This window comes from Ranitomeya imitator, chromosome 2, assembly GCF_032444005.1.
Source record: "Ranitomeya imitator isolate aRanImi1 chromosome 2, aRanImi1.pri, whole genome shotgun sequence".
Taxonomy (NCBI): Eukaryota; Metazoa; Chordata; class Amphibia; order Anura; family Dendrobatidae; genus Ranitomeya; species Ranitomeya imitator.
The window spans coordinates 256998236-257070324 of record NC_091283.1 but is presented as its reverse complement, the minus strand read 5'-3'; the positions used below and the strand labels follow the sequence as shown (position 1 = coordinate 257070324).

General features: G+C 42.7%; 1 protein-coding gene across 2 annotated transcripts; it reads right to left on the bottom strand.

Annotated features, from left to right (window-relative positions):
• Nucleotides 1-36593: 36593 nt before the first annotated feature.
• LOC138667367 (zinc finger protein 84-like) lies at nucleotides 36594-62906 on the bottom strand. 2 transcript variants are annotated; one of them, XM_069755591.1, is made up of 2 exons: nucleotides 62847-62906; nucleotides 36594-38317 (listed from the first exon to the last, which is right to left on the bottom strand). In XM_069755591.1, exon 2 carries the CDS (start codon nucleotides 37930-37932, stop codon nucleotides 36625-36627), a length of 1308 nt encoding a protein of 435 aa, XP_069611692.1. In that variant the 5' UTR covers nucleotides 37933-38317; nucleotides 62847-62906; the 3' UTR covers nucleotides 36594-36624. The 2 variants fall into 2 exon arrangements, with proteins under 2 accessions (XP_069611692.1, XP_069611693.1); XM_069755592.1 differs by having other exon boundaries at nucleotides 36594-38320; nucleotides 62847-62904.
• Nucleotides 62907-72089: the final 9183 nt, after the last annotated feature.

Sequence of the window (72089 nt, the reverse complement as noted above, 5' to 3'; positions counted from 1 at the left end):
TCACAAAAACACTGAACTTTAGGAAGGCAAAGTTTGACCAGCTTAGAGATGCCCTTAATCTGGTAGACTGGGACAATATCCTCAGAAATAAGAATACAGATAATAAGTGGAAAATGTTTAAGAACATCCTAAATAGGCACTGTAAGCGGTTTATACCTTGTGGGAATAAAAGGACTAGAAATAGGAAAAACCCAATGTGGCTAAACAAAGAAGTAAGACAGGCAATTAACAGTAAAAAGAAAGCATTTGCACTACTAAAGCAGGATGGCACCATTGAAGCTCTAAAAAACTATAGGGAGAAAAATACTTTATCTAAAAAACTAATTAAAGCTGCCAAAAAGGAAACAGAGAAGCACATTGCTAAGGAGAGTAAAACTAATCCCAAACTGTTCTTCAACTATATCAATAGTAAAAGAATAAAAACTGAAAATGTAGGCGCCTTAAAAAATAGTGAGGAAAGAATGGTTGTAGATGACGAGGAAAAAGCTAACATATTAAACACCTTCTTCTCCACGGTATTCACGGTGGAAAATGAAATGCTAGGTGAAATCCCAAGAAACAATGAAAACCCTATATTAAGGGTCACCAATCTAACCCAAGAAGAGGTGCGAAACCGGCTAAATAAGATTAAAATAGATAAATCTCCGGGTCCGGATGGCATACACCCACGAGTACTAAGAGAACTAAGTAATGTAATAGATAAACCATTATTTCTTATTTTTAGGGACTCTATAGCGACGGGGTCTGTTCCGCAAGACTGGCGCATAGCAAATGTGGTGCCAATATTCAAAAAGGGCTCTAAAAGTGAACCTGGAAATTATAGGCCAGTAAGTCTAACCTCTATTGTTGATAAAATGTTTGAAGGGTTTCTGAGGGGTGTTATTCTGGATTATCTCAATGAGAATAACTGTTTAACTCCATATCAGCATGGGTTTATGAGAAATCGCTCCTGTCAAACCAATCTAATCAGTTTTTATGAAGAGGTAAGCTATAGACTGGACCACAGTGAGTCATTGGACGTGGTATATCTCGCTTTTCCAAAGCGTTTGATACCGTGCCGCACAAGAGGTTGGTACACAAAATGAGAATGCTTGGTCTGGGGGAAAATGTGTGTAAATGGGTTAGTAACTGGCTTAGTGATAGAAAGCAGAGGGTGGTTATAAATGGTATAGTCTCTAACTGGGTCACTGTGACCAGTGGGGTACCGCAGGGGTCGGTATTGGGACCTGTTCTCTTCAACATATTCATTAATGATCTGGTAGAAGGTTTACACAGTAAAATATCGATATTTGCAGATGATACAAAACTATGTAAAGCAGTTCATACAAGAGAAGATAGTATTCTGCTACAGATGGATCTGGATAAGTTGGAAACTTGGGCTGAAAGGTGGCAGATGAGGTTTAACAATGATAAATGTAAGGTTATACACATGGGAAGAAGGATTCAAAATCACCATTACACACTGAACGGGAAACCACTGGGTAAATCTGACAGGGAGAAGGACTTGGGAATCCTAGTTAATGGTAAACTTACCTGGAGCAGCCAGTGCCAGGCAGCAGCTGCCAAGGCAAACAGGATCATGGGGTGCATTAAAAGAGGTCTGGATACACATGATGAGAGCATTATACTGCCTCTGTACAAATCCCTAGTTAGACCGCACATGGAGTACTGTGTCCAGTTTTGGGCACCGGTGCTCAGGAAGGATATAATGGAACTAGAGAGAGTACAAAGGAGGGCAACAAAATTAATAAAGGGGATGGGAGATCTACAATACCCAGATAGATTAGCGAAATTAGGATTATTTAGTCTAGAAAAAAGACGACTGAGGGGCGATCTAATAACCATGTATAAGTATATAAGGGGACAATACAAATATCTCGCTGAGGATCTGTTTATGCCAAGGAAGGTGACGGGCACAAGGGGGCATTCTTTGCGTCTGGAGGAGAGAAGGTTTTTCCACCAACATAGAAGAGGATTCTTTACTGTTAGGGCAGTGAGAATCTGGAATTGCTTGCCTGAGGAGTTGGTGATGGCGATCTCAGTCGAGGGGTTCAAGAGAGGCCTGGATGTCTTCCTGGAGCAGAACAATATTGTATCATACAATTATTAGGTTCTGTAGAAGGACGTAGATCTGGGGATTTATTATGATGGAATATAGGTTGAACTGGATGGACAAATGTCTTTTTTCAGCCTTACTAACTATGTTACTATGTTACTATGTTACGCACCTCAGTAAGATGTTGCCTCTCTCTCTCTCTCGGCACGACTCTAATTGGCTCTCCTTTGTGCTTGATCTCGTTTACACGGTTCCACAATATCCTTCCCTTCGTGTCTCTTTCTTAGGATACCGCCGCAGGGTGTGCAGGCGCGGTTCCGTTACATTCTGTTCTGTTCGCTAGGCACCTGCCAGGTACCCACGACCGACAGGGCCCCCCCCCCCCGTGCCTTCTCCCTGCAACACCCCCTGCCACGGGATGTTGCTTGGTTCCAACCCAGTCAGCTTCTGACTAACTTCCTCCCCAGCCCCTAGTTTTACCAATGTGAGGAGTGGCCCAATAAATAAAGCCTTTTTCTCCCCCTAGTGGCCGGAGTGGGAAGTGTAATGTGTTCTGGTGATACCTGGTCAGGACAACTCCTTAGTGCCATCAGACGTACCGCTACTCTCCTTAGTGGCAGAGTGCCATACTGCAACGACCAGGTCTCTGGGGCGCTGCAATTAACTAAATCGTTATGTGTGACAGCGACCAACGATCAGGCCCCTGCTGGGAGATCGTTGGTCACTGGGGAAAGTCCAGCACTTTATTTTGTCGCTGGATCTCCCGCTGACATCGCTGAATCGGCGTGTGTGACGCCGATTCAGCGATGTCGTCACTGGTAACCAGGGTAAACATCGGGTTACTAAGCGCAGGGCCACGCTTAGTAACTCGATGTTTACCCTGGTTACTGTTGTAAATGTAAAAAAACAAACACTACATACTTACATTCCCGGTGTCTGGTCAGGTCCCTCGCCTTCAGCTTCCCGCACTGACTGGTGAACGCCGGCCAGCCGTAAAGCACAGCACAGCGGTGACGTCACTGCTGTACTTTACGGCTGGCGCTCAGTCAGTGCGGGAAGCTGAAGGCTAGAGAACTAGAGAGAGTACAAAGGAGGGCAACAAAATTAATAAAGGGGATGGGAGAACAACAATACCCAGATAGATTAGCGAAATTAGGATTATTTAGTCTAGAACAAAGACGACTGAGGGGCGATCTAATAACCATGTATAAGTATATAAGGGGACAATACAAATATCTCGCTGAGGATCTGTTTATAACAAGGAAGGTGACGGGCACAAGGGGGCATTCTTTGCGTCTGGAGGAGAGAAGGTTTTTCCACCAACATAGAAGAGGATTCTTTACTGTTAAGGCGGTGAGAATCTGGAATTGCTTGCCTGAGGAGGTGGTGATGGCGAACTCAGTCGAGGGGTTCAAGAGAGGCCTGGATGTCTTCCTGGAGCAGAACAATATTGTATCATACAATTATTAGGTTCTGTAGAAGGACGTAGATCTGGGGATTTATTATGATGGAATATAGGCTGAACTGGATGGACAAATGTCTTTTTTCGGCCTTACTAACTATGTTACTATGTTACTATGTTACCAGACACCAGGAATGTAAGTATGTAGTGTTTGTTTTTTTACATTTACAACGGTAACCAGGGTAAACATCGGGTTACTAAGCGCGGCCCTGCGCTTAGTAACCCGATGTTTACCCTGGTTACCCGGGGACTTCAGGATCGTTGGCCGCTGGAGAGCTGTCTGTGTGACAGCTCTCCAGCGACCAAACAGCGACGCTGCAGCAATCGACATCGTTGTCTTCCTGGAGCGTAACAATATTGTATCATACAATTATTAGGTTCTGTAGAAGGACGTAGATCTGGGGATTTATTATGATGGAATATAGGCTAAACTGGATGGACAAATGTCTTTTTTCGGCCTTACTAACTATGTTACTATGTTACTATGTTGTCGGTATCGCTGTAGCGTCGCTTAGTGTGACGGAACCTTAATATAGTCCTTCTTGGGTTTATTGCTCCACTGCCCTGTGTTATCTCCTGATCTGGCCCCCAGCATTCCTGTGTCTCTGGCTCTGGGCTTTGTTCATTTACTTGTTCTAAATTTGTTTTCCATTTTGTAGTTATATGTTAATTATAATCCTTATTTCTAAGAAGATTAATTTGTAGCAAGTATATAGGTTGTGTTGTAGTTAAAGTATTCTCCTACCTTTTATAGGTCCAGGTATCAGGATGTCAGATGTATGGTGCCGGCTGTTTCCAGTCTGTATCCTCCAGGAGATTCTTGTTTGGTCCTTTAAATCCTCCAATTCTTCCTTTTTTCATAAAATGTAAAGTCCAGTTCAGTCCAGATCACTTTTATGTTACACGGAGTTGAGTTTTTCCAGGTTTTGTCTTACAGTTGCCTCATTACAAGGTATAAAGTGATGGAAATTCAGGAGCTCATGTTCAGTACTTCTTACTCCTAGGAATGGTGGGCGGGTATATATCTATATATATAATTGTCTAAGGGTTTTTCCGTCTGTCTGTCTGTCTGTCCTGGAAATCCCGCGCCTCTGATTGGTCGAGGCCGCCAGCGACGGGCACAGCGACGATGATGTCATAAAGGACGTAGACATCCCGCGTCTCTGATTCAATCAGCAACGGGCACAGCGACGATGATATCATAAAGGACGTAGAAATCCCACGTTTCTTATTCAGCGACGGGCACAGTATCGATATAGATGTCATAATGGTTGCCATGGCGAAGATGATGTCATAAAGGTTGCCTCGACCAATCAGCGACGGGCACAGTCTGCCGCGAATTCTGGAATCATCATTGTCCATATACTACGGGGACATGCATATTCTAGAATACCCGATGCGCTAGAATATATATATATATATATATACATATATATATATATATATATATATATATATATATATATATATATATATATAGTACATATGTTTTTATGATTTTTTAACACATGGATCCATTGTATGTCCGTATGTCGGTTTTGCAAGCCTGCGAGAAAATATCGCAGTACGGATGCCATACGGATTACATACGGAGGATGACATGCGCAAAATACGCTGACACACCCTGCCTACGGAGTTCTTACGGAGCACCATTTTTTGACTTTTGTGGCGTATTACGGCCGTAAAATACGGACCGTATTTTTATACGCCGAGTGTTACGCCGGCCTAATTCTTGTGTTTTTCTCCTATAGGGACTGCCCCAGTTTGGTATTGTACCAGCTGTTATTTAGTAGTGCAGACAAATTTTCCTAGACTAATCTCCGTTCCATTCAGACGGCCCAATATGCACCACTCAGGGAAAACTTACATGCTCCAAAGATCAATAGCAGCTTCTAACTAATGGCCATGCTGCGGTCTGTCAAGGAATGAGTGCAATATCATTCTAAAGACTAGGGATGTGTGCAATCATAATGTCTGGAAGATCTGTGCCATTATTTAGTATGAGTATGGAAATTATCTCTGGAAGTTACCGTATATACTCGAGTATAAGCCGACCCGAGTATAAGCCGACCCGAGTATAAGCCGACCCCCCTAATTTTGCCACAAAAAACTGGGAAAACTTAATTACTCGAGTATAAGCCTAGGGTGGGAAATGCAGCAGCTACTGGTAAATTTAAAAAAAAAAAAATAGATACCAATAAAAGTAAAATTAATTGAGACATCAGTAGGTTAAGTGTTTTTGAATATCCATATTGAACCAGGAGCCCCATATAATGCTCCATACAGTTTATGATGGCCCCATAAGATGTTCCATATTAAAATATGCCCCATATAATTCTGCACAAATGTGGATTATGGCCCCATAAGATGCTCCATACAGATAACTGCCCCATATAATGCTGCACATGGCCACATAAGATGCTCCATACAGATAACTGCCCCATATAATGCTGCACATGGCCACATAAGATGCTCCATACAGATAACTGCCCCATATAATGCTGCACATAGCCACATAAGATGCCCCATACAGATATTTGGCCCCATATCATGCTGCACATGGCCACATAAGATGCCCCATGCATATATTTGCCCCCATATCATGCTGCACATGGCCACATAAGATGCCCCATACAGATATTTGCCCCCATATAATGCTGTGGCTGCGATTAAAAAAATAAAAAAAATTACATACCTCTCTAGCCCCCAGCGCTTGCTATGCTCACCTTTCCCGTTCCACCACTGACCGCCGCTGTGTCTTCCCCATCCTCTGCGCCAACGTTCAGGAAGAGGGCGGCGCGCACTAATCGCGTCACTGCGCCCTCTGACCTGAGCGTCACTGCAGAGGGGACGCAGAAGACAAAGCGGTGCCGACGGTGGCACAAGGAGCAGGTGAGTATCGCTCACTGCCCCGTCATACTTACCTGCTCCTGGCGCCGTCGCTGCACGTCTGTTCCCCGGCGCTGCATATTCTTCCTGTATTGAGCGGTCAGTTACCGCTCATTACAGTAATGAATATGCGGCTCCACCTCTATAGGAGGTGGAGCCGCATATTCATTACTGTAATGAGTGGTACCATGTGACCGCTCACTACAGGAAGAAGCTGCAACGCTGGAAGAAGCAGGGACGCACATGGACCGCACCAGGAGTAGGTAAGTATAATTAGACAGCCCCCGCTCCCCCTCCCCTGCTGACCCCTGCGTATGACTCAAGTATAAGCCGAGACGGGGACTTTCAGCCCAAAAAAGTGGGCTAAAAATCTCGGCTTATACTCGAGTATATATGGTAAGTGTTCCCTGAGCGGTATATACTGTATTTTCACATACTATCTATTCCTGACACTGGAGTGGCGTATAAACATATGAAGTATATAGTTTGAGGTCTGGGATCTGCCAATATGTGGCTGGTTTTCTGACTGTTTCGGGTAATATGATACATGATTTTAGTTTTTTTATCTAGTCTCGCTTGAATATAGTTCAATATTAAATAGTCTCCTGATGAGTCGCCTTTGGTGAGGATGATGAAACCCGTAGAAATGAGAGGCTTGGAGAGTGAGTGTGTATACGTCACCTCACCCTATATACTGAACTGTGGGGTACATGTTTTTTCTATTAGTCACCTACTGACTAACCTTCAGGGGGTGAATTATGGGTATAGTTTTACATATGGATTTAATAAAGTTTAGTTTTATCTTTTTGTCAGTGAATCTTTTTCTAATCAAGGGATCATTTTATATATAATTATATCTTACTAGATGGCAGCCCGATTCTAAAGAATCGGGAGTCTAGAATCCATATATACTTTATTTATTCAAATGTAAGAATAATACAATTAATAAATAATAGTAAGAAAGAACAAAAATAATAGGCAGTATATGGAGAAAACACCAAACAAAAGTTCAAAATTGGTGTGAAAATGTCACTGAACCACTTCACAACTAAATATATATAGTTTTGGTAAATGGTATTATCATTTTTTTGACGAAATTCGGCAGGAGCTTGAAGAGCAACGTCACTGGGCCCGCCTCCACGCAGTAGAAACTTGCTGTGAGGTAAAAATTCAAAAATCACACCAAAATGGCGGGCGGAGTGTGTCACAGTACGGCACGTTTCTGATTGGTCGATCGCAGCAGGCGGCAACCAATCAGACACTGGACACTGTTGACGTCACTTATCTCCGGACATTAGCTCCGGACATTAGCTCCGGACATTAGCTGTCATGATCCCAATGGCAGGGGATCACTAAAGGACAAGCACAGATACAAACAAGCTCTAGGGCGATGGAACCTGAGCTGACCGCGACCCTGAACCTAACACACAAATAAAAGTAGCCGGGGAACGTGCCTACGATGATCCTAGACGTCTCGCTCCAGCCGAAGATCTAACTTCCCCTATTAGAAGAAACACAGACCTCTCTTGCCTCCAGAGAAATACCCCACAGAAATAGCAGCCCCCCACATATAATGATGGTGAAATGAGAGGAAAGCACATACGCAGTATGAAAACAGTTTCAGCAAAATGAGGCCCGCTAAAGCTAGATAGCAGAGGATACAAAAGTGATCTGCGCGGTCAGCGAAAAACCCTTCAAAAAACCATCCTGAAATTACTTGAACTCATGTGCCAACTCATGGTACATGAGGAGCAATTTCAGCCCACTAGAGCAACCAGCAGCAAAGAATCACATATCTGCAGGCTGGACTAAAAAACAAATAAAGCAAAACACCAAAACAGGAAAATCCAAACTTAGCTTGACCAGAAGGTTCTAGGAGCAGGGAGCAGAGGTAACAAGACACACTGGATACATTGATAACCGGCGAGGAAATGCCAGCAAAGCCAGGTTAAATAGGAAACTCCCATATCCTGATGGAACAGGTGGAACCCAGAGACCCAGGAAAGACAAGTCACCCAGTACCATCAGTAACCACCAGAGGGAGCCCAAAAACAGAACTCACAACAGTACCCCCCCCTTGAGGAGGGGTCACCGAACCCTCACGAGAACCACCAGGGCGACCAGGATGAGCCCTATGAAAAGCGCGAACCAAATCATCAGCATGAACATCCGAGGCAACCACCCAAGAATTATCCTCCTGACCATAACCCTTCCACTTGACCAAATACTGGAGTTTCCGTCTGGAAACATGAGAATCCAAGATCTTCTCCACAACATACTCCAATTCTCCCTCCACCAGCACTGGAGCAGGAGGCTCAAGCGAAGGAACAACAGGTACCTCATACTTCCGCAACAACGACCGATGGAACACATTATGAATAGCAAACGATGCCGGGAGATCCAAACGAAACGACACAGGGTTAAGAATTTCCAAGATCCTATAGGGATCGATGAACTGAGGCTTGAACTTAGGAGAAGAGACCTTCATAGGAACAAAACGAGAAGACAACCACACCAAGTCCCCAACAAGAAGTCGAGGACCCACGCGGCGACGGCGATTAGCAAACTGCTGAGCCTTCTCCTGGGACAACTTCAAATTGTCCACCACATGACTCCAAATCCGATGCAACCTATCCACCACCATGTCCACTCCAGGACAATCAGAAGGTTCCACCTGACCAGAGGAAAAACGAGGATGAAACCCCGAATTACAAAAGAAAGGAGAAACCAAGGTAGCAGAACTAGCCCGATTATTAAGGGCAAACTCGGCCAGCGGCAAAAAGGTAACCCAGTCATCCTGATCAGCAGAAACAAAACACCTTAAATAAGTTTCCAAGGTCTGATTAGTTCGTTCAGTCTGGCCATTCGTCTGAGGATGGAATGCAGACGAAAAGGACAAATCAATGCCCATCTTAGCACAGAACGTCCGCCAAAATCTAGACACAAACTGGGATCCCCTGTCAGAAACGATGTTCTCAGGAATCCCATGCAAACGAACCACATTCTGAAAAAACAGAGGGACCAACTCAGAGGAGGAAGGCAACTTAGGCAAGGGTACCAGATGAACCATTTTAGAAAAGCGATCACACACAACCCAGATGACGGACATTTTTTGAGAGACAGGGAGATCCGAAATAAAGTCCATGGAAATATGCGTCCAAGGCCTCTTCGGGATAGGCAAAGGTGACAACAATCCACTGGCCCGAGAACAGCAAGGCTTAGCCCGAGCACAAACCTCACAAGACTGCACAAAAGAACGCACATCCCTCGACAAGGAAGGCCACCAAAAAGACCTGGCCACCAAGTCTCTAGTACCAAATATTCCAGGATGACCTGCCAACGCAGAAGAATGGACCTCGGAGATGACTCTACTGGTCCAATTATCCGGAACAAACAGTCTCTCAGGCGGACAACGATCAGGTTTACCCGCCTGAAACTCCTGCAAAGCACGTCGCAAGTCTGGGGAGACAGCAGACAAAATCACCCCATCCCTAAGGATACCAGAGGGCTCAGAATTTCCAAGGGAGTCAGGCACAAAACTCCTAGAAAGAGCATCCGCCTTCACATTCTTTGAACCTGGCAGGTATGAAACGACAAAATTGAAACGAGAGAAAAACAGTGACCAACGAGCCTGTCTAGGATTCAAACGCCTGGCAGACTCAAGGTAAATCAAATTTTTGTGATCAGTCAAGACCACCACACGATGTCTAGCACCCTCTAGCCAATGACGCCACTCCTCAAATGCCCACTTCATGGCCAAAAGTTCCCGATTACCAACATCATAATTCCGCTCAGCCGGCGAAAACTTTCTAGAAAAAAACGCGCATGGCTTCATCACTGAGCCATCGGAGCTTCTCTGTGACAAAACCGCCCCCGCTCCAATCTCGGAAGCTTCAACCTCAACCTGAAAAGGGAGCGAAACATCTGGCTGACGCAACACAGGAGCAGAAGAAAACCGGCGCTTAAGTTCCTGAAAGGCCTCCACAGCCGCAGGAGACCAATTAGCAACATCAGCACCCTTCTTAGTCAAATCCGTCAAAGGCTTAACAACACTAGAAAAATTAGTTATAAAACGACGATAGAAATTAGCAAAGCCCAAGAACTTCTGTAGACTCTTAAGAGATGTAGGCTGCGTCCAGTCACAAATAGCCTGAACCTTGACGGGATCCATCTCAATAGTAGAAGGGGAAAAAATATACTCCAAGAAAGAAATCTTCTGGACTCCAAAGAGACACTTTGAGCCTTTTACAAACAAGGAATTGGCCCGCAGGACCTGAAACACCTTCCTGACCTGCTGAACATGAGACTCCCAGTCATCAGAAAAAAACAAAATATCATCCAAATACACAATCATAAATTTATCCAGATATTCACGGAAAATATCGTGCATAAAGGACTGGAAGACTGAAGGAGCATTAGAAAGTCCAAAAGGCATTACCAAATACTCAAAATGGCCCTCAGGCGTATTAAATGCGGTTTTCCACTCATCACCTTGCTTTATTCGTATAAGATTATACGCACCCCGAAGATCAATCTTAGTGAACCATTTAGCCCCCTTAATGCGAGCAAACAAATCAGTCAACAATGGCAAAGGATACTGATATTTTACGGTAATCTTATTCAAAAGACGATAATCTATACAAGGCCTCAAGGAACCATCTTTTTTGGCCACGAAAAAAAAACCTGCTCCCAAAGGGGACAAAGATGGACGGATATGTCCCTTTTCCAAGGACTCCTTAACATAATCCCGCATAGCAGTATGCTCTGGCACTGACAGATTGAACAAACGGCCTTTAGGAAATTTACTGCCTGGAATCAAATTTATAGCACAATCGCAATCCCTGTGAGGAGGAAGCGAACTGAGCTTAGGCTCCTCAAAAACATCCCGATAGTCAGACAAAAACACAGGAATCTCAGAAGAAGTAGATGAAGCGATAGAAATCGGAGGTGCATCATCATGAACCCCCTGACAACCCCAGCTTAACACAGACATCGATTTCCAGTCAAGGACTGGATTATGAGTTTGTAACCATGGCAGACCAAGCACTAGGACATCATGCAAATTATACAGTACCAGGAAGCGAATCACCTCCTGATGAACAGGAGTCATACGCATGGTCACCTGTGTCCAGTACTGAGGTTTACTCATAGCCAAAGGTGTAGAGTCAATTCCCTTCAAAGGAATAGGGACTTCCAGAGGCTCCAGACTAAACCCACAGTGATTGGCAAATGACCAATCCATAAGACTCAGGGCAGCGCCTGAATCCACATAGGCATCGACGGAAATGGATGATAATGAACAAATCAGAGTCACAGACAGAATGAACTTAGACTGTAAAGTACTAATGGCAACAGACTTATCAACCTTTTTTGTGCGTTTAGAGCATGCTGATATAACATGAGCTGAATCACCACAATAAAAGCACAACCTTTTTTTCCGCCTATAATTTTGCCGTTCACTTCTGGACTGAATTCTATCACATTGCATTATCTCAGGTGACGGTTCAGACGACACCACCAAATGATGCACAGGTTTGCGCTCCCGTAAACGCCGATCAATCTGAATAGCCATAGTCATAGACTCATTCAGACCAGTAGGCGCAGGGAACCCCACCATAACATCTTTAATGGCCTCAGAAAGGCCATCTCTGAACTTTGCAGCCAGGGCGCACTCATTCCACTGAGTAAGCACCGACCACTTCCGAAATTTTTGACAATAAATTTCTGCTTCATCTTGCCCCTGAGAGAGGGCCAACAAAGCTTTTTCAGCCTGAATCTCTTGGTTAGGTTCCTCATAGAGCAAACCCAATGCCAGAAAAAACGCATCCGCATTAAGCAACGCAGGGTCCCCTGGTGCCAATGCAAATGCCCAATCCTGAGGGTCACCCCGCAGGAAAGATATAATAATCTTGACTTGCTGAGCAGGGTCTCCAGAGGAGCGAGATTTCAAAGAAAGAAACAACTTGCAATTGTTCCTAAAATTCAGAAAACGAGATCTATCTCCAGAAAAAAACTCTGGGACAGGAATTCTAGGTTCAGACATAGGAGCATGTACAACAAAATCCTGTATATTTTGAACCTTAGCGGCAAGATTATTCAGGCTGGAAGCCAAACTCTGGACGTCCATGATAAACAGCTGGGATCAGAGCCATTCAAAGATTAAGAGGAGGAGGAAGTAGCCACGCTGCAATAAGGCTAGGCAGCAAACTCTGAGGGAAAGAAAAAAAAAAAAAAAAAAAAAAAAAAAAACTTCCTCAGACTACTTATCCTCCTACTTCAGCCAATACAATTAACACTTTGTGGGCCGGTTATACTGTCATGATCCCAATGGCAGGGGATCACTAAAGGACAAGCACAGATACAAACAAGCTCTAGGGCGATGGAACCTGAGCTGACCGCGACCCTGAACCTAACACACAAATAAAAGTAGCCGGGGAACGTGCCTACGATGATCCTAGACGTCTCGCTCCAGCCGAAGATCTAACTTCCCCTATTAGAAGAAACACAGACCTCTCTTGCCTCCAGAGAAATACCCCACAGAAATAGCAGCCCCCCACATATAATGATGGTGAAATGAGAGGAAAGCACATAGGCAGTATGAAAACAGTTTCAGCAAAATGAGGCCCGCTAAAGCTAGATAGCAGAGGATACAAAAGTGATCTGCGCGGTCAGCGAAAAACCCTTCAAAAAACCATCCTGAAATTACTTGAACTCATGTGCCAACTCATGGTACATGAGGAGCAATTTCAGCCCACTAGAGCAACCAGCAGCAAAGAATCACATATCTGCAGGCTGGACTAAAAAACAAATAAAGCAAAACACCAAAACAGGAAAATCCAAACTTAGCTTGACCAGAAGGTTCTAGGAGCAGGGAGCAGAGGTAACAAGACACACTGGATTCATTGATAACCAGCGAGGAAATGCCAGCAAAGACAGGTTAAATAGGAAACTCCCATATCCTGATGGAACAGGTGGAACCCAGAGACCCAGGAAAGACAAGTCACACAGTACCATCAGTAACCACCAGAGAACTCAGAACAGAACTCACAACAATTAGCTCCGGACAAAGCCACGGACAAAGCCACGGAAGTTGGCACAAATTGCAGGAAGTAGTATTCTAGGCAATTAATCTCCGGATATTAGCTCCGGACATTAGCTCCGGACATTAGCTCCGGACAAAGCCACGGAAGTTGGCACAAATTGCAGGAAGTAGTATTCTAGGCAATTATATATTAGATTAGAATGGTTTTTCTCAGTGAACTCAATCCTCATGTTTGGCCTCATTAAAATATAAACACTCATACTCCTCTGGCGGCCGGCTCCACTTCAGCGGTGTCCAGACTCACTGTCCCGGGGCTTATGTGAGGTTGTTACATCACACGAGCCCTGCACCCGATCAGCGGCAGCTTCACTGCTCCTTCCTTTGGACGCAGTGAACATGAACAGGAAGCCAGGGCCGCAGCTGCTCTCTGCCTCATGATACTTGATTTGTCCAAAGCGCTGATTGGGCACAGGGCTCACATGACGTAAAGACCTCAGAAGAGCCCCAAGAACACAAGCACCAACATCAGTGAAACGGCGCCAGCAAACATGAGAACCAAACATGAGGAATGAGAAGGACTTGTCCAACTAGTTGTCAACCTTTTTAAACAGCAAAAATCCCACACCAGAAAAATCCATTATTATACCTAGAGGGTGAGAAATGAATTACAGGAAAATCGTATTTTGTTGACCTTCAAAAATAACTCAGACGGGGAGAACCTATATATATATTATTGACAAATTGTACATGATGGAAGAAAAAACATGATGGAAAATTATATGGGAGTTTTATAGGATAAACCAAATGCCAACAGAAAATAAACGACCCAAAACAAACATTTATCAGTAAAAATAACTCCTTATTAGATAAAGTATAATAGAACATGCAATTAAAAACCGAGTTTAACCCGTTAACCACCACAGATATTTTTGGTTTTGCATTTTCATTTTTTGCTACCCTTCTACCCAGAGCCAAGTCATCATATCTAGTCATAGTGCAAATAAGTGCACCCCATATGTAGAATACATAATGGAAATAGCGACTCAACGATACATAATATAAGAGGAGAACCTGAGTCAAAGCTATACTTTAAAATGATATGTAATTATTTGAAAATATTGAACACACATTATACAAAAGTAATAAAGAGGGGAAGGGGTAGACAAGGTATTTGGGCAAAAAAACCTATGAGAGTAAATACAAAAATGAGTTAATAAGATGTAAACCCAAAGCTATATGTGGCGCCCCTAAGGTCCGGTCGCCACAGAAGTACTGCACGTCAGCCAGAGGTGTGGTATTCCACTCTGAGGTAAGACGGGGGGCACTTCCCGGGACCCACATACTTGTATTCAACACACATTACTTTAGCCTGACAAATTGGCACACCCTAGAATTAGGAACAGGATCTCACTCAGGCAGAAAGGGTAGTGACAATGGGAGGGAAGTAAGTAGCCAGTCTGAGGGGAAGAGGAAAGCAGAGCAGACGTGTGGAATGGTGAGAGGAAGTAGATGAAGTGAAACGTGCCGAAAGAAGCTCCCAGAGAGAGGGAGCTAGAGAAAGGTGAAGCTACAGAAAGAAGGGGTCCTAAGGGCACGGGTAGTGAGGAATTCACCAGTGGGGCCCGTGTCCAAGCTGACTATCCTTTGGTGGAGGGACCAGGTCGCAGTGGGGGAACCGGCCCCCCGAGACTAGTGGAGAACTACAAGGCTCAGCTAGCAAGCCGGAGGCTGTGGTATCGGTATGTGCCACATCCACATACATTCGCTGAAAAGGCAGCCACATAGGACCAAGGGGACCAGAAAGACGTTGCCTTACAAGATTCAAGGCTGCGGGCTTGGGACACTGTGTGTGAAGGTGCAGGGCAGAAGATGTGGGAGGCAGCGCAGCAAGACGGCCAGGAAAGGAACATAAAGGGGGATCCTGGAAAAGTGCACCCAAATAGCCTGAGAGCTGGCCGAACCACAGACTCGGAAGACACAGGACCCCAGCTGGGACTGCATTAAGAACTGTGAGTAAAGCTGTGCAAACTGCACCCTGCTGTGTCCTCAGAGTTATTTACTGCACCATCCACTCTGCACTACAATCATCAATCACCTGTGGAGAGCTGTACCAACTCTGCTGCATCACTATCAGCCCCAGCGGTCTCTTTAGGCAGCATCGGCTGTTTCTTGCCGAAAACCACAGCTGGTGTCACAATATATCCCCCATAAACATTATTTCCCCTTCATGTCACTTTTATTGGACGCCCAGGGCCACGGACCAGGTCACTGCTGCCGTGACAACCCCCTTAAAGGGAACCTGTCACCTGAATTTGGTGGGATCAGTTTTTGGTCATATGGGCGGAGTTTTCAGGTGTTTGATTCACCCTTTCCTTACCCGCTGGCTGCATGCTGGCCGCAATATTGGATTGAAGTTTATTCTATGTCCTCCATAGTACACGACGATTGCCTTGCGCAGGCATGTACTACGGAGGACATAGAATGAACTTCAATCCAATTTTGCGGCCAGCATGCAGCCAGCAGGTAAGGAAAGGGTGAATCAAACACCCGAAAACTCCGCCCATATGACCAAAAACTGTTCCCGCCAAATTCAGGTGACAGGAGTAGTGTAGCAGAGAGTGGTTTTGTCAAACTCAATCTGACAGGTGCCCCGCCCCCTATCAAAGTGTATCAAAGTGTGTAACCCCGCCCCTCCCCTCTCTGACAGCTGGTAGCCAGCTGTCCCTGAGTCTGGCTGACTTCCCCTTTTGATATAGTTTGATACAGTTTGATATTATCCTCACGTATTTGTTTTTATATTAGATTTTGATAATCCCCTATTAGATGGACCAGTTATATAATTATATCCTAGTTGTTTGTGAGCTCTGTAATATGTATTTTTAGAAGCATTGTTCTCTGCTGCACGATTAACAAAAACAACTCTGTAATATGTATTTTAAAAGCTGTGTTCTCGGTGTAGTTGAGATTAGTTGTCAATTCCGCTGACTGCTACATATTTAGAAATTAAAGCAGCCGTAGCAAAATTATTCAGATAAAATAGCCACAAGTGCCAGTGTTCTCTGTGTAGTTGAGATTCGCTGTCAAATCCGCTGACCCATACACATTTAGAACCAGCGTGTCCAGGGTTGTGTTATGTGTGATAACGCCCCACCCTGTACAGATAATGTCAATGGTATAATTCTCAGTATTATGAAAAAATGACAGTCATTGTATGAGTTTTAAAAGATTCTATTAAAGTATGTATCAGACACAATACACTATATGTGGATTACAGACCGATATACAGCAACATTCAGCATGGCTGAGTGTAATAAAAACGATCCTTAATAATTAAAATGCTATCCCACTGCCTGTTACAAGGGGCTGCGCAGAGCGCTGACATTGCACATTTAGATTTTAGCACTGTCAGCATAACTTACAGTATTTCTTTTTTATATTAGATTTTCATATGTAGTTGTTGGGCGATTACATAGGCTCTGTACAGACTATTGTAATGTCTGCAGCTTAAAATAGAGCCAAATAGCTACTTTCAAATCCGAAAATACACCACTAATGTGATTTAATATAGCACGCCAAACAAATGTATAACTTTTAGCTCTGCCACAACCACATATATTATTACAGCTTTCTTTAATTCTACATTATTTTATCACATATTAATTTCCCAGCTGGCTGTGCTATCTATAATTCTGCTTATACCTTAGTCGTGTATTTATTTGGCACTGTAATTCTCACTTTTACACACTATATGTGGTTTACACACTATATGTGGTTTACACAAATGTACAACTTTTAGCTCTGCCACAACCACATATATTATTCCAGCTTTCTTTAATTCTACATTATTTTATCACATATTAATTTCACAGCTGTCTATGCTATCTATAATTCTGCGTATACCTTAGTCGTGTATTTATTTGGCAGTGTAATTCTCACTTTTACACGCTATATGCTGAACATTTAGATTTTAGCACTGTCAGCGTAACTGACAGTATTTCTTTTTTATATTAGATTTTTATATGTCGCTGTTGGGGCGATTACATACTGCATTCTGTAGTCAGGGCAATGTGTTTTATTCATGTTTTATTGACAGTGTCAAATTCTGAAAATAGCCATTTTATATTGAACTACTAACGTTTTTCTATAGGAATACTTTGCCCCACCCTGTACAGATAATGTCCACGGTACAATTCTCAATATTATGAAAAATGACAGTCATTGTATGGGTTTAAAAGGCTGAATTTTTGCATATAAATCTTTAGATTTTCATCTGTAGCTGTTTGTGTGACTGTTTCTCTAGGCTGCATTTTCCTGCTGACAGTCCATAATGCCCCGCTTGTGGTTATGTTATCTCATCTAAACAGAGTGCAGTGCTTAATAGTGTAGCATAGTATAATTCCCAATATTATGAAAAATGACAGTCATTGTATGAGTTTTAAAAGATTCTAGTATGTATCAGACACAATACACTATATGTGGATTACAGCCTGATATACAGTAACATGCAGCATGACTGAGTGTAATAAAAACAATCCTTAATAATTAAAATGTTATCCCATTGCCTGTTACAAGGGGCTGTGCAGAGCACCGACATTGCACATTTAGATTTTAGCACTGTCAGCATAACTTACAGTATTTCTTTTTTATATTAGATTTTCATATGTAGTTGTTCCTTTTTATTCAAAGTCAGTTAACTTATGTATACTTTTAAAGTTTTGTTACATTTCCATCCAGTCTACACCTATACACCTCCCTTTTAGGGGACTCTGGGTTTATTTAATGGCACACAGCAAGCACAATGGTGCAAAGTACGCCATATAACTAATATCTGTTCACCTGTATACTTAATCGGGCACTTGGCACCTTAATCCTGGACCTTTGTGTATATACTTTTATTCTATTTAATAGACCTTTTTGCATGAGATTCTACGTTGATTCAATGGTACATAGTAAGCATATTGCTGCACAAATATTAATTTATTTTCATATATAGCTTTTATGGCTGGCACATTGTGTAAATATTTTTTACATGTATTCTGTTGAAATGTATTTTAATGGGCTATATATTATACTACATATTGAGTGGGGAATTTATACAGGAGGCATATTAATTATACATTGGGATTTACTTTTGGAAACTTACAAATTCATTGGGAATTTTTAACCCATTAATGCTTATGCAAATTCACTGGAAATTATAAATTTATTATACTAACAATAGGCACTCATATTGATAAAACTTTATCTCAGCCTCATTGACCCATGTAATTTTTGCTGAATTAAAAATTATACAGTTATTTCATATTTTTGGTGTTTACTTTCATGAGAAATTATTGGTTGTATTGATATTGGAATCGCCAGCTATCTAGGCCCAGTATTTTTGATAGCTCAAAAGGGCGCTTGTGCTCAATACTGAGCAAAGGGTCTGAATACTTATGTCCATGTGATATTTCAGTTTTTTTTTTTTTAATAAATTTGTAAAAAAATTCTACATTTCTGTTTTGTTCAATCATGATGGAGTGCAGAGTGTACATTAATATATATCTCAGAATGCATCTGAATAGTATTGCAAATTATTCCATATAAATAGAAAATTATGTAGAAACCCAGAGTTTTGATAAGTGTATGAAAATGCACCGATATTAACTATTTGGGCTATTTTTGGCTCAAATTTGGTCTATATGTATACCAGTCAGGAGTGGGGAGAAGAAATATGTGGTACATGCGTAGTGAATTGCAAATATATTCTGCAGTGTATGTCATTTTGAGAAATGTGTAGCATAACCAATTACCTATCACGACCACTAGATGGCAGAATATCATATCAAATGACAATGCCAAATTCTGAAAATAGCCATTTTATATTGAATTACTGCAGCTCGCTGAGCGTTACCACTGGACTCGTTTCTCACTGCTGCTTCTGAATGTATACTATTCTCACCCATGGACAGTTTTCCTTTAAAAATATGAATATTATTGAATATAATATTTACTTACGTTACAGTATTTTATTTTCCTGGTGTTACTTTTGTTCATGTATTACAGGCGTCTTCTTCAGTTGTGATTCTTACCTTTTCTATATAAATATGGGTAAATGAATTCTCCATTATAGAACCATTTTGAATTCATGTTTTGTGGGCCTTAAACATTTTGTATAACAGATGTGTTTCTCCTGATTTTTTCGTGGGTAAGGGATCACTGATGTTTTAATAAACTTTGAATAAATAACTGGTCATACATAAGAAGCCGTGCAATATATCTTTATAGAAATAATACTTCTGCACTCACAGCCACTCCGCATCCACCTTTTGCCTCATGAACTCATCATTCATTGTGAAATAATGCAAAAATCCATCGATTGTATTCGGCAGACTCTCCACAAATCTGGCGTGGGGAAAAGAGAGATTTCATCATATAGTTTTTGCCAACATGAATAAAACCAAACAATATTATCAGGTTTCTGAGAAAAATTAGCTTCAATATTATATAGCAGCTGTTTTACAAAATAGCTCTTTCCAGAATTAGACGGGCCTGCTAGAATGCATGAGAATGGGTGTTGCAGACATGTATCCAATTTATTATTATGTTTTGCTCATATTGCACCATCATATTTCACAGACATTGTCATTGCTGCCCCCATTGGGGCTCACAATCTAAATTCCCTATCAGTATTTCCTTGGAGTGTGGGATAAAACTGGAGAACCCGGTGGAAACTCACACAACACGGGAAGAACATACAAACTTCTTGCAGATGTTGTCCTTGGCTGGATTTGAACCCTGGACTCAAGGACAAAGCAACAATGCTAATCACTCAGCAACAGTTGTTTAACAGACACACCTTCTTTACAAATCGGCCCAAAACCGCTAATATTGCTAAAATTACGAAATGCTGAACACTTAACTATTTCATCCATGCCATTACTGCACTTTGTCTCCAGTTCTCCTATCCTGCCATCTCTTTGGCTGACTGCAGCAGTGACCTTCTGTAAACCCACATGATTGCTGCAGCCACTTGCTGGCCTCATTGGTCTCATGCCATATATTGCTGAGACCAGTGATTGGGTGTAGTTGAGGTATATAAGGCATTATTAAGTACACAAACTAATATGCTAATTGGAATGTGGCTTTGGAACAGCAAAGATTACAAACACTTTGCAAAATCAAGAGTCAAATGAGAAGTTTACTTTCTATCTATATATCAGTCTATCATCTATCTGTCTAATAAGAATTTTACAAAACGTGTATTAATGAAAATATTTGATTGACAAGTGAAGATCACTGCTGCAGTCAGCCAAAGAGATGGCAGGATAGGAGAACTGGAGACAAAGTGCAGTAATGGCATGGATGAAATAGTTAAGTGTTCAGCATTTCGTAATTTTAGCAGTATTAGCGGTTTTGGGCCGATTTGTAAATAAGGTGTGTCTGTTAAACAACTGTTGCTGAGTGATTAGCATTGTTGCTTTGTCCTTGAGTCCAGGGTTCAAATCCAGCCAAGGACAACATCTGCAAGAAGTTTGTATGTTCTTCCCGTGTTGTGTGAGTTTCCACCGGGTTCTCCAGTTTTATCCCACACTCCAAGGAAATACTGATAGAGAATTTAGATTGTGAGCCCCAATGGGGGCAGCAATGACAATGTCTGTGAAATATGATGGTGCAATATGAGCAAAACATAATAATAAATTGGATACACGTCTGCAACACCCATTCTCAGGCATTCTAGCAGGCCCGTCTAATTCTGGAAAGAGCTATTTTGTAAAACAGCTGCTATATAATATTGAAGCTAATTTTTCTCAGAAGCCTGATAATATTGTTTGGTTTTATTCGTGTTGGCAAAAACTATATGATGAAATCTCTCTCTTTTCCCCACGCCAGATTTGTGGAGCGTCTGCTGAATACATTTGTAGATGACGAATTATTCCCACCGGAGAAGGTGAATTTGGCTATTGTTGATGATCTCATGGAGAGTGCTAGTGAAAATTGTGAGATAGAAAAAGCCTTTACCAAGTATGTGCACCACAGAAATCTCAGCATTTTCTACCTGGTACAAAACATATTTTGTCAGGGTAAGAAAAGCCGTACGATAAATTTAAACACAAAGTACATGGTGCTTTTTAATAACCCCCGAGATAAATTACAAATTTTAACTCTAGCGCGTCAGATGTATCCCAGAAAAACACGTTTTTTCCTAGAAGCTTTTGAGGATGCCAATGGCAAAATGTTGATGCCGCCATCCGCACAAAGATGGATTTTTGCATTATTTCACAATGAATGATGAGTTCATGAGGCAAAAGGTGGATGCGGAGTGGCTGTGAGTGCAGAAGTATTATTTCTATAAAGATATATTGCACGGCTTCTTATGTATGACCAGTTATTTATTCAAAGTTTATTAAAACATCAGTGATCCCTTACCCACGAAAAAATCAGGAAAAACACATCTGTTATACAAAATGTTTAAGGCCCACAAAACATGAATTCAAAATGGTTCTATAATGGAGAATTCATTTACCCATATTTATATAGAAAAGGTAAGAATCACAACTGAAGAAGACGCCTGTAATACATGAACAAAAGTAACACCAGGAAAATAAAATACTGTAACATACAGTGGGGCAAAAAAGTATTTAGTCAGTCAGCAATAGTGCAAGTTCCACCACTTAAAAAGATGAGAGGCGTCTGTAATTTACATCATAGGTAGACCTCAACTATGGGAGACAAACTGAGAAAAAAAAATCCAGAAAATCACATTGTCTGTTTTTTTATCATTTTATTTGCATATTATGGTGGAAAATAAGTATTTGGTCAGAAACAAACAATCAAGATTTCTGGCTCTCACAGACCTGTAACTTCTTCTTTAAGAGTCTCCTCTTTCCTCCACTCATTACCTGTAGTAATGGCACCTGTTTAAACTTGTTATCAGTATAAAAAGACACCTGTGCACACCCTCAAACAGTCTGACTCCAAACTCCACTATGGTGAAGACCAAAGAGCTGTCAAAGGACACCAGAAACAAAATTGTAGCCCTGCACCAGGCTGGGAAGACTGAATCTGCAATAGCCAACCAGCTTGGAGTGAAGAAATCAACAGTGGGAGCAATAATTAGAAAATGGAAGACATACAAGACCACTGATAATCTCCCTCGATCTGGGGCTCCACGCAAAATCCCACCCCGTGGGGTCAGAATGATCACAAGAACGGTGAGCAAAAATCCCAGAACCATGCGGGGGGACCTAGTGAATGAACTGCAGAGAGCTGGGACCAATGTAACAAGGCCTACCATAAGTAACACACTACGCCACCATGGACTCAGATCCTGCAGTGCCAGACGTGTCCCACTGCTTAAGCCAGTACATGTCCGGGCCCGTCTGAAGTTTGCTAGAGAGCATTTGGATGATCCAGAGGAGTTTTGGGAGAATGTCCTATAGTCTGATGAAACCAAACTGGAACTGTTTGGTAGAAACACAACTTGTCGTGTTTGGAGGAAAAAGAATACTGAGTTGCATCCATCAAACACCATACCTACTGTAAAGCATGGTGGTGGATACATCATGCTTTGGGGCTGTTTCTCTGCAAAGGGGCCAGGACGACTGATCCGGGTACATGAACGAATGAATGGGGCCATGTATCGTGAGATTTTGAGTGCAAACCTCCTTCCATCAGCAAGGGCATTGAAGATGAAACGTGGCTGGGTCTTTCAACATTACAATGATCCAAAGCACAGCGCCAGGGCAACGCAGGAGTGGCTTCGTAAGAAGCATTTCAAGGTCCTGGAGTGGCCTAGCCAGTCTCCAGATCTCAACCCTATAGAAAACCTTTGGAGGGAGTTGAAAGTCCATGTTGCCAAGCGAAAAGCCAAAAACATCACTGCTCTAGAGGAGATCTGCATGGAGGAATGGGCCAACATACCAACAACAGTGTGTGGCAACCTTGTGAAGACTTACAGAAAACGTTTGACCTCTGTCATTGCCAACAAAGGATATATTACAAAGTATTGAGATGAAATTTTGTTTCTGACCAAATACTTATTTTCCACCATAATATGCAAATAAAATGATTAAAAAAAAACAGACAATGTGATTTTCTGGATTTTTTTTCTCAGTTTGTCTCCCATAGTTGAGGTCTACCTATGATGTAAATTACAGACGCCTCTCATCTTTTTAAGTGGTGGAACTTGCACTATTGCTGACTGACTAAATACTTTTTTGCCCCACTGTAAGTAAAACATTATATTCAATAATATTCATATTTTTAAAGGAAAACTGTCCATGGGTGAGAATAGTATACATTCAGAAGCAGCAGTGAGAAACGAGTCCAGTGGTAACACTCAGCGAGCTGCAGTAATTCAATATGAAATGGCTATTTTCAGAATTTGGCATTGTCATTTGATAGAGTCCAAAACAATATTATTGTGTGTGATTTTAAAATTAACCAGTTACATACAAGTTAAAAGCAAGAATCATTAGCTGTATGTTATAAAATATGACAAACGTTATTATATTCACTAATCCAACAAGTTCTAGAACCAAATTTCTACATATGGTGTTTATTGTAGAGATCCATAAATTCCATAACTATTATGTGGTCCGCCTTGATAGAACCCCTTAGCCCCCATTAAAATCAATGGTGTATGTCCGGATTTGAAAGTAGCTATTTGCCTCTATTTTAAGCTCCAGATATTACAATAGTCTGAACAGTATCTAAGATGTAACTACATATGAAACTACTGTGATACATTAACTATTAATATGAATACTAGTGATTATAAAAAAATACTCGATTTTTTTAGATTTCTGTACAATATTGAGGTTTAGCGAGCATTGCTGCATAACTAACACTGGTCATTATCTGTACAGGCCGATGCGTCTATGTAGTTGTGGCTAGTTTTATCTGATAGCAACACCGGACAAGTAGCATGGTATCTCAACTAACACAGCCCCTGGACACACTGGGAAATTATGCTGCCAGTGCTAGATTCTAAATGTGCAGTGTCAGCGCAGCCGCGCAGCCCCTGTAACAGGCATTGTGGTAGCATTTTTAATTATTAAGGATCTTATTTTTATTACACACAGCCCTGCTGAATGTTATTGTATATCGTGCTGTAATTCACATATAGTGTATTGTGTCTGATACATGCTTTAATAAAATCTTTAAAAACTCATACAATGACTGTCATTTTTCATAATATTGAGTGCACTCTCATAACCGTCTCTGCGTAAATGAGATGACCATCATTTAGTTAATGGTTAGTAGTGACATTTTTCACATAACAGTCTGCAGAGAAACACAGGCTCATAGCAGCTCCAGCAACTTACATATAATATGAAAATCTAATAGGATATAAAATATACAGCTTGGTGTGTTATAAAACACAGTTCTGCACTATATGTGTACACTGTGAATAAAATACAGCTTACAGAAGCATGCTTGCAGCTACGTATAAAATCTAATATAAAAAGAAATACTGGGATAATAATAATTTGGATCAAATTAACAATATCAAACTATATCAAAAGGGGAAGTCAGCCAGACACAGGCGACAGCTGGCTGACAGGAGGAGGGGAGGGGTTACACACTTTGATACACTTTGATAGGGGGCGGGGCACCTGTCAGATTGAGTTTGACGAATGGACCCGATGCTACACTAACTCAAATACCGGGCACACAGGGATTTTTGGTACAAAGATCAAAATGTAATACATACAGTAGCCACTAATTACAAATGTTTCGGTCATGATAGACCTTCATCAGTATACTAGGGTTAATTATTAGATGCTAGTGTGAGTAGAACACAAACAGTAGCCAAAGATCAGCTAAAGGGTGTAGCCCAGAGCGTAGGTGGTCAGTGACCTGCAATCAGGTATATGGTTACCCAAACTAAATATATACCGAGTATCATATGTCGCGGTGTCCACCGCAGGACAAGGAGGTGTCCTGGAGTGTGCCCGGTATTTGATACAAAGGAGAGGGTATTGTCATTCAGGACCGAGAGGACTATTTAGAGGAAGCATATAATATATTATTGGATGTAAAATACTATAAAAAATTAGATGTTGACCCTTCCAAAAAACATATTGAAGAATACAAAACGTTGATAGACACTGTCTTTAATCAAAACATCCTAAATAAAAGGGAAAAACAGTTCCTGACCAACAAAAATCACAAATACAGCCCTATTTTATCATCTCCAAAGGTGCATAAAAATCCTGTGAAACCACCCGGACGACCGATCATTTCGGGTATAGAGTCACTAACTAGTCAGCTGCCTCATTACATTGATCTGTACCTGCAGGATCTAGTTAGAATATTACCTTTTTTTCTCCTAGACTCCAGTCAATTAAAAGAAAGAATGTGAACATTTTGCTTGGGAAGAAGATTACATGTTCATAACGTTAGACGTACATGCTCTTCACTCCAATATTGATCATAGATTGGGAATAAATTCAGTTTCACATTATTTGAATGAGGTATGCCAGAACATCAGAGAGAATTTTTAATAATGGGTCTAAAATTCATATTGGAACACAACCTTTTTTACTTTCCAGGGGCAATTGTATATTCAGTGGCTTGGCACTGCGATGGGGACTCGGGTAGCCCCAAGTTTCGCAAATCTTTTCATGGGGTGCTTTGAGTCCTCATCCCCCTTATGCCAGCTACCTTACTGTAACAATATATTATATATAGATACGCATGTGGGGGTGCACACAAGCATCCCAGAAGCAAAGTGTCACGGAGCTAAGTGTCGTGATACCGCAGTTATTCCATGGCAGTTAGTCAGGGCAGGAGTCAGGTAACCCACACTCTGCACTCCCCTCTATCTATGTGCCTCATTCCTACCCTCCTATGTTCCCTTGCAATCCACTTTCACCTACCAATACCCCCTCCGTCATGACTCATATACATCAGCTCCTCACTCCTTCCCTCTCCCATGTACAGCTCCCATGAACTTCTCACCTTTCTGAAAAACCTCAGCCCATCTTGCCCAAACTCTCTGCACAAAAAACTTCATACAATTCCAAAAGCTACTTGCTTATTATCTTCCTACTCCTACTGATTTCAGGGGACATCTCCCCCAACCCTGGTCCACTATCCACCAACCTCAACCCATACCCTACCTCACATAGAAACCTTAATAATCTTACTAATATTACTTGCACTCCTTCATCTCCTTCTTTTAATTGTGCCCTTTGGAATCCACGGTCTGTATGCAACAAGCTTCCTTTCCTACACAATTACTTTCTGAAAAACTCTCTGAATCTGCTGGCCCTCATGGAAACCTGGATTCAGGATTCTGACACGGTCTCTCCTGCTGCCATTTCCCATGGTGGCTTACAATTCTCACATTCCCCGAGACCCACAAACAGACATGGTGGAGTCGGCATACTTCTCTCCCCACAATGCACCTTCCAGGTCATCCAACCAACTCCATCACTCTCATTCCCTTCTTTTGAGGTCCACACCATCAGGCTCTTTCGTCCCCTCTCCCTCAGAGTAGCGGTCATATACCGGCCCCCAGGCTCACCCACCCACTTCCTGGACCATTTCTCTGCCTTGCTGCCGCACTTCGTGTCCTCAGAACTACCAACCCTTATCCTGGGAGACTTCAACATCCGCATAAACAGCTCCACTTCCACATCTGCATCCCAGCTTCTATCACTAACCACTTCTCTAGGCCTCTCACAGCTTTCAACCTCTGAGACACACAAGGACGGTAACACCCTGGACCTGGTCTTCGCCTGACTCTGCTCAATCTCCTACCTAGATAACTCACCGCTTCCCCTCTCTGACCACAACATTCCTTCACAATCACAAATCCTCACCCACCCCAGCACCCTCCTACCTACCATTCAGTCAGAAATCTACACGCCATTAACCCTCATACACTTTCAGACTCCCTACACTCATCATTGTCCCCAATCTCTTCTTTTTCCTGTCCTGATCTGGCTGTACATCACTTCAATGACACTCTTAGAAGCACCAAGTAGCACCCCTCACCCTCAGAACCTCCAAACACAGAGTGAAACAGCCCTGGCTCACATCGCAAACCCAATTTCTCCAGCGATACTCTAGGTGTGCTGAACGCTTATGGAGGAAAACACGCACACCAGAAGACTTCATACACTTCAAATTTATGTTAAGGACCTATAACTCTGCCCTTCACCTCGCCAAACAGACCTACTTTACCACCCTGATCTCCTCACTAGCCAGCAACCCCAAGAAACTTTTTGACACCTTTCACTCCCTCCTCAGGCCAAAAGCACAAGCCCCTATCACAGACAACTGTGCTGATGACGTGGCCTCCCACTTTATAGAGAAAATAGACAATATCTATCAGGAAATCCGCTCCCAGTCACCAAGTTCAGTGACTCCCATCCCTCCCTGCATTTCCGCTGGCTCACTGTCCACATTCGATCCCATCACAGAAGAAGAAGTCTCCAGGCTCCTCTCTTCTTCTCGTCCAACTACATGCACCACCGACCCCATTCCCTCATCTCCTCCAGTCTCTCTCTCCAGCCGTCACAACTCGCCTAACTACAATCTTTAATCTCTCGCTCTCCTCTGGCATTTTCCCCTCCTCCTTCAAACACTCTATCATTACTCCATTACTAAAGAAACCAGCTCTCAACCCATCCTGCCCAAATAACTGCAGACCAGTCTCCAATCTCCCCTTCATCTCTAAACTCTTGGAGCGCCTGATATACTCCCGCTTTACCCGTTACCTCTCCACTCACTCCCTCCTAGACCCTTCACAGTCCAGTTTCCAACCCCTACATTCGACAGAAACTGCACTCAAAGTGACCAATGACCTTTTGACAGCAAAACGTAATGGTGACTACTCTCTGCTCATTCTTCTCGACCTTTCTGCAGCTTTCGACACTGTTGACCACCCTCTCCTTCTCTCTAGGCTCCAGTCACTAGGCATTAAGGACACTGCTCTCTCCTGGTTCTCTTCCTACCTTTCTGACTGCTCCTTCAGTGTTCTGTTTTCTGGCTCCACTTACTCTCCTCTTTCTCTCACTGTCGGGGTAACTCAGGGCTCAGTCCTTGGCCCCCTTCTCTTTTCCCTCTACACGGCCCCAATTGGACAGACCATCAGCAGATTTGGCTTTGAGTATCATCTTTATGCTGATGACACACAACTATAAACGTCATACCCTGACCTTACCCCCGCTGTACTACAGAACGCCACTGACTGTCTGTCTGCAGTCTCCAACATCATATCTGCTCTCTATCTGAAACTCAACCTCTCCAAAACTGAACTTCTTCTGCTCCCGCCATCTACTAACCTCCCTAAATCTGACATTTCCCTCTCCGTGGGTGGCACCATAAGACCCCGGCAGCAGGCGCGCTGTCTGGGTGTTATGTTTGACTCTGGTCTCTCCTTCACATCTCATATACAATCTCTTGCCCGCTCGTGCCGCTTACACCTAAAGAACATCTCTAGAATCCGCCCTTTTCTCACCATGGAAACAACAAAAACCCTCACTGTCGCCCTGATCCACTCCCGTCTAAACTACTGTAATGCTCTATTAATTGGCCTCCCCTTACTCGACTTTCCCCTCTCCAGTCCATCCTTAATGCAGCAGCCAGGGTCGTCCATCTAGCTAATCGTTACTCGGACGCGTCCACTCTTCGCCAGTCATTACACTGGCTGCCCATTCATTACAGGATACAATTCAAAGTACTTGTTCTCACCCACAAAGCTCTCCACAGTGCAGCACCCCCTTACATCTCCTCCCTCATTTCTGTCTATCGGCCTAACCGACCGCTGCGCTCTGACTTTCGACTAACCTCTGCACTAATCCGTACCTCCCACTCCCGACTCCAAGACTTCTCCCATGCTGCACCAATCCTCTGGAATGCTCTACCCCAAGATATTAGGCCCATCCTCAATTTCCATAGTTTTAGGCGCTCGCTCAAAACACATTTGTTCAGAGCGACCTACCACGTTCACTAATCAAACTCATTTTATGTTTGTGTGTAGCCCATTCACTATCTCCATCTACTCCCCACCCCCTGAAGATGGCTGGACCATCATTGTAAATACATCATTGTAAATACACACCTGTACTTTGTATCTCCCCCACCTCATTGTAGATTGTAAGCTCTCACGAGCAGGATCGTTTTATTTTGCTTTAATTATTGTATTGTTAACATTGTTACTTATGTCTGTTGTGTTTGATACTGTTAAACTGTAAAGCGTTGCGGAATATGTTGGCGCTATATAAATAAAGATTATTATTATGAAAATTATTATTATATTACCGACGCTTCACTGACGATTTATTTATATTCTGGAAAGGCACTGAAGGTGAAGCTCAAGAACTTATTGTGACATTAAACAGGAATCACTGGGGTATCACTTTTTCCGCAGAGGTTAATAAAGAAAAAATACATTTTCTTGATCTATAAATAGCTCATAAAAAATAAAAAAAATTAGCACTAAAACCTACTTCAAGAAAACTGACACCAATGGTTTCCTTGATTGTCGGAGCGCACACCATCAAAAATGGAAGCAAAACATTCCTTATCGCCAGTCCTGTCGAATCAGGAGAAAAAAATACAAATAAGAAAGATTATGTGGAATAATTGAAAATTTTGATCGATAGGTTTACAGATAAGAAATATCCAAAGCGATTAATTATGGCAGCAAATAGAACCAATCTAGAGAGAACTCAGGAGGAGGGCTTATCCAGAAAGAATAATAAAAATAAGGAAGTTGAAGAGGGGATAACTAAGGAAGGAGGAGAAAAACCGGAGCAGATAACTAATAAGAACAAAAATAAGGATAGAAAAAATAGATGGGTGACAGTATAATTTTATCACCGCTTTTAATCGCAGTAATACAGATATTAGAAACATTTTAAATAAATATTGGCACTTATTGAAAAAAAGAGACATTTTTGAAAAAACTTACCAGATAAACCCAATATCACTTTTCGTAGGGGCCAAACAGTGAAGGGTATAATTGGCCCTAGAAATCTCAGAATGACCAAAGATGGGGAACGGGAATGTATAAAGGGAAAAGAAAAAAATGTGGATAAAAAAACGGAGGCTTCCAAACCGGCTATTTATCGATGTGGTTCCTGAAAATGCTGTACCTGCAAAATTATCACCCATATGACTCATTACATCACGTCGTATAGTACGGGTGAAACCACAGCGATCACACAAAAACTACCGTGTGATATATGTCATTACCTGTGGCCTGCAATACGTGGGTCGCACTATTCAGTCCTCACGATCCCGTATGAACGGCCACAGACACAATATTAAAAATGGCTTTTTATACAGAGCTTATCCCGGCATTTATGCTTGAAGCATAAGACAACATTCAATATTTCCGTCACCCCGGTGGAGCAAATACCTGAGAATTGTACTAATAGGGGACAAAAGTTACACCGAAAGAATAATATTGGATCTTCCGTCTGGGAACATTACACCCAGATGGATTAAATGATGTTATAGAAGGTATATGATGCACAAAACAAATAAACTGACAGGTGCGAAATTGCATATTAGTTTTTTTTTTTTTAGTTTTTACATGAATGAAATATCTGAAAATTCTCTTTGGCACAAAAAAGGAACTGTTTTTTTTTTTTTTTGTTATAATGTATATATTTGTAGGATTTTACATTTTAGTATGAAATCACACTTTAGTATGTTTAATAACATTTTAAAATAAATTTTATATATAGTATAATGATATTTATAGTGTTTTTAGAAAATAAAAAATCCTGTTAGTGAAAAATTTGTGTCTAAAAAAATTTTTGGGTGTGAAATTTTTTACCTTGTGTGAAAAAACTTGTGTATAAAATTTATTTGTTATATGAATTTTGTTAGATTCCACAGAGTGCAACATCCTGCATATCTGAGTACCTGGGTGTGTCTGACAAACAGATCTTTCAGCCCCCACCCAAATTGACATGCAGGGATATCTGCTATAAAATGTGTTCAGATCGATCTGTTTATATGCATGACAATATACCAGAGGAAGACTCCAAGAAGTCCAAACCGGTTGTATTTTAATTTGAACTAAAAATCATCCTTGAGTCAGATTATCGAGTTCCATCATCCTCCTTCGCGAGCGCATATTGATGGGAAAAACATTCACAAAGTATTTTCAAGGAATGTTTGCACAGTTTTTGCTCTATGGCAGGATGCATTATCATCTTGAAAAATGATTTCATCATCCCCAAACATCCTTCAAATTGATGAGATAAGAAAAGTGTCTAAAATATCCACATAATCTTGTGCATTTACTGAAGATGTAATGACAGCCACCTCCCCAGCGCCCTTACCTGACATGCAGCCCCATATCATCAATGACTGTGGAAATCTGCATGTTCTCTTCAGACAGTCATCTTTATAAATCTCATTAGAACAGAACCAAATAAAAGTTGCAGCATCATCACCTTCCCAATGCAGATTTGCGATTCATCACTGAATATGACTTTTATCCAGTCATCCACGATTGGTTTTCCTTAGCCCAGTGTAACCTTGTTTTTTTCTGTTTAGGTGTTAATGATGGCTTTAGTTTAGCTTTTCTGTATGTAAATCCGATTTCCTTTAGGCGGTTTCTTACAGTTCGGTCACAGACGTTGACTCCAGTTTCCACCCTTTCGTTCCTCTTATGTTTTGTTTTGCATTTCCTGTTTTGGAGACATATTGCTTTAAGTTTCCGGTCTTGATGCTTTGATGTCTTCATTGGTCTACCAGTATGTTTGCCTTTAACAACCTTCCTATGCTGTTTGTATTTGGTGCAGATTTTAGACACAGCTGACTGTGAACAACCAATAAGGATTGAACTAGATGGACTTAAAGTCTTCCTTCAATAATAACTATGTTACTATGTATGTAACATCTTTTCCAACATTGCATGATAATTTACCCTCTTTTAAGAGATTGATAATCCTTTCCTTTGTTTCAATCAACATCTCTCGTGTTGGAGCCATGATTCATGTCAGTCCACTTGGTGTAACAGATCTCCAAGGTGTGATCTCTCCTTTTTAGATGCAGACTAACGAGTAGATCTAATTTGATGCAGGTGTTAGTTTTGGGAATGAAAATTTAGAGAGTGATTCCATATTTTTTTCCCACATAATTGAGCGATTCTATAATTTTTTCCCTCTGCTTGTTCTAAAAAAAGTAACAATTACTGACTACAACATTTTTTGTTCTTGATTTCTTTTAGTGTCTATTAAAGCTAGAACGTTGTCATCTGAAATGACTTTAGTTTTGTGCCATGTCTTTGATCTGCTTTTTTTCGACATAATTAACCCCTTTCTGACCGTGGACGGGATAGTACGTCCGAGGTCAGATCCCCTGCTTTGATGCAGGGCTCCGCGGTGAGCCCACATCAAAGCCGGGACATGTCAGCTGTTTTGAACAGCTGACATGTGCCCGTAATAGGCCCGGGCAGAATCGCGATCTGCCCACACCTATTAACTAGTTAAATGCCGCTGTCAAACGCAGACAGCGGCATTTAACTACCGCTTCCGGCCGGGCGGGCGGAAATGAAGTCATCGCCGACCCCCGTCACATGATCGGGGGTCGGCGATGCGTCTCCATTGTAACCATAGAGGTCCTAGAGACCTCTATGTTACAGATCACCGGTAGCGGTGAGCGCCACCCTGTGGACGGCGCTCACAGCACACCTCCATTTCTGCTACATAGCAGCGATCAGCAGATCGCTGCTATGTTGCAGAGGCGATCGAGTTGTGCCAGCTTCTAGCCTCCCATGGAGGCTATTGAAGCATGGCAAAAGTAAAAAAAAAAAGTTGAAAAAAAATGTTAAAAAAATAAAAAAAATATAAAAGTTTAAATCACCCCCCTTTCGCCCCAATCAAAATAAATCAATAAAAAAATATAAAAAATACACATATTTGGTATCGCCGTGCTCAGAATCGCCCGATCTATCAACTAAAAAAAAGCATTAACCTGATCGCTAAACAGCGTAGCGGGAAAAAAATTCGAAACGCCAGAATTACATTTTTATGGTCGCCGCGACATTGCATTAAAATGCAATAACGGGCGATCAAAAGAATGTATCTGCACCGAAATGCTATCATTAAAAACGTCATCTCGGCACGCAAAAAATAAGCCCTCAACCGACCCCAGATCACGAAAAATGGAGACGCTACGAGTATCGGAAAATGGCGCAATTTTTTTTTTTTTTTTTAGCGAAGTTTGGAATTTTTTTTCACCACTTAGGTAAAAAATAACCTAGTCATGTTTGGTGTCTATGAACTCGTACTGACCTGGAGAATCATAATGTCAGGTCATTTTTAGCATTTAGTGAACCTAGCTAAAAAGCCAAACAAAAAACAAGTGTGTGATTGCACTTTTTTTGCAATTTCACCGCACTTGGAATTTTTTTCCCGTTTTCTAGTACACGACATGCTAAAACTAATGATGTCGTTCAAAAGTACAACTCGTCCCGCAAAAAATAAGCCCTCACGTGGCCAAATTGACGGAAAAATAAAAAAGTTATGGCTCTGGGAAGGAGGGGAGTGAAAAACGAACACGGAAAAACGAAAAATCCCAAGGTCATGAAGGGGTTAAACAACTGAATGAACATCCAAGGCCGGTGATTCCATAATTTTTGCCAGGGGTTGTATAACCCTCATATCCTATGTTTGACAAGTTCTGCGGAAGCCAATCCGGGAATGTCCAACCAGCCCCCCCAAGATATTCTCATAGTAGTTCATCTTGGCACTTTTCATGTATACGCTTCGCTCCATAAGGATTAAAAAATTAACTCTATTTACAAATTCTTTCCTAGTAGGAGGATTTTCATCTAACCAGTGCAATGTGATAGTCTTCCTTGCAACATAAAGCAGTCTGGTTATTGCTAGCCTACCCCATTCATCCGACGCCACCTCCTCTACATATCCTAAAATAAATGTCAATGGGTCTCACTCGAGTAATAGTCGTTTCCGTCACTCTTTCCACTAAGTTTAGGACCACTATCCAAAATGCCTGTAATCTTGGACAAGACCATAGCATATGAAGAATGTCAGCTTCATCCACAGTACACCGTGGGCATCCAGAGTCTGCCCTTAGTCCAGCCGTTTATCCACACAGGTGTCCTGTATACCCTATGTATAGTGAATAACTGCGACACCCTCCCAGATTCACTTATAGATATTCTACGGACATATAGTAAAATCGACTCCCAAATCCCTTGTCCATTTAGATCTAGCCATCAATGGGTGTCTGTCCAAAAAAGTATCCAGCAGTCCCCTGTAAATTAGCAATATAAAACCCTAATACCCATCTGTGAACCAAGTATATTCAATATACTGTCACTCTGTACCACTATCGGTGACCTTCTCCACTGTCTAGAGAATGCGTGTCACAGCTGCAGATCATGAGACTATTTAATATTGAACTATATTCAAGCGGGACTAGATGCAGAAAACCCTAAAATCATGTATCATGTTATCCTAAACAGTCAGAAAACAAGCCACATACTGGCAGACCCCAGACCTCAAACTATATACTTCATAAGTTTATAAGCCACTCCAGTGTCAGGAATAGATAGTATGTGACAATACAGTATATACCACTCAGGGAACACTTAACTTCCAGAGATAATCTCCATATTCATACTAAATAATGGCACAGATCTTCCAGACATTATGATTGCACACATCCCTAGTCTTTATAACGATATTGCACTCATTCCTTGACAGACCGCAGCATGGCCATTAGTTAGAAGCTGCTATTGATCTTTGGAGCAGGTAAGTTTTCCCTGAGTGGTACATATTGGGGGTCTGAAAACGGAGTTTAGTCCAGGACAATTTGTCTGCACTACTAATTAACAGCTGTTACAATACCAAACTAGGGCAGTCCCTATAGGAAGAAAAACACAAGATTTAAGGTACCTTCACACATAACGATATCGTTAAAGATATAGTTGCAACGTCACGCTTTTTGTGACATAACAACGATCCCGCTAACAATCTCGTTAGGTGTGAAAGCGACCAACGATCAGGCCCCTGCTGGGAGATCGTTGGTCGTGGGGAATGATCAGGACCTTTTTTTTTGTCGCTGATCACCTGCTGTCATCGCTGGATCGGCGTGTGTGACGCCGATCCAGCGATGTGTTCACTTGTAACCAGGGTAAATATCGGGTTACTAAGCGCAGGGCCGCGTTTAGTAACCCGATATTTACCCTGGTTACCATTGTAAAAAAAAAAAAACAGTACATACTTACATTCTGATGTCTGTCACGTCCCCCGCCGTCAGCTTCCTTGCACTGACTGTCACGCCGGCCATAAAGCAGAGCACAGTGCGGGAAGCTGACGGCGGGGGACGTGACAGACATCAGAATGTAAGTATGTACTGTTTTTCTTTTTACTATTACAATGGTAATCAGGGTAAATATCGGGTTACTAAGCGCGGCCCTGCACTTAGTAACCTGATGTTTACCCTGGTTACCCGGGTGCTGCAGGGGGACTTCGGCATCGTTGAAGACAGTTTCAACAATGCCGAAGTCGTTCCCCTGATCGTTGGTCGCTGGAGAGAGCTGTCTGTGTGACAGCTCCCCAGCGACCACACAACGACTTACCAACGATCACGGCCAGGTCGTATGGCTGGTCGTGATCGTTGGTAAATCGTTTAGTGTAACGGTACCTTTATACTGTATTTCCACATACTATCTATTCTTGACACTGGAGTGGCTTAAAAACTTACAAAGTATATGGTTTGAGGTCTGGGATCTGCCAATATGTGGCTAGCTTTCTGACTGTTTTGGATAACATGATACATGACTTTAGGTTTTTTTTGTCTAGTCTCACTTGACTATAGGTCTCCTGATGAGTCACCTTTGGTGAGGATGATGAAACCCGTAGAAATGAGAGGCTTGGAGACTGAGTGTGTATATGTCACCTCACCCTATATACTGAACTGTGGGGTACATGTTTTTTCTATTAGTCACCTACTGACTAGCCTTCAGGGGAGTAAATTATGGGTATAGTTTTACATTTGGAATTAATAAAGTTTAGTTTTATCCTTTTGTCAGCAAACATTAGGAATGACAAGAGACAACCCATTTAAGAAGATTCAATTTTGGTTAAAACTATTCCAACATTATGAACATAAAAAAGGATTCTCCTCTATGTGACATCTCTGACGGTTATTAACAGTTGATTTCCAAGTAAAATATTTCCCACATTAAGAAAATGAAAACGGCATCTCCCCTGTGTGACTGCTCTGATGTCTAACAAGAAGTGCTTTCCATTTAAAATATTTCCCACATTCTGAACATGAAAAAGGTTTCTCTCCTGTGTGGGTTCTTTGGTGTGTAACAAGACTCCCTTTCCGGTTAAAACATTTCCCACATTCTGAACATAAAAAAGTCTTCTCCCCTGTGTGAGTTCTATGGTGACTAACAAGATGCCCTTTCTGGTTAAAACATTTCCCACATTCTGAACATGAAAAAGGCTTCTCCCCTGTGTGGGTTCTTTGGTGTCTAACAAGATTCTCTTTGTGGGTAAAATGTTTTCCACATTCTGAACATGAAAAAGGGTTCTCCCCTGTGTGAGTTCTTTGGTGTCTAACAAGATTCTCTTTGTGGGTAAAATATTTCCCACATTCTGGACATAAAAAAGGCTTCTCCCCCGTGTGAGTTCTCTGGTGACTAACAAAAGTCCCTTTCGGGTTAAAACATTTCCCACATTCTGAACAGAATAAAGGCTTCTCCCCTGTGTGGATTTTTTGATGGATATTAAGATCTATTTTCCGTTTAAAACATTTCTTACATTCTGAACATGAAAAGGGCTTTTCCCCTGTGTGAGTTCTATGGTGACTAACAAGATGCTCTTTCTGGTTAAAACATTTCCCACATTCTGAACATGAGAAAGGCTTCTCCCCTGTGTGGGTTCTTTGGTGTGTAACAAGACTCCCTTTGTGGGTAAAACATTTCCCACATTCTGGACATGAAAAAGGCTTCTCCCCTGTGTGAGTTATTTGGTGTCTAACAAGATTCTCTTTAAGGGTAAAACATTTCCCACATTCTGGACATAAAAAAGGCTTCTCCCCTGTGTGAGTTCTCTGGTGACTAACAAGATGCCCTTTCTGGTTAAAACATTTCCCACATTCTAAACAGGAAAAAGGCTTCGCCCCTGTGTGGATTCTTTGATGTATATCAAGATCTATTTTCCATTTAAAACATATCTTACATTCTGAACATGAAAAAGGCTTTTCCCCTGTGTGAGTTTTACGGTGGTTAACCAAATCTGATTTCTGGATATAACATTTCCCACATTCTGAACAGGAAAAAGGCTTCTCCCCTGTGTGGGTTCTTTGAAGTTTATCAAGATTCCATTTGTAGGTAAAACATTTCCCACATTCTGAACATGAAAAAGGCTTCTCCCCCGTGTGAGTTTCTTGGTGTCTAACAAGAGCCTTTTTGATGGTAAAACATTTCCCACATTCTGAACAAGAAAAAGGCTTCTCACCTGTGTGAGTTCTCTGGTGCATAAAACAATTTGATTTATGGCTAAAATATTTTCCACATTCTGAACATGAAAAAGGCTTCTCCCCTGTGTGAATTCTCTGGTGGCTATCAAAATGTGATTTCTGTTTAAAACATTTCCCACATTCTGAACATGAAAATGACTTCTTTGCTTTAGGAGAAGTTTGTTTTTAATGCCTCTTTTGTGACTTTGATTTTCCTTAGTCGTCAGTAATGAGTCAGAAGATGAGACCTGTTTCATAGGATCAGATGACAGGTCTTTGCTGTGAATGGATGATGATATATCTGGAGTAACAGCAGTCACTTCAGTTGTATCTTGTAGGATCTCAAAATCATCAGATTTAAAAATTGAAGGTGTCAGCTGTCCCTCTGATCTCCTGGTACAGTCATCTGCTAAGATAAAAATATTTTTTAATAAAATATCCTTGAGTTTTATATTATTAAACATTTCTACTTAAACTGTCCATAAAAATGGCAAGCTATGTAAAAAAATATATTTATCAAGATAATGACAGTTCAGACTAATAGAAAACTTTGTTGGATGAACAAGTAGTGCATGGTGTTCAACTGTTCATTCTGCCTCCCAAATATCGAATAAAAAGAAACCAATCAATATTATGTAGGTGAAAATAATACCAATTCTCATCTCACAAAAAACAAGCCCCACTCAGGTCCATCATCTGTCAATGGAAAAACAGAGGTTCCCACACTATTATTGGCTCAAAGGCTGTTGAAAAGCAAGAGTTTCCATAAACCAATCCAGCAAAATCTGCTCTCACTTGAGTCTTGCAGTGTGCTCAAACAACATTAAGGATCCTTGTATTTAGCAATATTATAGTGAGAAGAATCCACTTAATTTGCGGTGTCTCCTGGAGCACAATCTGGGCACTATGTGCTGGGTAATAAAATGGCAAATTATAATTTTCACTCTCCAACATCCACTGCTCATCGGAACCCGACGTACCGTGTAACGAGGGGATTCCGGAGCACAACGCTTCCTGTGACCCCCGACCTCATTGAGCCCTGATTGGTTAAGGTGCTGATGACGTCAGCATCACACTAGCCAATCAGACAAATCACTAGGAAAGTTTGTTATAGCAATGAATTTTCCCGGGTAATCTGCCTCATAAAAACGTTGTTTCTCCTCAGATCTCCTGTCAGTGAGAGATTAGAGGACAAACAGTGTTAGAAGAGCTGCTGGCAACAGCTGTGAGTCAGCGATCTTGTTATAAAGTAAAAAAAAAACAGACAAGGCAGGTTAGGGTTAGTGTTGGGGCTAAAGTTAGGGTTAATGTTAGGCTAAAGTTAGGGTTACTGTTAGGTTTACTGTTAGGCTAAATGTAGGGTTGCTGTTAGACTAAAGTTAGGTTTGCTGTTAGGTTTACTGTTAGGCTAAATTTAGGGTAGCTGTTAGGCTAAAGTTAGGATTACTCTTAGGCTAAAGTTAGGGTTACTGTTAGGCTAAAGTTAGGGTTTATTCTAAAGTTAGGGTTAGGCTAAAGAATTAGGCTTTTCTCATTTTTCCTCACCTACTGTATTCTCACCCATCCCTTGTACATTGTGAGCTTTCGCGGGCAGGGTCCTCTCTCCTCCTGTACCAGTTATGACTTTTCTTGTATTGTTTAAAATTATTGTACTTGTTTTTATTATGTATACCCCTCCATACATGTAAAAAGCCATGGAATAAATGGCGCTATAACAATAAATAATAATAATTATAATAATAATTATCTTCCAATAATTTGGTCACGTCACATCAGAGTTTTCTATTCCCGGCAAAAGAAAAACGAATAAAATGGCCCATCAGTATTATAGTGCAGAGGAGGTATATGCACTTTTATGTTCTGACAGCGAACAAAGTGCAGTGCCAGATGGAGATGTGGATTTTGAGGGCTTTAGTAGCAACGACAGTGATAGCTCAGAAATGAGCAGTGATTCTAGTCCATCCTCACACACAAGGACCAGTACAACAAGAAGGGCAAATGTGAAATGTCCCCAACTCAGGGAACAATGCCCAGTACTAGCGTTGTCCCTAGTGCTCGTGAATTGGCGCACACCAATATCCTAGGGGCTTTGCCTCTGCATTTCCCAGATGGGAGGCTTCGGATTCGGCTACTCCATTCATCTCTAATTTTAATGCCATTCCTGGTATAAATGTGGAGGTGGAAAATTTTGGACCAGCTTATTTTTTTAATTTGTTTCTGACAGATAGCTTGCTAGAGCATACTGTCCTACAAACAAAATTATATGTGTCCCAATTAATCAGGCAGAATCCATTATCCTATTATGCTAGGTCAAATTTATGGACACCAACTAATGTCCTAGAAATTAAAAAAAAATTAGGACTTACATTCGCTATAGGGCTTGTTAAAAAAACGGGCATTCGGTCCTATTGGTCCAACTGCCCTGTTCAAGCCAATGTTTTCTGCTGTTCTTCCTAGGACCAGTTATGAAATGCTCATGAGATTTCGGCATTTTATTGACAATAGTCAATGCCTGCCATATGGGGGGTGTGGATCTTGTAGACCAGGTTCTACAGCCATACCAGGTATCAAGAAAATCATACAACCTGGTATAGAAAGTTAGTCATTTATTTGTTTCAGGTGGCCACATGTAATTCTTTTGTGTCATGCAAAAAAGCCGGAAATGCAGATACCGTATTTTCCGGCGTATAAGATGACTTTTTAACCCCTGAAAATCTTCTTAAAAGTCGGGGGTCGTCTTATACACCGGGAATCGTCTTGTAAGCCGGGTGTATATGGTGGGTGGGTGGGGGGTAGGGGCACCCGATGACAGAGGGGGTGTCTCACAGGAAAGTGTGAGTGGAGTATGCCCCATTACCTCACATTGTAGCTGCAGCCAGCGTCAGCGTGGGGTGCTGGGGAGCGGCGGCGGCTGCTCCTCTTTGTGCCGAGATCTTGGGACGAGATCTGAATCTGAGCATGCGCCGCCCCCAGCGGCCATTTTCCCGGAGGCCACCGCATCGCAGCAATGGAGCTGCCGGCGCCTCCGGACTTTCAGGAGATGCGGGAGGAGCCCCAACTGACTCTGTGGGAAGATACGCCGCCGCTGCCGCCCCACAGCACAGAGCCCCGATGCTGTACGAAGAGGAGCCGCCGCCCCACAGCACAGAGCCCCGATGCTTTACGAAGAGGAACTGCCGCCCCACAGCACCCACGCGGCACAAAGAGGAGCAGCCGCCGCCGCTCCCCAGCACCCCACGCTGACGCTGGCTGCAGCTACAATGTGAGGTAATGGGGCATACTCCACTCACACTTTCCTGTGAGACGCCCCCTCCGTCATCGGGACCACTCCCCCCCCAAAAAGGCACATTAGTCACCGGCCCTATAAGACGACATACAGCGTATAAGACCACCCCCGACTTTTAAGAAGATTTTATATTTTAACTGGAAAAGTTGGGGGGTCGTCTTATACGCCGGAAAATACGGTACTTTCTTTAATTATCAGGAAAAGGTTATTGAAATTCTTGTTTTTGAAAATGTCCCCGCCAATCCTTTAGAATCTGAAGATGTCAGAAGACTCGCTGAGTGACATTTTATTGCCCTCATTCCAGCAACTGAAACAGGAAATAACCCCCAGAGAAGATGTTGTGTATGTTCCAAGAGAGGAATGAGGCATGATACCCGCTATTATTGCCCACAGTGCCCATCATTGCCGGCCTTATGCCTCCATGACCGATTTAAAATCTTCCACACAGAACCACGTTTTTAAACTGTTTTGACATTCAAGCATTTAGTTTATTTAGTGACAGACACATGTGAGTAGAGCTGACTTAACAATTTCCGGGAGTAGCTGGGGGGGGGATGTCTCCAGAGACACAAGCTGGGCACAATATATTGGGCACTACAATGAAATTTTTGCAATTTTTGCTCTAAAACTTCCACTACATGTTTCTGGAAATCATCTATGTAGTAAACATGGTCACTATATCCAAAGATGAATTCCCAGAGGGGTGTCATTTCCAAAACGGGGTCACTTCAGGAGGGATTCGGTTGTTCTGGCACTTTGCGGCTCTCCAAAGTGCCATAACAGCAGAATCTCCCGTGAAGTGACCCCATTTTGGAAATGACACCCCTCTGCGAATTCATCTATGGGTGTAGTGACCATTTACCTATCTACCTATTTTCCAATGTAAGATCTGGGGTTAAAACAACATTTTAGTGGTTAAAATGTAATTATTTTTTATTCACTGCCCAATGGTATAATTTTCTATGGAACAGCTGTGGTGTCAGTTTGCTCACTGTACCACTAGAAAAATTCATTCAGGGAAGTATTTTGTGAAATGCAGTTACTTTTGGGGGCTTATGCTGTTCTGGCACCTCAGGGGATCTGACAATGTGACATGTCATTGACAAACAATTCCAGCAAAATCTGCTGTCCAATATGGCGCTCCTTCCCTTCCAAGATCTGCCACGCGGGGTATAGGTGTGCTCAGGAGAAATTGCACAACAAATTGCATGGAGCAATTTCTCCTGTTACCCTTACAAAAATGCAAAATATGGAGCTAAAAAGATTGATTTGTGAAAAATTTAATTTTTTTTATTTCCACGGCTCTACATTATAAACTTCTGTGAAACACCTCTGGGTTCATGGTGCTCAATACACATCCAGATAAGTTCCCTAAGAGGTCAAGTTTCCAAAATGGTGTCACTTGTGGGGTGTTTCCACTGTTTAGGCACATCAGGGGCTCTCCAAAAGCAACATGGCAAACGCAAATTATTCCAACATATTTTACATTAAAAAAGTCAAATGGCATGTCTTCCCTTCCGAGCTCTGCCGTGCACCCAAACAGTAGATTTCCCCCACATATGCGGTATCGGGTGCTCAGGAAAAATTGCAAAACAAAAGGTATAGTCCATTTTATCCTGTTACCCTTATGAAAGTAAAAAAATTAGGTCTAAAGGAACATTTTTGTGAAAGAAAACTAAATGTTTATTTTTTACTTCCACTTTGTATTCATTCCTGTGAAGCACCTGAAGGGTTAATAAACTTCTTGAATGTGGTTTTGAGCACCTTGAGGGGTGTAGTTTTTAGAATGGTGTTACTTTTGAGTATTTTCTGTCATATTGACCCCCCAAACTCACCTCAAACGTGATGTGGTCCCTAAAAAAATGGTTTAGTAAATTTTTTTGTAAAATTGGAAATTGCTAGTCACCTTTTAACCCCTTCATGACCCAGCCTATTTTGACCTTAAAGACCTTGCCGTTTTTTGCAATTCTGACCAGTGTCCCTTTATGAGGTAATAACTCAGGAACGCTTCAACGGATCCTAGCGGTTCTGAGATTGTTTTTTCGTGACATATTGGGCTTCATGTTAGTGGTAAATTTAGGTCAATAAATTCTGCATTTATTTGTGATAAACACGGAAATTTGGCGAAAATTTTGAAAATTTCGCAATTTTCACATTTTGAATTTTTATTCTGTTAAACCAGAGAGATATGTGACACAAAATAGTTAATAAATAACATTTCCCACATGTTTACTTTACATCAGCACAATTTTGGAAACAAAATTTTTTTTTGTTAGGAAGTTATAAGGGTTAAAATTTGACCAGCGATTTGTCATTTTTACAACGAAATTTACAAAACCATTTTTTTTAGGGACCACCTCACATTTGAAGTCAGTTTGAGGGGTCTATATGGCTGAAAATACCCAAAAGTGACACCATTCTAAAAACTGCACCCCTCAAGGTACTCAAAACCACATTCAAGAAGTTTATTAACCCTTCAGGTGCTTCACAGCAGCAGAAGCAACATGGAAGGAAAAAATGAACATTTAACTTTTTAGTCACAAAAATTATCTTTTAGCAACAATTTTTTTATTTTCCCAATGGTAAAAGGAGAAACTGAACCACGAAAGTTGTTGTCCAATTTGTCCTGAGTACGCTGATACCTCATATGTGGGGGTAAACCACTGTTTGGGCGCACGGCAGGGCTTGGAAGGGAAGGAGCGCCATTTAACTTTTTGAATCAAAAATTGGCTCCACTCTTTAGCGGACACCATGTCACGTTTGGAGAGCCCCCGTGTGCCTAAAAATTGGAGCTCCCCCACAAATGACCCCATTTTGGAAACTAGACGCCCCAAGGAACTTATCTAGATGCATAGTGAGCACTTTGAACCCCCAGGTGCTTCACAAATTGATCCGTAAAAATGAAAAAGTACTTTTTTTTCACAAAAAAATTCTTTTAGCCTCAATTTTTTCATTTTCACATGGGCAACAGGATAAAATGGATCCTAAAATGTGTTGGGCAATTTCTCCTGAGTACACCAATACCTCACATGTGGGGGTAAACCACTGTTTGGGCACATGGTAAGGCTCGGAAGGGAAGGAGCGCCATTTGACTTTTTGAATGAAAAATTATTTCCATCGTTAGCGGACACCATGTCGCGTTTGGATAGCTCCTGTGTGCCTAAACATTGGCGCTCCCCCACAAGTGACCCCATTTTGGAAACTAGACCCCCCAAGGAACTTATTTAGATGCCTAGTGAGCACTTTAAACCCTCAGGTGCTTCACAAATTGATCTGTAAAAATGAAAAAGTACTTTTTTTTCACAAAAAAATTATTTTCGCCTCAATTTTTTCATTTTCACATGGGCAGTAGGATAAAATGGATCATAAAATTTGTTGGGCAATTTCTCCCGAGTACGCCGATACCTCATATGTGGGGGTAAACCACTGTTTGGGCACACGGCAGGGCTCGGAAGGGAAGGCGCGCCATTTGACTTTTTGAATGGAAAATTAGCTCCAATTGTTAGCGGACACCATGTCGCGTTTGGAGAGCCCCCTGTGTGCCTAAACATTGGAGCTCCCCCACAAGTGACCCCATTTTGGAAACTAGACCCCCCAAGGAACTTATCTAGATGCATATTGAGCACTTTAAACCCCCAGGTGCTTCACAGAAGTTTATAACGCAGAGCCATGAAAATAAAAAATAATTTTTCTTTCCTCAAAAATGATTTTTTAGCCTGGAATTTCCTATTTTGCCAAGGATAATGGGAGAAATTGGACCCCAAATATTGTTGTCCAGTTTGTCCTGAGTACGCTGATACCCCATATGTGGGGGTAAACCACTGTTTGGGCGCACGGCAGGGCTCGGAAGGGATGGCACGCCATTTGGCTTTTTAAATGGAAAATTAGCTCCAATCATTAGCGGACACCATGTCACGTTTGGAGAGCCCCTGTGTGCTTAAACATTGGAGATCCCCCAGAAATGACACCATTTTGGAAACTAGACCCCCAAAGGAACTAATCTAGATGTGTGGTGAGGACTTTGAACCCCCAAGTGCTTCACAGAAGTTTATAACGCAGAGCCATGAAAATAAAAAAAAAAATTATTTTCTCAAAAATGATCTTTTAGCCTGCAATTTTTTATTTTCCCAAGGGTAACAGGAGAAATTTGACCCCAAAAGTTGTTGTCCAGTTTCTCCTGAGTACGCTGATACCCCATATGTGGGGGTAAATCACTGTTTGGGCACATGCCGGGGCTCGGAAGTGAAGTAGTGACGTTTTGAAATGCAGACTTTGATGGAATGCTCTGTGGGCGTCACGTTGCGTTTGCAGAGCCCCTGATGTGGCTTAACAGTAGAAACCCCCCACAAGTGACCCCATTTTGGAAACTAGACCCCCAAAGGAACTTATCTAGATGTGTGGTGAGCACTTTGAACCCCCAAGTGCTTCATAGAAGTTTATAATGCAGAGCCGTGAAAATAATAAATACGTTTTCTTTCCTCAAAAATAATTATTTAGCCCAGAATTTTTTAATTTTCCCAAGGGTAACAGGAGAAATTTGACCCCAAAAGTTGTTGTCCAGTTTCTCCTGAGTACGGTGATACCCCATATGTGGGGGTAAACTACTGTTTGGGCACATGCCGGGGCTTGGAATTGAAGTAGTGACGTTTTGAAATGCAGACTTTGATGGAATGCTCTGCGGGCGTCACGTTGCGTTTGCAGAGCCCCTGATGTGCCTAAACAGTAGAAACCCCCCACAAGTGACCCCATTTTGGAAACTAGACCCTGAAAGGAACTTATCTAGATGTGTGGTGAGCACTTTGAACCCCCAAGTGCTTCATAGAAGTTTATAATGCAGAGCCGTGAAAATAATAAATACGTTTTCTTTCCTCAAAAATAATTATTTAGCCCAGAATTTTTTATTTTCCCAAGGGTTACAGGAGAAATTGGACCCCAAAAGTTGTTGTCCAGTTTCTCCTGAGTACGCTGATACCCCATATGTGGGGGTAAACCACTGTTTGGGCACACGTCGGGGCTCAGAAGGGAAGTAGTGACTTTTGAAATGCAGACTTTGATGGAATGGTCTGCGGGTGTCACGTTGCGTTTGCAGAGCCCCTGGTGTGCCTAAACAGTAGAGACCCCCCACAAGTGACCCCATTTTAGAAACTAGACCCCCCAAGGAACTTATCTAGATATGTGGTGAGCACTTTGAACCCCCAAGTGCTTCACAGACGTTTACAACGCAGAGCCGTGAAAATAAAAAATCATTTTTCTTTCCTCAAAAATTATGTTTTAGCAAGCATTTTTTTAGATTCACAAGGGTAACAGGAGAAATTGGACCCCAGTAATTGTTGCGCAGTTTGTCCTGAGTATGCTGGTACCCCATATGTGGGGGTAAACCACTGTTTGGGCACACGTCAGGGCTCGGAAGTGAGGGAGCACCATTTGACTTTTTGAATACGAGATTGGCTGGAATCAATGGTGGCGCCATGTTGCGTTTGCAGACCCCTGATGTGCCTAAACAGTGGTAACCCCTCAATTCTAACTCCAACACTAACCCCAACACACCCCTAACCCTAATCCCAACTGTAGCCATAATCCTAATCACAACCCTAACCCCAACACACCCCTAACCACAACCCTAACCCCAACACACCCCTAACCCTAACCACAACCCTAATTCCAACCCTAACCCTAAGGCCATGTGCCCACGTTGCGGATTCGTGTGAGATATTTCCGCACCATTTTTGAAAAATCTGCGGGTAAAAGGCACTGTGTTTTACCTGCGGATTTTCCGCGGATTTCCAGTGTTTTTTGTGCGGATTTCACCTGCGGATTCCTATTGAGGAACAGGTGTAAAACGCTGCGGAATCCGCACAAAGAATTGACATGCTGCGGAAAATACAACGCAGCGTTCCCGCGCGGTATTTTCCGCACCATGGGCACAGCGGATTTGGTTTTTCATATGTTTACATGGTACTGTAAACCTGATGGAACACTGCTGCGGATCCGCAGCCAAATCCGCACCGTGTGCACATGGCCTAATTCTAAAGGTATGTGCACACGCTGCGGATCCGCAGCAGTTTCCCATGAGTGTACAGTTCAATGTAAACCTATGGGAAACAAAAATCGCTGTGCACATGCTGCGGAAAAACTGCACGGAAACGCAGCGGTTTACATTCCGCAGCATGTCACTTCTTTGTGCGGATTCCGCAGCGGTTTTACAACTGCTCCAATAGAAAATCGCAATTGTAAAACCGCAGTGAAATGCGCAGAAAAAAACGCGGTAAATCCGCCATAAATCCGCAGCGGTTTAGCACTGCGGATTTATCAAATCCGCAGCGGAAAAATCCGCAGAGGACCAGAATACGTGTGCACATTCCTAACCCTAACCCTAACCCTAGCCCTAACCCTACCCCTAACCCTACCCCTAACCCTAACCCTACCCCTAACCCTACCCCTAACCCTAACCCTAACCCTAGCCCTAACCCTAACCCTAACCCTACCCCTAACCCTAACCCTACCCCTAACCCTAACCCTATTCTAACATTAGTGGAAAAAAAAAATTTCTTTATTTTTTTATTGTCCCTACCTATGGGGGTGACAAAGGGGGGGGGTCATTTATTATTTTTTTTATTTTGATCACTGAGATAGATTATATCTCAGTGATCAAAATGCACTTTGGAACGAATCTGCCGGCCGGCAGATTCGGCGGGCGCACTGCGCATGCGCCCGCCATTTTGGAAGATGGCGGCGCCCGGGAGAAGATGGACGGGACCACGGCTGGATCGGTAAGTATGATAGGGTGGGGGGGGACCACGGGGGGGGGGATCGGAGCACGGGGGGGGGAATCGGAGCGCGGGAGGGGTGGAACAGAGCGCGGGGGGCGTGGAACGGAGCACGGGGGGGCTGGAATGGAGCACGGGGGGGTGGAACGGAGCACGGGGGGGGTGGATCGGAGTGCAGGGGGGGTGATTGGAGCACGGGGGGGTGATTGGAGCACGGGGGGAGCGGACACGAGCACGGGGGGGAGCGGAGCACTGGACGGAGGGGAGCCGGAGCAGTGTACCGGCCAGATCGGGGGGGTGGGGGGGCGATCGGAGGGGTGGGGTGGGGGCACACTAGTATTTCCAGCCATGGCCGATGATATTTCAGCATCGGCCATGGCTGGATTGTAATATTTCACCCGTTATAATGGGTGAAATATTACAAATCGCTCTGATTGGCAGTTTCACTTTCAACAGCCAATCAGAGCGATCGTAGCCACGAGGGGGTGAAGCCACCCCCCCTGGGCTAAACTACCACTCCCCCTGTCCCTGCAGATCGGGTGAAATGGGAGTTAACCCTTTCACCCGATCTGCAGGGACGCGATCTTTCCATGACGCCGCATAGGCGTCATGGGTCGGAATGGCACCGACTTTCATGACGCCTACGTGGCGTCAAAGGTCGGGAAGGGGTTAACCCTTATAACTTCCTAACAAAAAAAATTGTTTCCAAAATTGTGCTGATGTAAAGTAGACATTTTGGAAATGTTATTTATTAGCTATTTTGTGTGATATAACTCTCTGATTTAAGAACATGAAATATTTAAATTTTGAAAATTGATAAATTTTCGCCAAATTTCCTTTTTTTAACAAATAAATGGAAGTTCTATCAGAGAAATTTTACCACTATCATAAAGTACAATATGTCACAAGAAAACAATCTCAGAATCACCAGGATTCATTGAAGTGTTAGAGTTATGACCTCATAAATAAATACTGGTCAGAATTGAAAAAATTGGCCCGGTCACGAAGGCAAAAACAGGTGTGAAAGGGTTAATATTTTGTTGCACAACCTTTTGAGGCAATCACTGCAATCAAACGATTCCTGTAACTGTCAATGGGACTTCTGCACCTCTCGACAGGTATTTTGGCCACTCCTCAAGAGCAAACTGCTCCCGTTGTCTCGTGTCTGAAGGTTGCCTTTTCCAGATGTTTCAGCTCCTTCCAAAGATGCTCAATAGGATTTAGGTCAGGGCTCATAGAAGGCCACTTCAGAATAGTCCAATGTTTTCCTCTTCCATCATGGATGATTTTAGCTGTGTGTTTTGGGTCATTATCCTTTTGCAAGACCAATGACCTGCGACTGAGACCAAGCTTTCTGACACTAGGCAGCACATTTCTCTCTAAAACTCATTGATAGTCTTGAGATTTCATTGTACCCTGCAGATTCTAGACACCCTGTGCCAGATGCAGCAAAGCAGCCCCAGAACATAACAGAGCCTCCTCCATGTTTCACAGTAGGGACAGTGTTCTTTTCTTGATATGCTTCATTTTTCCGCCTGTGAACATAGAGCTGATGTGCCTTGCCAAAAAGTTCCATTTTTGTCTCATCTGTCCATAGGACATTCTCTCAGAAGCTTTGTGGCTTGTCAACATGTAGTATGGCAAATTTCAGTCTGGCTTTTTTATGATTTTTTTTTCAACAATGGTGTCCTCCTTGGTCGTCTCCCATGAAGTCCACTTTGGCTCATACAACGACAGATGGTGCGATCTGACACTGATGTTCCTTGAGCTTGAAGTTCACCTTTAATCTGTTTAGAAGCTTTTCTGGCTCTTTTGTTACTATTCTTATTATCCATCTCTTTGATTTGTCATCAATTTTCCTCCTGCGGCCACATCCAGGGAGGTTGGCTACAGTCCCATGGATATTACATTTCTGAATAATATGTGCAACTGTAGTCACAGGAACATCAAGCTGCTTGGAGATGTCTTATAACTTTTACCTTTAACATGTTTGTCTATCATTTTTTTTAATCTCCTGAGACAACTCTTTCCTTCGCTTCCTCTGGTCCATGTTGAGAGTGATACCATGTCACCACTCAGCACAGTGAGTATATGTAGCCCTACATACTGGCCGCTCACTGATTCCAAGATTGTAGACATCTGTGATGCTAGTTAGTGGTCACACCGGGACTTAACATGTCCCTTTTGTCACATTATTTTCAGGGGTACCATCATTTCTGTCCAGGTCTATTTCATGAGTTTTAATTTTTTTTAATTCTGTGGAAGAATGGTTGAACAGCAATGTATGACTTTCATTTGTTCATTTTTATAGATCTTTTATTTCTTATTACTTTTGTCAGATTCAAGTTATTTCTGTGACCATTGTGGGTTTTTCTGTCATTAAACTAGGGGTACCAACAATTTTGACCACATATGTATAGATTATAACCCTCAGTGAATCTATATATATATTATTGTCTAAGGTCCACTTCCGTCTGTTTGTCTGTCTGTCTGTCACGGAAATTCCGCGTAGCCGATTGGTCCCAGCCATGAATTGGCCCCTCCCTCCTCCCCTGCAGTCAGTGCCCCCTCCATACTCCCCCCAGTCAGCGCCCACATAGCGTTAAACGGACTGCCTTACACCGCGGCATACCGCAGTGTAAGGAAGTCCGTTAACGCTGCCATTAACCCTCTGTGTGACCAACTTTTTACTATTGATGCTGCCTATGCAGCATCAATAGTAAAAACATATAATGTTAAAAATAATTAAAAAAAATAAAAAATCATTATATACTCACCCTCCGACGGCCCCCGGATCGAGCCCAGGCCTTTCCCGCTCCTCGCGCGCTGCTCCGGTCTCCAGAATGCATTGTGGCAATGACCGGAGATGACGTAGCAGTCTCAAGAGACCGCTACATTGTCACGTGTTATTGCCGCAATGCATCCTTGGGACCTGAGTGGCGCGCGAGGAGCGCGAAAAGGCCTGGGCTCGATCCGGGGGCCGTCAGAGGATGAGTATATAACCATTTTTTATTTTAATTCTTTTTTTTTAACAGGGATATGGTGCCCACATTGCTATATACTGCGTGGGCTGTGTAATATACTACGTGGGCTGTGCTATATACTACGTGGGCTGTGCTATATACTACGTGGCTGTACAATATACTACGTGGGCTGTGCAATATACAATATGGGCTGTGCAATATACTACGTGGCTGTGCAATATAATATGTGGCTGTGCAATATACTACGTGGCTGTGTTATATACAGCGTGGCCTATGTTATATACTGCGTGGGCTGTTATATACTACGTGGGCTGTGCAATATACTATGTGGCTGTGCTATATACTACGTTGGTGTGTAATATACTGCCTGAGCTGTGTAATATACTACATGGCTGTGCTATATACTGCATGGGCTGTGCTATATACTACGTGGGCTGTGCTATATACTATGTGGGCTGTGCAATATACTACGTGGCTGTGCAAGTAAACCTATAAACAAAGTACAAGACAGACCTCAAAGTATAAACAAATACCAAACTTTTATTAGAAATACAATTAAAAGAGAACACCATTGATGGTGATATATACCAGTGATAAAAGCACCATAGACCTGAGGTATGTGTTATACACGTAATCCTTCCTGCCACATATATAGTACACATATATCATACCATAGTCAATTGCGCCAAGAGGCTTACCCTGACAATGACCGGCGATAATGTAACCCCAAAGTGGCGAAATATATAACAACCAAAATTATAGCTGCCTTACCTCAGATCTAATGGTGCCACGTGGCTGTGCAATATACTACGTGGACTGTGCAATATACTATGTGGGCTGTGCAATATACTACGTGGCTGTGCAATATACTACGTGGGCTGTGCTACATACTAGGAGGGCTGTGCTATATACTACGTGCTTGTGCAATATACTACGTGGGCTGTGCAATATACTAAATGGCTGTGTAATATACTATGTGGCTGTGCAATATACTACGTAGGCTGTGTTATGCTACTTGGCTGTGCTATATACTACGTGGGCTGTGTCATACACTATGTGGGCTGTTCTATATACTACGTGGCTGTGTAATATACTGCGTGGGCTGTGTTATATACTATGTGGCTGTGCAATATACTACGTGGGCAGTATTCTGCTACTTGGCTGTGCAATATACTACGTGGCTGTGCTATATACTATGTGGGCTGTGTTACATACTGTGTGGGCTATGCTATATACAACGTGGCTGCTATATACTACATGGCTGTGTAATATACTACGTGGGCTGTGCTACATACTACGTGACTGCAATAAACTACGTGGCTGTGTTATATACTACGTGGCTGTGCTATATACTACGTGGCTGTGCAATATACTACGTGGGTTGGGTTATACACTATGTGGGCTATGTTATACACTACGTGGGCTATGTTATACACTACATGGGCTGTGTTATATTCTGCGTGGGCTGTTATATACTACGTGACCTGTGTTATATGCTACGTGACTGTTATATGCTATGTGGGCTGTTATATACTACTTTGCTGTGCTATATACTACGTGGCTGTGCTATATAGTCCGTGGGCTGTGCTATATACTGCGTGGGCTGTGTTATATACTATGGGTGCTGTGCAATATACTACGTGGCTGTGAAATTTACTACGTTGCTGTGCTATATACTACGTGGCTGTGCTATATACTACGTGGCTGCTATATACTATGTGGGCTGTTATATGCTATGTGGCTGTGTTATATGGTACGTGGGCTGTTATATACTACGTGGCTGTGCTATATACTACGTAGGCTGTGTTATATGCAGTGTGAGCTGTTGTATGCTACGTCGGCTGTTATATACTACGTGGCTGTGCTATATACTACGTGGCTGGCTGCAAACAATCAGCGACAGTCACAGTCCAGCTGCAAATTAGCACGAGATTTGAACCACGATTCACTAATTGGTCGCGCCCGGCCAGCCGAATCCTGTGTATTCATTGTATTATTCTAAAATCTTCATAAATAAACTACATACATATTCTAGAAGACCCGATGCATTAGAATCGGGCCATCATCTAGATAATTTATAAAATGGAATCACTTTATAAGGATTTCTGTCATTTAGTCATATTAGGGCTCCTGCATATGGTGTGTCCAATGTCATCTGGGATCTGTTCCTGCTGTCCAGCTGGAGTAATCTGCTCCCTACTTCAGCCAATTGGAAAGTACCACACCCTACTAAAGCTCAAAGCTAGTGTTGAGCGATACCATCCGATACTTGAAAGTATCGGTATCGGATAGTATCGGCCGATACCCGAAAAGTATCGGATATCGCCGATACCGATATCCGATACCAATACAAGTCAATGGGACATCAAGTATCGGAAGGTATCCTGATGGATCCCAGGGTCTGAAGGAGAGGAAACTCTCCTTCAGGCCCTGGGATCCATAGTGAGGTGTAAAATAAAGAATTAAAATAAAAAATATTGTTATATTCACCTCTCCGGCGGCCCCTGGAACATCACCGCGAGGAACCGGCGTCCGGCAGGCTTCTTTGTTCAAAATGAGCGCCTTTAGGACCTGCGGAATGACGTTGTGGCTTCTGATTGGTCGCGTGCCGCCCATGTGACCGCCACGCGACCAATCAGAAGCCGCGACGTCATTCCACAGGTCCTAAAGGCGCTCATTCTAGGAATTTATCTGAGGAATGACGTCGCGGCTTCTGATTGGTCGCGTGGCGGTCACATGGGCGGCACGCGACCAATCAGAAGCCGCGACGTCATTCCGCAGGTCCTAAAGGCGCTCATTTTGAACAAAGAAGCCTGCCGGACGCCGGTGACTCGCGGTGATGTTCCAGGGGCCGCCGGAGAGGTGAATATAACAATATTTTTTATTTTAATTCTTTATTTTACACCTCCAATACCGATACCCGATACCACAAAAATATCGGATCTCGGTATCGGAATTCCGATACCGCAAGTATCGGCCGATACCCGATACTTGCGGTATCTGAATGCTCAACACTACTCAAAGCACATGGCCGGAATCTGCCAGAAACAGCGTTGTTCTCCTCTGGTTCAGTCCTCTGTGCTCAGCTTGTGGCTTGTGTATTTGTTTCCTGTTGTGACCGTGGCCCGTTTACTGACTACTCTTGTGTCTTCTGATTCTGTATTCTGTCCTTCTGGTTCTGACCCAGCTACCTGACTATTCTTCTTGCCATCTAATACCACAGAATAGTAGGTAACACCATGGTCCAAGCCCAGGGGTCCCAGTGTAAGTCCAGATCCATGTAATGGTGTTAAAGGGCGATGAGCAAGGCGATCCTTGGGATATGGAAAGCAGAGAAGATAGTGCCAAGCATGTTCATGGTGGAGATCTTTTGAGCTGCCAGTTGACCACGAACATTGCTCCCAATACGTTGTGTCTGCAAACTATTCCAGCTAGATCTGCATTCAAACAGCTAAATGGCTCCTTCCCTTCTGAACACTGCCGTGTGCCCATAGAGTAGTGTATAATCGTATGTAGGGTATTGTGAGAAGCTGGAAAATAATTTGTAAGATCCATTTGTTTTCTATTATCCTTTGTGAATAATTCCAGAGTTATCACCACATAAAGTGACACACGTCAGATTGTACAAATGGGGCCGGATTAAGAACACAAAACTGGCTGCAGGAAGAGGTTAAATCAGAGGATTCTGGACACTACTGTAATCAAAAACTGCAAAAACTGACTATAGACAATAACATCTACTGAAATTTTCAAACTGAACAGTCTCCATCAGTAATAAATGAGCAGCTAGTGGTGAAACCTCTCTGGGGGAATTAGAGCACGGGGCTCGGTGACTTCACAATCTAAAATATCGGAAGCTCCAATATTTTCTGTCAGATGAGTTTCAAGAAGAAATATTACACATTTAAAGAGAACTGTGTATAATAGTGCAGAGCGGAGATGTCTTAAAGGGAACCTGTCAGCAGGATTGTGCTCAGTGACTACAGACACTATCAGGTCGGTGCCGTTATACTGATTACACCGATACCTGGTGATGAAATCCGTCTTGTGGTTAATGTTTAATCTATTTGTAGTTTTCAGTTAATGAGATTCTCGTGCTCTGGGGCGGGGCTGTGGGTGGGGTTTTATGTGGTGCTCTGGGGCGGGGCTGTGGGCGGGGCTTTATGTGGTGCTCTGGGGTGGGGCTGTGGGTGGGGCTTTGTGGTGCTCTGGGGCGGGGCTGTGGTCGGAGCTTTATGTGGTGTTGTAGGTGGGCTTTATGTGGTGCTCTGAAAAAAAAATTACATCCAGCAAAATGTCACCGGTGATGGCGGTGCCTGCGCAGTAGCATCTAAAATTAAGAGAGAGATTCTACTGGACAGGCGCCGCTGGTTGCATTTTGCTGGATGTAATTTTTTTTCTAAGCCTCCCAATAGCCACAATATTATAGGCATTATCACCAATAATATCAACACTATTATATGCATTATGTAAAAACGGGGTCATTACAAAAACCCACTCAACTAACCAGGGCACAAAAACTGATGAATATCAATAACCACAAAAGAGAATCCAGTATAGCGAGCCAATATTAAAAAGTACAGCCTTTATTAAACTAAACTCAACAAAGTTAATGCATAAATGATACAAAGTTAATCCACATAAAGAATCAGGTCACTACTTAACCATAATGGGGAGATATACCAACATTAGCCCGATGTACAACCTATGTATACAGTGGTCCCACTATGTATACAGACACATGGGGACACATAGGGTAGAGTATTAATATATTGGGGCACATACAGGATATTACTAATAAATGGGGGCACACAGGTGACATTACTAATATATGGGGGCATGTAGGAGACATTACTAATATATGGGGGCACACAGGTGACATTACTAATATATGGGAACACATAGGGGAGAGTACTGATATATGGGGGCACATAGGGGACATTAGTAATACATGGGGCACATAGGGGACATTACTAACATGGGGACACAGGGGAGAGTACTAATATATGGAGCACATAGGGGACATTACTAATATATGGGGAAACAGGGGCGAATACTAATATATGGGGGCACATAGGGGACATTACTAATATATGGGAACACATAGGGGAGAGTACTAATATATAGGGGCACATAGGGGACATTACTAATATATGGGGGCACACAGGTGACATTACTAATATATGGGAACACATAGGGGAGAGTACTGATATATGAGGGGACATAGGGGACATTAGTAATACATGGGGCACATAGGGGACATTACTAACATGGTGACACAGGGGAGAGTACTAATATATGGAGCACATAGGGGACATTACTAATATATGGGGAAACAGGGGCGAATACTAATATATGGGGGCACATAGGGGACATTACTAATATATGGGAACACATAGGGGAGAGTACTAATATATAGGGGCACATAGGGGACATTACTAATATATGGGGGCACAGGTGACATTACTAATATATGGGGACACATAGGAGAAAAAAAAAGAACATACACTGAGTATGGATCAAGCCAGAAAAGAAAAACGGATATCAGGGAATAAATAGAATAAATCACTTTTATTATGTGCAACAAGCGGTAACCAACATTTTCTATATTTAATATTAAAAATATGTATATGTATATTCATAAAATACGCTTTTTTTAATATTTATACGTGCACATGTCAAAAGACATATAACAATAATCTGTACTAGGCAGGTCAAATAATAGATAATAACTGGACACCCCACAAAGAATTAGTAAGTATAAAAATAGTATAGTCAAATGGAAATAAGATATATATACAAAAAAAAAATATATATATAAAAGGGATATATCTAAAAACCAGGAATATATATATATATATATATATATATATATATATATATATATATATAGGTAAGTATAAAAACCAGGTAGGTGTTAAAACAAAATAAATAAAAAATATATGTGAAGAAAGGAATGATATGAAGATTGATATATATATATATATAAAAAAAATATATATAATATAAATCAATATATGTATTAAAACTAATAATATATCAAATCATGTAATATCAATCATATACTGTGATACTAGTGGAAGGTGCTATGTGCTGGTAATAAAGTGCTATTGACATGTAACGTGTGCACAATAAAAATCAGAGAAAGTGCCATGTGCTAATATATATACTGTACAATCTGGTTCCAAGTAAGTACCCAATGAGGCCTCCTTCAATAATAATAATAATAAGGAGACTGCTTAATAGATATAAAATCCACTCTTACTTACATATATGGACAAGTGGGGTATGTGTATCCAGGACCGCCTGTATGGGACTGTGTGCACCCCGACGCGCATAGGATAGAGTACTAATACCCTAAATGACTATCGTCCTGTAGCCTTAACATCGCATGCTATGAAGGCCTTGGAAAGATTAGTTCTTGCTCACTTAAGACCGAGGGTTAACGCTCTTATCGATCCCCTTCAGTTTGCCTACCGACATAGATTGGGGGTGGACGATGCTATTCTTTCTCTGTTACATAGGGTACATTCATTTCTGGAGACTGACGGAACCACGGTGCGAGCGATGTTCTTTGATTTCTTGAGTGCATTTAATTCCCTGCAGCCACCTTTACTACACAAAAAGATGACTGATATGAAGGTTGAGGAGGGGATGAGAAATTGGATAACTGACTACCTATCAGATCGGCCACAGTTTGTACAGATGGGAGCAGTGGTGTCAAGCAGATTATTGAGCAGTGTAGGTGCCCCCCAGGGAACGGTGCTTGCACCCTTTCTATTCACACTGTATACATCAGACTTTCAGTATAAATCTGATCTTTGCCACCTTCAGAAATTTTCGGATGACTCTGTGGTTGTGGGATGTATTAGGGAAGATCGGGGGATGAGGAATATAGAAGGGTGGTGTTGAATTTCGTTGACTGGTGCAATGGTAACTATCTACAACTAAATGTTAAGAAAACCAAGGAGTTGGTGGCCAACTATAGCAGGATAAAGATGGAATGCTTACCGATCACTATTGCTGGTCAGGAGGTAGAGCAGGTGGAGAGTTACAAATATTTGGGGGTCCATTTGGATAGCAAACTGGACTGGAGATGCCACTCAGAGTCTGTCTACAAGAAGGGGATGAGCAGATTGTATTTCCTAAGGAAACTGAGGTCTTTAAGGCTATGTTCACACATTGCGGATTTTGCTGCGGATCCGCAGTGGATTTGACCGCTGCGGATCTGCAGCAGTTTCCCATGAGTTTACAGTACAATGGGAAACAAAAAACGCTGTGCACATGCTGCGGAAAAAAACGCACGGAAACGCAGCGGATTACATTCCGCAGCATGTCACTTCTTTTCTGTGGATTTTCACCTGCTCCAATAGGAAACTGCAGATGAAAATCCGCAGAAGAAACCGCAGTAAAAAACGCGATAAATCCGCAGTAAAAACCGCAACGGGTTTTCACTGCGGATTTTGGAATTCTGCTGCGGAAAAATCCACAGTGGAATCCGCAAAGTGTGAACTTATCCTTAATGTGTGCAGCAAAATGTTAGAAATGTTCTACCAGTCGGTGGTGGCAAGTGCCATCTTTTTTGCAATCATATGCTGGGGTAGTAGTGTGCGGGCCTCTGATGCTAATACGCTGAATAAGCTTATCAAAAAGGCAAGCTCTGCTGTCGGCTGCAATCTGGGCTCTCTTGAGGAGGTAGTGGAGAGAAGAACCCTGAGAAAGTGTATGGCAATTATGAACAATTATGCACATCCACTATATGAGCTATTCATGAGACAGAAGAGCACCTTCAGTAACCGGCTAATACTTCTGAGGTGTAAGAAGGAAAAATTTAGGAAATCGTTTGTGCCAACTGCTATGGGGATGTACAACAATAACATTAGGGTTAAATCATAAAGGTGAATGTCTACTTATTTCTCTACATTTCAGTTCACCCGCTGTGTATGTCCTATTCTAATGTATAATGTCCTTCTGTCAACAAACTGTCATGTCAACTAAGTAATTCATTTTATGATTTTTATGATGTAAGTTGTGCTGCTGTGATACCATAATTTCCCACGGGATCAATAAAGTGTATCGTATCGTATTGTAATATATAGGGGCACATAGGGGACATTACTAATATATGGAGGCACAGAGGTGACATTACTAATAATGCATATGGGGACACATAGGGTAGAGTACTAATATATGGGGGCACGTAGGAGACATTACTAATATATGGGGCACACAAGTGACATTACTAATGTATGCGAACACATAGGGGAGAGTACTAATATATGGGAGCACATAGGGGACATTACTAATATATGGGGACACAGGGGAGAATACTAATATATGGGGGCACATAGGGGACATTACTAATATATAGGGACACATAGGGGAGAGTACTAATATATGGGGGCACGTAGGAGACATTACTAATATATGGGGCACACAAGTGACATTACTAATGTATGCGAACACATAGGGGAGAGTACTAATATATGGGAGCACATAGGGGACATTACTAATATATGGGGACACAGGGGAGAATACTAATATATGGGGGTACAGAGGTGACATTACTAACATATGGGAACACATAGGGGAGAGCTTATATTTTGGGGCACACAGGGGACATTACTAATATATGGGGACACAGGGGAGAGTACTAATATATGGGAACACATAGGGGACATTACTAATATATTGGGACACATAGGGGACATTACTAATATATGGGGGCACACAGGGGACATTACTAATATATGGGGGCACATAGGGGAGAGTACTAATATATGGGGGCACAGAGGTGACATTACTAATATATGGGGACACATAGGGGAGAACTTATATTTGGGGGCACACAGGGGACATTACTAATATATGGGGACACAGGGGAGAGTACTAATATATGGGAACACATAGGGGACATTACTAATATATTGGGGCATACAGGGGCCAGTAGTGATATATGGGGGCACACAGGGCACATTACTAATAAATGGGGGCACACAGGGACCAGGGGTAATATATGGGGGCATACGGGCCAGTACTAATATATGGGGACACACAGGGGACATTACTAAAATATGGGAGCACACAGGGGACATTACTAATATATGGGAGCACACAGGGGACGTTACTAATATATGGGAGCACACAGGGGCCAGTAGTAATATAATGGGGCACACAGGGGCCAGTAGTAACATATGGGGGCACACAGGAGCCAGTAGTAATATATGGACCATGAAATCAATGGTGCCATATAAATAATAATAATAATAATAATAATAATAATAGTAGTAGTATATGGGCACTGGACTATGGGATGGAGGATAATCAGTTAGCTACTATGCCCGGGCAGTGCCGGGCCGGGCTCTTAAGCTAGTGTGTGTATATATATATATATATATATATATATATAGGTTAATATATATCTCCATTGGTTAATAAGTTTGATTTCCATTGATGATTTTTGTGTGATTTTGTTGAATATATATATATATATATATATATATATATTCAACAAAATCACACAAAAATCATCAATGGAAATCAAACTTATTAACCAATGGAGGCCTGAATTTGGAGCGATACTCAAAATCAAAGTGGAAAATCAAATTACAGGCTGATCCAACTTCAGTGGAAATTCATCAAAACAAGGAAATGATGTTCAGTAGTGTGTGTGTCTGGCCTCCACGTGCCTGTATGACCTCCCTACAATTCCTGATGCGGCGGATGGTCTGAGTGATCGCCTCCCAGACCTGGACTAAAGCATCAGCCAACTCATGAACAGTCTGTGGTGCAACGTGACGTTGGTGGATGGAGAGATACATGATGTCTCAGATGTGTTCAATCGGATTCAGGTCTGGGGATCGGACGGGCCAGTCCATAGCTTCAATGCCTTCATCTTGCAGGAACTGCTGACACACTCCAGCCACAAGAGGTCTGGCATTGTCCTGCATTAGGAGGAACCCAGGACCAACCGCACCAGCATATGGTCTCACAAGGGGTCTGAGGATCTCATCTCGGTACCTAATGGCAGTCAGGCTACCTCTAGCAAGCACATGGAGGGCTGTGCGACCCTCCAAATAAATACCACCCCACACCATTACTGATCCACTGCCAAACCGGTCATGCTGAAGGATGTTGCAGGCAGCAGATCACCACGGCGTCTCCAGACTGTCACAGTGCTCAGTGTGAACCTGCTTTCATTTGTGAAGAGCACAGGGCGCCAGTGGCGAATTTGCCAATCCTGGTGTTGTGTGGCAAATGCCGAGCATCCTGCACGGTGTTGGGCTGTGAGCACAACCCCCATCTGTGGACGTTGGGCACTCAGACCTTCCTCATGGAGTCGGTTTCTAGCTGTTTGTGCAGACACATGCACATTTGTGGCCTGCTGGAGGTCATTTTGCAGGGCTCTGGCAGTGCTCCTCCTGTTCCTCCTTGCACAAAGGCTGAGGTAGCGGTCCTGCTGCTGGGTTGTTGCCTTCCTACCGCCCCCTCCACGTCTCCTGGTGTACTGGCCTGTCTCCTGGTAGCGCCTCCAGCCTCTGGACACTATGCTGACAGACAAAGCAAACCTTCTTGCCACAGCTCACACTGATGTGCCATTCTGGATGAGCTGCACTACCTAAGCCACTTGTGTGGGCTGTAGAGTCCGTCTCGTGCTACCACGAGTGTGAAAGCACAACCAACATTCAAAAGTGGCCAAAACATCAGCCAGAAAGCATTGGTACTGAGATGTGGTCTGTGGTCCCCACCTGCAGAACCACTCCTTTATGGAGGGTGTCTTGATAATTGCCAATAATTTCCATCTGTTGTCTATTCCATTTGCACAACAGCATGTGAAATTGATTTTCAAACAGTGTTGCTTCCTAAGTGGACAGTTTGATTTCACAGAAGTTTGATTTACTTGGAGTTATATTCTGTTGTTTAAATGTTCCCTTTATTTTTTGAGTATATACAGTACAGACCAGAAGTTTGGACACACCTTCTCATTTAAAGATTTTTCTGTATGTTCATGACTATGAAAATTGTAAATTCACACTGAAGGCATCAAAACTATGAATTAACACATGTGAAATTATATACTTAAAAAAGTGTGAAACAACTGAAAATATGTCTTATATTCTAGGTTCTTCAAAGTAGCCACCTTTTGCTTTGATGACTGCTTTGCACACTCTTGGCATTCTCTTGATGAACTTCAAGAGGTAGTCACCAGGAATGGTTTTCACTTCACAGGTGTGCCCCAAAAAAACCAAAATATAGTAGGAATTAGTAAATCAAAGTACGTACATATAATCCCTTTAAAACTTCATTTTTAATTTATACAATATAAAACCCAGACCCAGAATAAAAGAGCTTGGTTAGATACCATATATGATAAAGAAAAAAATATATCACCAAATTAACCACCTATTAAAGTCCTAAATAAATCCTACTGCTCACACCTGCCTTGCTATGGAGGCTGGCACCCTAAGAAATTATTTTTGACGCCCCCGCTCAACGCAGGCTATCCCTCTCTTCCCTACAATATCCCTCTCAATATAGGTGGGAAAACAATATAGTTAAGAGCAGTGGTGAAGAAAGAAACAAACTATAAATAGATAAATAAATCACCATTTAGGCCTTAAAAGGCACCTCCAGATAGCATAATAACGATCCCAACACACTGCATAACTTATGCACATGATAACTCATGATATCAACCAATATTCCAGTCCACGGACGACTGTCATTGTCCCAGACCTATCATTGGACATATAGTCAATTCCACAACAAAACAAAGTCCATTCAAGGCCGAACCTCTGCCAAAAAGACTTTCTTGGTACTGCTGCTCCTATAATCCTTTGCAAATGGAAACAATATTTCGATATTTCGATATGATCATAATCTATTTCCTTATCTTACTGTGCTATTGTGTACATTCGCGATCATTTCCCTTCCGGATACACATAGTACTCTCTGCGCACACCCTAGATGTCACTTCTGCGCAGTGCACAGTCTCCCCAGTTGGGTGAGACGCACTGCCATTTTTCAGACGGCTTGCGTACCACAGGGAGACTGCGCAGTGCTCATGGAGAGGCGCGGTCTAAGGCCGATATTCAGCTGGATGTCGCTTCTGCGCAGTGCTCATTCTCCCGAACTGAGTGAGACGCACCGCCAACTTTCAGACGGCTTGCGTACCACAGGGAAACTGCGCAGAGCTCATGGAGAGGCGCGGTCTAAGGCCGATATTCAGCTGGATGTCGCTTCTGCGCAGTGCTCATTCTCCCGAACTGAGTGAGACGCATCGCCATCTTTCAGACGGCTTGCGTACCACAGGGAGACTGCGCAGTGCTCATGGAGAGGCGCGGTCTAATGCCGATATTCAGCTGGATGTCGCTTCTGCGCAGTGCTCATTCTCCCAAACTGAGTGAGACGCACCGCCAACTTTCAGACGGCTTGCGTACCACATGGAGACTGCGCAGAGCTCATGGAGAGGCGCGGTCTAATGCCGATATTCAGCTGGATGTTGCTTCTGCGCAGTGCTCATTCTCCCGAACTGAGTGAGACGCACCGCCATCTTTCAGACGGTTTGCGTACCACATGGAGACTGCGCAGTGCTCATGGAGAGGCGCGGTCTAATGCCGATATTCAGCTGGATGTCGCTTCTGCGCAGTGCTCATTCTCCCGAACTGAGTGAGACGCACTGCCATTTTTCAGACGGCTTGCGTACCACATGGAGACTGCGCAGTGCTCATGGAGAGGCGCGGTCTAAGCCCGATATTCAGCTGGATGTCGCTTCTGCGCAGTGCTCATTCTCCCGAACTGAGTGAGACGCACCGCCATCTTTCAGACGGATTGCGTACCACATGGAGACTGCGCAGTGCTCATTGAGAGGCGCGGTCTAATGCCGATATTCAGCTGGATGTCGCTTCTGCGCAGTGCTCATTCTCCCGAACTGAGTGAGACGCACCGCCATCTTTCAGATGGCTTGCGTACCACATGGAGACTGCGCAGTGCTCATGGAGAGGCGCGGTCTAAGGCCGATATTCAGCTGGATGTCGCTTCTGCGCAGTGCTCATTCTCCCGAACTGAGTGAGACGCACCGCCATCTTTCAGACGGCTTGCGTACCACATGGAGACTGGGCAGTGCTCATGGAGAGGCGCGGTCTAATGCCGATATTCAGTTATGGCAAGTATAATAGGTGGAGTGCACAGCTACCTTTCAAAAGGCCTGCGTTCCACTTAAAGATCGCGTGATGAACACAGTGCTCTGATTACATATTATGATAATAAAATAAAAGATAATAATCACGGAATAGTATAACAGAGCTGTAGATTGATAGATTCAAGTTCTAAAGAATAATATTCCATTTATGAGCAGAGGAAATGGAGAGATCCAATATTCGTAATGAATGCCACCAGAGAACCGGATAACATTGATGGCTTCACCATATTTAATGAAGTCATTCATGATTGGGGTCAGCAACACCCTAAGATAAATTATGTGACAAAAATGCAGAAAAAAATTATTTTAAGAAAAATCAATACCCTTGCAATGGGGAACATGTTCAAACATGTTAGGATATGGAATTATTATGGCAGATTTCACAACCTTTCTTTATAATTATATATACGGCAAAACGGACATTCCAGGTATTCTACCATCTAAGGAGGATGGCAATCTCCCATAGTATTCAAATAAAGCATGTATAGGAAAGGCACTCATTAAGACCCCTTGGAGACAATGATTGAATTCTGTAAATCCATTCAGTCTGGCGTCTCTGTAAGATCCTATCCAGGTCCCCCCCTCTAATATTTGGTCTAACTAGTTCAATCATACTAAATGTAATCTCTTTGGGGTTACCAACATGGCAGTTGTTCATGTGGCGAGCAACCGGCGTGCCCCTTTTGTTCCTTATTTTGCCTAGATGCTCACCTACCCTTACCCTGAGCTCCCTCAAGGTCTTACCTATATAGTCCAACGGGCAGGTAAAGGTAGCTTTATATACCACACCAGTGGATTGACAGTTTCCAAAGTCTCTCAATGAAAAAACCCATTTGCTGTACTTTTGAAGGTCTTCCCTTGAGCCATAACATCACATCTTGTACAATTACCGCATCTAAAGAAGCCTAAAGGTCTTCTCTCCAACCAGGTCCCTGGTTTCATTGGTCTGTGATACAGACTGTGCACCAGTCGATCCCCTATCGGTCTTCCCCTCCTATATTTTATACTTGGTCTGGGGGGTATATATTTTTTCAAATTGGGGTCTGCCAGAAGGATTCCCCAGTGCTTTTTAAGCACCTGGTAGACCTTCTCTGATTGTCCGTCAAAGGTGCCAATCAGTCTCACTACATAATTTTCCCGTTGATTCGAGGTATCTTTACATCTCAGCAGGGACTGCCTCTCTGTCTTAAGAATCTCATAAAATAGGCCATCCAATATTTCACAGGGGTAGTCTCTTGCCCTAAAGCGTTGGTACAAATCCCTTGCCTGTCTCTTATATGTGCCTTCATCCGTGCAGTTTCTCCTATTTCGCATAAATTGCCCCTTTGGTATCCCCCTCTTTAATGGGACCGAATGGTGACTTGTCCATCTCAACAGGCTGTTTGTAGATGTCGGTTTTCGATACGTACAGGTGCTGATGCTCCCATCAAGCTCCTTAGAAATGGTCAGATCAAGGAAATTAATATTCCTATCATGATACTCATGAGTGAATCGAAGCCCAATATTATTGACATTAATAGTTTCCACAAAACGGCAGAGCTCAGCCTCTGGGCCAGACCCTTTGGGGAAGGAGAATCTTGGTGGAGCTCGTATATTAGCCTCTGGGCCAGATACATTGAAGACATCTTGGTGTTTTTGGTCTGGCACAAACACAAACGATTTCCATCAAACCTCACTGAGCTCGAGCTGTTTGCCAAGGAAGAATGGGCAAGAATTTCAGTCTCTCGATGTACAAAACTGATAGAGACAAACCCCAAGCGACTTACAGCTGTATTCCCAGCAAAAGGTGGCTCAACAAAGTATTAAGTTAAAGGGGCCGAATAATATTGCACGCCCCACCTTTCAGTTTTTGAATTTCCACAAAAATTTAAAATAACCAATAAATTTTGTTCAACTTCACAATTGTGTTCCACTTGTTGTTGATTCTTCACCAAAAATGTACATTTGGTATCTATATGCTTGAAGCATGATATGTGGAAAAAGGTTAAAAAGTTCCAGGGGGCCGAAAACTTTCGCAAGGCACTGTATACACATAGAATACATAGATATATAGATGTCAGTGGCACACATATATAATATATATTACATAGATAGACAGATAGAAGAAAAGCCGGTAATTCACCAGCCGCGGATTACATACAGTAAATACAAATAGAATAGGTAGATATACAGATGTCTGTGACATATACTGTACGATTAGTACAGTGTGTGCAGCTTACTGTATATGCATTTAATTAATAAAAGATTTTTCTGAAAAAAATGGACGTCATTTTCATAACCAAAAGAGGGAAGCTGATGGCTGGGGGCCGATGCTTATAGCCTGGGAAGGGGGTAATACCCATGGAGCTTCCCAGGCTATTAATATCAGCTCACAACTGTATACTTAGCCTTTAGTGGCTAATAAAATGGGGCACCCCCCCAAAATAACAATACAGTGATTGACACGCTGTCATATGCATGACAGCACGGCAAACACCGCTTCTGAAACCATCCCCGCTGGTCAGAGAGCCGCAGTTCCCCACTGTCAAAAGACAGCGTGAGCGCTCAGCTGTGATCGGAGGTATACAGCTTACTTCCGGTCACTGGTGTCAGCTGCTGGGACAACTGCTCCCTTCATCTGACACCTGCTAATAACAGTGCTAATAACAGTGAGAGCAGGAGCGGATGATAGGAGTATTCATCAGCTGCTTCTGTGTGGTAAATAAATAATTTAAAAAAAAAACCTGCTTGGGATCCCCCTATTTTTGATAACAAGCCAGGCAAAACTCACCGCTGGGGCCTGCAACCATCAACTGTCAGCTTCAGCAAGGCTAGTTATAAAGAATAGAGTGGTCCCCACACTGTAATTCTTAATAATTCTCCCGGTGAACTCGCCTCTGTACAGTGCGACTTTCTCATGGTGCTAGCGGGGTTTCTCACCGAGGTCACCGCAGTTCAGCCCGGCTGGGAATGGAGCATCAATGATGTCACCTCTAGACACTGAGGCTGTGCTCGAAGCAGCTCATTCACCAGTGGTTCTCAGCCTGTATAGTCACATCTTGGCACTGTCCAGGTTTGAAACTATTTCTCCCTCAGACACTACGGTGTAGGACAGAACGATGGAAAGGTGAGGGATATTGTCGTTTTATTATTTTTGGTTTATTACAGGAGATTGAGGGATTTGGTGGAATTAGGCGAGGTCGTAAGTATGGTTTAATTGAGATTATTAAAGAAGTCTGTGTCAATCTTTCAAATAAAGGACTTTTTTCTTGGTGTCTGTGTTTTCTTACATGTGACTATGGGGTTAGTAATGGGGCATCTTATTGATGCCTTTCCATTACTAACCTCAGGGCTTGATGTCACCAGACAATACAAAGGCGACACTGACCCCACAACTATTGCCCCACCTGCCACCGCTAAAAGGCAAGTGGTAAAAGAGAGGCTAGGTGCCAGAATTGGTGCATATTAGAGATGTGCCTTTTCTGGGGCCGCTGAGAGCTGATGTTTTTAGCCTGGGGGCAGTATCCATGGTCCCTTCCTAGGCTATTAATATTAACCCACAGGTGTCTGCATAGCCTTTGCTGATATAGGGGGACCCTACGTTGCTTTTTGGGGGGTGCCTTATTTTATTAGCCACTAAAGGCTTAGTATACAGATGTGAGCTCATATTAATAGCCTGGGAAGCTCCATGGGTATTAACCCCTTCCCAGGCTATTAATATCAGCTCACAACTGTATACTTAGCCTTTAGTGGCTAATAAAATGGGGCAGCCCCCAAAAAAGCAATGTAGGGTCCCCCTATATCAGCAAAGGCTGTGGGTTAATATTAATAGCCTAGGAAAGGACCATGGATACTGCCCTCCCAGGCTAAAAACATCAGCTCTCAGCGGCCCCAGAAAAGGCACATCTCTAATATGCACCAATTCTGGCATCTAGCCTCTCTTTTACCACTTGCCCTTTAGCGGTGGCAAGTGGGGCAATAGTTGTGGGGTCAGTGTCGCCTTTGTATTGTCTGGTGACATCAAGCCCTGAGGTTAGTAATGGAAAGGCATCTATAAGATGCCCCCATTACTAACCCCATAGTCACATGTAAGAAAACACAGACACCGAGAAAAAAGTCCTTTAATTGAAAGAATGACAAAGACTTCTTTAACCCCTTTCTGCCATTGGACGTAATATTCCATCCATGTGGGGTGGGCCTTAATTCCCAAGGACGGAATATTACGTCCAGCGCGATCGGCCGCGCTCACGGGGGGAGCGCGGCCGATCGCGGCCGGGTGTCAGCTGCTTATCGCAGCTGACATCCGGCACTATGTGCCAGGAGCGGTCACGGACCGCTCCTGGCACATTAACCCCCGGCACACCGCGATCAAAGATTATCGCGATGTGCCGGCGGTGCAGGGAAGCATCGCGCAGGGAGGGGGCTCCCTGCGTGCTTCCCTGAGACCCCCGCAGCAACGCGATGTGATCGCGTTGCTCCGGGGGTCTCCTACCTCCCTCCCTGCAGTAAGTCCCGGATCCAAAATGGCCGCGGATCCGGGTCCTGCAGGGAGGGAGGTGGCTTACTAAGTGCCTGCTCAGAGCAGGCACTTGGTAACGCTGCACTGCTCTCAGACAGATCGGTGATCTGTCAGAGTGATGTGCAAACTGGCAGATCACCGATCTGTATTGTCCCCCCCTGGGACAAAGTAAAAAAGTAAAAAAAAAATTTTCCAAGTGTGTAAAAAAAAAAAAAAAAACCTAAATAATGAAAAAAAAAAAAAAAATATTATTCCCATAAATACATTTCTTTATCTAAATAAAAAAAAAAACAATAAAAGTACACATAGTTAGTATCGCCGCGTCCGTAATGACCCGACCTATAAAACTGGCCCACTAGTTAACCCCTTCAGTAAACACCGTAAGGAGAAAAAAAAAAACCGAGGCAAAAAACAACGCTTTATTATCGTACCGCCAAACAAAAAGTGGAATAACACGCGATCAAAAAGATGGATATAAATAAGCATGGTACCGCTGAAAGCGTCATCTTGTTCCGCAAAAAAAGAGCCGCAATACAGCAACATCAGCAAAAAAATAAAAAAGTTATAGTCCTCAGAATAAAGCGATGCAAAAATAATTATTTTTTCTATAAAATAGTTTTTATCGTATAAAAGCGCCAAAACATAAAAAAATGATATAAATGAGGTGTCGCTGTAATCGTACTGACCCGAAGAATAAAACTGCTTTATCAATTTTACCAAACGCGGAACGGTATAAACGCCTCCCCCAAAAGAAATTCATGAATAGCTGGTTTTTGGTCAGTCTGCCTCACAAAAATCGGAATAAAAAGCGATCAAAAAATGTCACGTGCCCGAAAATGTTACCAATAAAAACGTCAACTCGTCCCGCAAAAAACAAGACCTCACATGACTCTGTGGACCAAAATATGGAAAAATTATAGCTCTCAAAATGTGGTAACGCAAAAAATATTTTTTGCAATAAAAAGCGTCTTTCAGTGTGTGACGGCTGCCAATCATAAAAATCCGCTAAAAAACCCGCTATAAAAGTAAATGAAAAAATGTATTTATTTCCATTTTCCCATTAGGGTTAGGGTTAGGGCTAGGGCTAGGGTTAGGGCTAGGGTTAGAGCTAGGGTTAGAGCTAGGGCTAGGGTTAGGGCTGGGGCTAGGGTTAGGGCTAGGGTTGGGACTAGGGTTAGGGCTAGGGTTAGGGCTAGGGTTAGGGCTAGGGTTGGGACTAGGGTTAGGGCTAGGGTTAGGGCTAGGGTTAGGGCTAGGGTTAGGGCTAGGGTTAGGGTTGGGGCTAGGGTTAGGGCTAGGGTTAGGGCTAGGGTTGGGGCTAGGGTTAGGGTTAGGGTTGGGGCTAGGGTTAGGGTTAAGGCTACAGTTAGGGTTGGGGCTAAAGTTAGGGTTAGGGTTTGGATTACATTTGCAGTTGGGATTAGGGTTGGGATTAGGGTTAGGGGTGTGTCTGGGTTAGGGTTACCGTTGGGATTAGGGTTAGGGGTGTGTTTGGATTAGGGTTTCAGTTATAATTGGGGGGTTTCCACTGTTTAGGCACATCAGGGGGATCTCCAAACGCGACATGGCGACCGATCTCAATTCCATCCAATTCTGCATTGAAAAAGTAAAACAGTGCTCCTTCCCTTCCGAGCTCTCCCGTGTGCCCAAACAGGAGTTTACCCCAACATATGGGGTATCAGCGTACTCAGGACAAATTGGATAACAACTTTTGGGGTCCAATTTCTCCTGTTACCCTTGGGAAAATACAAAACTGGGGGCTAAAAATAATTTTTGTGGGAAAAAAGTGATTTTTTATTTTCACGGCTCTGCGTTATAAACTGTAGTGAAACACTTGGGGGCTCAAAGTTCTCACAACACATCTAGATAAGTTCGTGGGGGGGTCTAGTTTCCAATATGGGGTCACTTGTGGGGGGTTTCTACTGTTTAGGTATATTAGGGGCTCTGCAAACACAATGTGACGCCTGCAGACCATTCCATCTAAGTCTGCATTCCAAATGGCGCTCCTTCCCTTCCGAGCCCTCCCATGCGCCCAAACGCTGGGTCCCCCCCACATATGGGGTATCAACGCACTCAGGACAAATTGGACAACAACTTTTGGGGTCCAATTTCTCCTTTTACCCTCGAGAAAATACAAAACTGGGGGCTAAAAAATAATTTTGAGGGGAAATTTTTTTTTTTATTTTCACGGCTCTGCATTATAAACTTCTGTGAAGCTCTTATTGGGTCAAAGTGCTCACCACACATCTAGATAAGGTCCTTAGGTGGTCTACTTTTCAAAATGGTGTCACTTGTGGGGGGTTTCAATGTTTAGGCACATCAGTGGCTCTCCAAACGCAACATGGCGTCCCATCTCAATTCCTGTCAATTTTGCATTGAAAGGTCAAACGGCGCTCCTTCCCTTCCGAGCTCTCCCATGCGCCCAAACAATGGTTTACCCCCACATATGGGGTATCAGAGTACTCAGGACAAATTGTGCCACAACTTTTGTGGTCCAATTTCTTCTCTTACCATTGGGAAAATAAAAAATTGGGGGCGAAAAGATAATTTTTGTGAAAAGAAATGATTTTTTATTTTTACGGTTCTGCATTATAAACTTCTGTGAAGCACTTGGTGGGTCAAAGTGCTCACCACACCTCTAGATAAGTTCCTTATGGGGTCTACTTTCCAAAATGGTGTCACTTGTGGGGGGTTTCAATGTTTAGGCACATCAGTGGCTCTCCAAACGCAACATGGCGTCCCATCTCAATTCCTGTCAATTTTGCATTGAAAGGTCAAACGGCGCTCCTTCCCTTCCGAGCTCTCCCATGCGCCCAAACAATGGTTTACCCCCACATATGGGGTATCAGAGTACTCAGGACAAATTGTGCCACAACTTTTGTGGTCCAATTTCTTCTCTTACCATTGGGAAAATAAAAAATTGGGGGCGAAAATATAATTTTTGTGAAAAGAAATGATTTTTTATTTTTACGGTTCTGCATTATAAACTTCTGTGAAGCACTTGGTGGGTCAAAGTGCTCACCACACCTCTAGATAAGTTCCTTAGGGGGTCTACTTTCCAAAATGGTGTCACTTGTGGGGGGTTTCAATGTTTAGGCACATCAGTGGCTCTCCAAACGCAACATGGTGTCCCATCTCAATTCCAGTCAATTTTGCATTGAAAAGTCAAATGGCGCTCCTTTCCTTCCGAGCTCTGCTATGCGCCCAAACTGTGGTTAACCCCCACATATTGGGTATCAGCGTACTCAGGACAAATTTTACAACAACGGTTGGGGTCCATTTTCTCCTGTAACCCTTGGTAAAATAAAACAAATTGGAGCTGAAGTAAATTTTTTGTGAAAAAAAGTTAAATGTTAATTTTTATTTAAACATTCCAAAAATTCCTGTGAAGCACCTGAAGGGTTAATAATCTTCTTGAATGTGGTTTTGAGAACATTGAGGG

Excerpts from the sequence above, each read along its gene's own strand:
- LOC138667367 (XM_069755591.1), bottom strand. The coding sequence starts at position 37,932 with ATGCACCAGAGAACTCACACAGGTGAGAAGCCTTTTTCTTGTTCAGAA.